Source organism: Argopecten irradians, chromosome 16 (genome assembly GCF_041381155.1).
Source record: "Argopecten irradians isolate NY chromosome 16, Ai_NY, whole genome shotgun sequence".
Classification (NCBI taxonomy): Eukaryota; Metazoa; Mollusca; class Bivalvia; order Pectinida; family Pectinidae; genus Argopecten; species Argopecten irradians.
The window spans coordinates 20,885,552-20,957,640 of record NC_091149.1 but is presented as its reverse complement, the minus strand read 5'-3'; the positions used below and the strand labels follow the sequence as shown (position 1 = coordinate 20,957,640).

At 38.7% G+C, this 72,089-nt stretch overlaps 2 protein-coding genes and 2 pseudogenes across 2 annotated transcripts; 1 reads left to right on the top strand and 3 right to left on the bottom strand.

Annotated features, from left to right (window-relative positions):
• Positions 1-39,865: 39,865 nt before the first annotated feature.
• LOC138310088 (uncharacterized) lies at positions 39,866-40,563 on the bottom strand (annotated as a pseudogene).
• A 1,354-nt stretch (positions 40,564-41,917) lies between these two features.
• Positions 41,918-43,646, bottom strand: LOC138310087 (uncharacterized; annotated as a pseudogene).
• Positions 43,647-49,240: 5,594 nt separating this feature from the next.
• On the top strand, positions 49,241-50,416 carry LOC138310085 (integumentary mucin A.1-like). The gene is given in 3 exon segments (XM_069251225.1): positions 49,241-49,414; positions 49,450-49,993; positions 50,391-50,416. Coding segments are annotated over 3 exon segments (744 nt in total).
• A 9,343-nt stretch (positions 50,417-59,759) lies between these two features.
• LOC138310084 (uncharacterized) lies at positions 59,760-64,773 on the bottom strand. Its single transcript, XM_069251224.1, has 3 exons — positions 64,695-64,773; positions 61,094-64,294; positions 59,760-60,856 (listed from the first exon to the last, which is right to left on the bottom strand). The coding sequence occupies exons 1-3, from the start codon at positions 64,771-64,773 to the stop codon at positions 59,760-59,762; spliced, it is 4,377 nt and encodes a 1,458-aa protein (XP_069107325.1).
• Between the last annotated feature and the right edge of the window lie 7,316 nt (positions 64,774-72,089).

Below are 72,089 nucleotides of genomic sequence, written 5' to 3'. Positions count from 1 at the left end.
GATCCTGACATGGTCCCGACAAAGTGTTTTTTTTTTGGGTCGATCCGAAATCCAAGATGGCCGCCACAGCCGCCATCTTGAAAACACATTTTGAACTTCTTCTCAAGTTCTACCGGTGCGATTTGGCTGAAACTTGCATGAAATGATCCTGACATGGTCCCGACAAAGTGTTGTTATTTTTCGGGTCGATCCGAAATCCAAGATGGCCGCCACAGCCGCCATCTTGAAAACACATTTTGAACTTCTTCTCAAGTTCTACCGGTGCGATTTGGCTGAAACTTGCATGAAATGATCCTGACATGGTCCCGACAAAGTGTTGTTTTTTTCGGGTCGATCCGAAATCCAAGATGGCCGCCACAGCCGCCATCTTGAAAACACATTTTGAACTTCTTCTCAAGTTCTACCGGTGCGATTTGGCTGAAACTTGCATGAAATGATCCTGACATGGTCCCGACAAAGTGTTGTTATTTTTCGGGTCGATCCGAAATCCAAGATGGCCGCCACAGCCGCCATCTTGAAAACACATTTTGAACTTCTTCTCAAGTTCTACCGGTGCGATTTGGCTGAAACTTGCATGAAATGATCCTGACATGGTCCCGACAAAGTGTTGTTATTTTTCGGGTCGATCCGAAAATCCAAGATGGCCGCCACAGCCGCCATCTTGAAAACACATTTTGAACTTCTTCTCAAGTTCTACCGGTGCGATTTGGCTGAAACTTGCATGAAATGATCCTGACATGGTCCCGACAAAGTGTTGTTATTTTTCGGGTCGATCCGAAATCCAAGATGGCCGCCACAGCCGCCATCTTGAAAACACATTTTGAACTTCTTTTCAAGTTCTACCGGTGCGATTTGGCTGAAACTTGCATGAAATGATCCTGACATGGTCCCGACAAAGTGTTGTTATTTTTCGGGTCGATCCGAAATCCAAGATGGCCGCCACAGCCGCCATCTTGAAAACACATTTTGAACTTCTTCTCAAGTTCTACCGGTGCGATTTGGCTGAAACTTGCATGAAATGATCCTGACATGGTCCCGACAAAGTGTTGTTATTTTTCGGGTCGATCCGAAATCCAAGATGGCCGCCACAGCCGCCATCTTGAAAACACATTTTGAACTTCTTCTCAAGTTCTACCGGTGCGATTTGGCTGAAACTTGCATGAAATGATCCTGACATGGTCCCGACAAAGTGTTGTTATTTTTCGGGTCGATCCGAAATCCAAGATGGCCGCCACAGCCGCCATCTTGAAAACACATTTTGAACTTCTTCTCAAGTTCTACCTGTGCGATTTGGCTGAAACTTGCATGAAATGATCCTGACATGGTCCCGACAAGTTGTGTTGTTACATTTTGGTTGATCCCAAATCGAAGATGGGCTACCATGGACACTATATCTAAAACTTCCAGATTTGAAGGCCTTTCAAGGCCTCTTGTTTGCCGAAAATTTGTTGAAACTTGAAATTGAAAATGATCCTGACATGGTCCTGACAAAGTGACACATTTTATCAAATTAAATTTACCAATTGCCATTGAAGTTCAAATGACTTCGGTGCCCTTTGGGCCTTGAAAACTTGTATGAAATTCCTGACATGGTCCCGACCAAAGTGTGCAATTAGAATTTTTGGGGCATGGGGTTCAATCCGAAATCCAAGATGGCCATAAACAGCCGCCATCATTTTGAAAACACATTTTGAATGGTCTTCTCAAGTTTCTACTGGACATTGTTGCGATTTGGCTGAAACTTTGAAATTTTGCAAACACAAAATCCTGACATGGTCCCGACAAAGTGTTGTTATTTTTAGTTTCATCCAAATGATCAGGAAAAGTCCAAGATGGCCGCCACAGCCGCCATCTTGAAAACACATTTTGAAAAACACATTTTGAACTTCTTCTCAAGTTCTACCCACCGGTGCGATTTGGCTGAAACTTGCATGAAATGATCCTGACATGGTCCCGACAAAGTGTTGTTATTTTTCGGGTCGATCCGAAATCCAAGATGGCCGCCACAGCCGCCATCTTGAAAACACATTTTGAACTTCTTCTCAAGTTCTACCGGTGCGATTTGGCTGAAACTTGCATGAAATGATCCTGACATGGTCCCGACAAAGTGTTGTTTTTTTTTCGGGTCGATCCGAAATCCAAGATGGCCGCCACAGCCGCCATCTTGAAAACACATTTTGAACTTCTTCTCAAGTTCTACCAGTGCGATTTGGCTGAAACTTGCATGAAATGATCCTGACATGGTCCCGACAAAGTGTTGTTTTTTTTCGGGTCGATCCGAAATCCAAGATGGCCGCCACAGCCGCCATCTTGAAAACACATTTTGAACTTCTTCTCAAGTTCTACCGGTGCGATTTGGCTGAAACTTGCATGAAATGATCCTGACATGGTCCCGACAAAGTGTTGTTATTTTTCGGGTCGATCCGAAAGCCAAGATGGCCGCCACAGCCGCCATCTTGAAAAACACATTTTTGAAACTTCTTCTCAAGTTCTACCGGTGCGATTTGGCTGAAACTTGCATGAAATGATCCTGACATGGTCCCGACAAAGTGTTGTTATTTTTCGGGTCGATCCGAAATCCAAGATGGCCGCCACAGCCGCCATCTTGAAAACACATTTTGAACTTCTTCTCAAGTTCTACCGGTGCGATTTGGCTGAAACTTGCATGAAATGATCCTGACATGGTCCCGACAAAGTGTTGTTATTTTTCGGGTCGATCCGAAATCCAAGATGGCCGCCACAGCCGCCATCTTGAAAACACATTTTGAACTTCTTCTCAAGTTCTACCGGTGCGATTTGGCTGAAACTTGCATGAAATGATCCTGACATGGTCCCGACAAAGTGTTGTTATTTTTTGGGTCGATCCGAAATCCAAGATGGCCGCCACAGCCGCCATCTTGAAAACACATTTTGAACTTCTTCTCAAGTTCTACCGGTGCGATTTGGCTGAAACTTGCATGAAATGATCCTGACATGGTCCCGACAAAGTGTTGTTATTTTTCGGGTCGATCCGAAATCCAAGATGGCCGCCACAGCCGCCATCTTGAAAACACATTTTGAACTTCTTCTCAAGTTCTACCAGTGCGATTTGGCTGAAACTTGCATGAAATGATCCTGACATGGTCCCGACAAAGTGTTGTTATTTTTCGGGTCGATCCGAAATCAAAGATGGCCGCCACAGCCGCCATCTTGAAAACACATTTTGAACTTCTTCTCAAGTTCTACCGGTGCGATTTGGCTGAAACTTGCATGAAATGATCCTGACATGGTCCCGACAAAGTGTTGTTATTTTTCGGGTCGATCCGAAATCCAAGATGGCCGCCACAGCCGCCATCTTGAAAACACATTTTGAACTTCTTCTCAAGTTCTACCGGTGCGATTTGGCTGAAACTTGCATGAAATGATCCTGACATGGTCCCGACAAAGTGTTGTTATTTTTCGGGTCGATCCGAAATCCAAGATGGCCGCCACAGCCGCCATCTTGAAAACACATTTTGAACTTCTTCTCAAGTTCTACCGGTGCGATTTGGCTGAAACTTGCATGAAATGATCCTGACATGGTCCCGACAAAGTGTTGTTATTTTTCGGGTCGATCCGAAATCCAAGATGGCCGCCAAAGCCGCCATCTTGAAAACACATTTTGAACTTCTTCTCAAGTTCTACCAGTGCGATTTGGCTGAAACTTGCATGAAATGATCCTGACATGGTCCCGACAAAGTGTTGTTATTTTTCGGGTCGATCCGAAATCCAAGATGGCCGCCGCCATCTTGAAAACACATTTTGAACTTCTTCTCAAGTTCTACCGGTGCGATTTGGCTGAAACTTGCATGAAATGATCCTGACATCGTCCCGACAAAGTGTTGTTACATCTCTGGTTGATCCCAAATCGAAGATGGCTACCATGGCACTATATCTAATTAACTTCCTACATGTTAAGGCCCTTTGGCCTCTTGTTTGAAAGAAAAATTTGTTGAAAGAAATTGAAAATGATCCTGACATTGTCCTGACAAAGTGACACCATATGAAATTAAATTTACCATTGCCAAGGTAGTCAGATGACCGGTAAGGCCCTTTGGGCCTCTTGTCAACTTGTTTCAGGACTTCATTTCAAGTTCTACCGGTCCGAAAACTTGCAAAATGATCGAAATTTGCCGCCATGTTGTTTGGGAATTTGCATTTCAATTATAAATGAAAATTTCAATTGGTTTCAAATGAACGTTGTTTTGATTGGTTACTTGTTGTTGATTGGAAAAACGTGAAAGCCATTTGCAAATGATCCTGGTGAAATGATTGCAATTTTATCATACATGGGGATAAATTTGTGCAAAGTGCATTTTATGACAGGTCATTTTTGTTGTTCAACAGGATGATCCTAAATCCATGATGTCCGTCGTCGTCCACAGCCGCCATCTTGAAAACACAGGAAAACACATTTTGAACTTCTTCTCAAGTTCTACCAGTGGTGCTGATTTGGCTGAAACTTGCATGAAATGTTCCTGACATGGTCCCGACAAAGTGTTGTTATTTTTTCGGGTCGATCCGAAATCCAAGATGGCCGCCACAGCCGCCATCTTGAAAACACATTTTGAACTTCTTCTCAAGTTCTACCAGTGGGATTTGGCTGAAACTTGCATGAAATGATCCTGACACGGTCCCGACAAAGTGTTGTTATTTTTTCGGGTCGATCCGAAATCCAAGATGGCCGCCACAGCCGCCATCTTGAAAAACACATTTTGAACTTCTTCTCAAGTTCTACCGGTGCGATTTGGCTGAAACTTGCATGAAATGATCCTGACATGGTCCCGACAAAGTGTTGTTACTTTTCGGGTCGATCCGAAATCCAAGATGGCCGCCACAGCCGCCATCTTGAAAACACATTTTGAACTTCTTCTCAAGTTCTACCGGTGCGATTTGGCTGAAACTTGCATGAAATGATCCTGGTATGGTCCCGACCGACAAAGTGTTGTTATTTTTCGGGTCGATCCGAAATCCAAGATGGCCGCCACAGCCGCCATCTTGAAAACACATTTTGAACTTCTTCTCAAGTTCTACCGGTGCGATTTGGCTGAAACTTGCATGAAATGATCCTGACATGGTCCCGACAAAGTGTTGTTATTTTTTGGGTCGATCCGAAATCCAAGATGGCCGCCACAGCCGCCATCTTGAAAACACATTTTGAACTTCTTCTCAAGTTCTACCGGTGCGATTTGGCTGAAACTTGCATGAAATGATCCTGACATGGTCCCGACAAAGTGTTGTTATTTTTCGGGTCGATCCGAAATCCAAGATGGCCGCCACAGCCGCCATCTTGAAAACACATTTTGAACTTCTTCTCAAGTTCTACCGGTGCGATTTGGCTGAAACTTGCATGAAATGATCCTGACATGGTCCCGACAAAGTGTTGTTATAATTATTTTTCGGGTCGATCCGAAATCCAAGATGGCCGCCACAGCCGCCATCTTGAAAACACATTTTGAACTTCTTCTCAAGTTCTACCAGTGCGATTTGGCTGAAACTTGCATGAAATGATCCTGACATGGTCCCGACAAAGTGTTGTTATTTTTCGGGTCGATCCGAAATCCAAGATGGCCGCCAAAGCCGCCATCTTGAAAACACATTTTGAACTTCTTCTCAAGTTCTACCGGTGCGATTTGGCTGAAACTTGCATGAAATGATCCTGACATGGTCCCGACAAAGTGTTGTTATTTTTCGGGTCAATCCGAAATCCAAGATGGCCGCCACAGCCGCCATCTTGAAAACACATTTTGAACTTCTTCTCAAGTTCTACCGGTGCGATTTGGCTGAAACTTGCATGAAATGATCCTGACATGGTCCCGACAAAGTGTTGTTATTTTTCGGGTCGATCCGAAATCCAAGATGGCCGCCACAGCCGCCATCTTGAAAACACATTTTGAACTTCTTCTCAAGTTCTACCGGTGCGATTTGGCTGAAACTTGCATGAAATGATCCTGACATGGTCCCGACAAAGTGTTGTTATTTTTCGGGTCAATCCGAAATCCAAGATGGCCGCCAAAGCCGCCATCTTGAAAACACATTTTGAACTTCTTCAAGTTCTACCGGTGCGATTTGGCTGAAACTTGCATGAAATGATCCTGACATGGTCCCGACAAAGTGTTGTTATTTTTCGGGTCGATCCGAAATCCAAGATGGCCGCCACAGCCGCCATCTTGAAAACACATTTTGAACTTCTTCTCAAGTTCTACCAGTGCGATTTGGCTGAAACTTGCATGAAATGATCCTGACATGGTCCCGACAAAGTGTTGTTATTTTTCGGGTCGATCCGAAATCCAAGATGGCCGCCACAGCCGCCATCTTGAAAACACATTTTGAACTTCTTCTCAAGTTCTACCGGTGCGATTTGGCTGAAACTTGCATGAAATGATCCTGACATGGTCCCGACAAAGTGTTGTTATTTTTTTCGGGTCGATCCGAAATCCAAGATGGCCGCCACAGCCGCCATCTTGAAAACACATTTTGAACTTCTTCTCAAGTTCTACCGGTGCGATTTGGCTGAAACTTGCATGAAATGATCCTGACATGGTCCCGACAAAGTGTTGTTATTTTTCGGGTCGATCCGAAATCCAAGATGGCCGCCACAGCCGCCATCTTGAAAACACATTTTGAACTTCTTCTCAAGTTCTACCGGTGCGATTTGGCTGAAACTTGCATGAAATGATCCTGACATGGTCCCGACAAAGTGTTGTTATTTTTCGGGTCGATCCGTAATCCAAGATGGCCGCCAAAGCCGCCATCTTGAAAACACATTTTGAACTTCTTCTCAAGTTCTACCGGTGCGATTTGGCTGAAACTTGCATGAAATGATCCTGACATGGTCCCGACAAAGTGTTGTTATTTTTCGGGTCGATCCGAAATCCAAGATGGCCGCCAAAGCTGCCATCTTGAAAACACATTTTGAACTTCTTCTCAAGTTCTACCGGTGCGATTTGGCTGAAACTTGCATGAAATGATCCTGACATGGTCCCGACAAAGTGTTGTTATTTTTCGGGTCGATCCGAAATCCAAGATGGCCGCCACAGCCGCCATCTTGAAAACACATTTTGAACTTCTTCTCAAGTTCTACCAGTGCGATTTGGCTGAAACTTGCATGAAATGATCCTGACATGGTCCCGACAAAGTGTTGTTACATCTCTGGTTGATCCCAAATCGAAGATGGCTACCATGACACTATATCTAATTAATTTCCTACATGTTAAGGCCCTTTGGCCTCTTGTTTGAAAGAAAATTTGTTGAAAGAAATTGAAAATGATCCTGACATTGTCCTGACAAAGTGACACCATATGAAATTAAATTTACCATTGCCAAGGTAGTCAGATGACCGGTAAGGCCCTTTGGGCCTCTTGTTTAACTTGTAGGTTCCAGTGATTTTCATTTTTGCTACCATCCTGAGATGGTAGCTATTAGAATCGGTCGCTTTGCCTGCCATGTTGTTGGGATTTCACGTGGTTATAAATAGTCTGTTCACTTTGATTGGCTGGCCAAAATGATTTACGTGTGTTGATTGGTTACTTGTTGTTGGAAGATTTCACGTGTGTTAGGGTTACCAGTGGTGAAATGATTGCAAACACATTATCATCAGATAAACCCAGAGAAGTCTTAATGGTTTTTAGGTCATCTGACCCAAAGGGTCAGGATGACCTATAGTCATCATGTTTTGTCCGTCGTCGTCCGCCGTGCGCCGTCCGCCGTGCGCCGTGCGTTAACTTTTCACATTTTGAACTTCTTCTCAAGTTCTACCAGTGGGATTTGGCTGAAACTTGCATGAAATGTTCCTGACACGGTCCCGACAAAAGTGTTGTTATTTTTCGGGTCGATCCGAAATCCAAGATGGCCGCCACAGCCGCCATCTTGAAAACACATTTTGAACTTCTTCTCAAGTTCTACCAGTGGGATTTGGCTGAAACTTGCATGAAATGATCCTGACACGGTCCCGACAAAGTGTTGTTATTTTTCGGGTCGATCCGAAATCCAACATGGCCGCCACAGCCGCCATCTTGAAAACACATTTTGAACTTCTTCTCAAGTTCTACCAGTGGGATTTGGCTGAAACTTGCATGAAATGATCCTGACATGGTCCCGACAAAGTGTTGTTATTTTTCGGGTCGATCCGAAATCCAAGATGGCCGCCACAGCCGCCATCTTGAAAACACATTTTGAACTTCTTCTCAAGTTCTACCAGTGGGATTTGGCTTAAACTTGCATGAAATGATCCTGACACGGTCCCGAAAAAGTGTTGTTATTTTTCGGGTCGATCCTAAATCCAAGATGGCCGCCACAACCGCCATCTTGAAAACACCATTTTGAACTTCTTCTCAAGTTCTACCGGTGGGATTTGGCTGAAACTTACATGAAATGATCCTGACATGGTCCCGACAAAGTATTGTTACATCTCTGGTTGATCCCAAATCGAAGATGACTACCATGACACTATATCTAAGTAATTTCCTATATGTTAAGGCCCTTGGGCCTCTTGTTTGAAATAAAATTTGTTGTAAGAAATTGAAAATTATCCTGACATGATCCTGACAAAGTGACACTATATATAATTAATTTTACTATTGTCAAGGTAGTCAGATGACCGTTAAGGCCCTTTGGGCCTCTTGTTTCTGGTTGTCGGACATTATTCTCAGAAATCACACAAGGCGTCGCAACACATACTAAATAGAAACATTGTCGGGAGCGTGTGGAGCATCTATATATAGCCTAACTAGTACTGTTAGCAAGATGATCATGACCTACTTGTAAAAACTGTCTGTTCATGGGAGATGCTGAAACAAAATTAGGCTTTACTTGGGGGATATTTGTGGAACTGTATGCGCTAAAGTTAAGTACAGTTTTAAACGAAATGTTATGCTTGTTTATATGTGTATACTATGTATTTCACCAACTTGTTCAAGTACATTTTACGGAAAACTTGTTAGCATAAGGAAAAGGCCCACTACACCTGCTGAACAACTTTATTAAAGTAAATAAAACGTTAAGTTTCATAACACAGGTCATATTATGTTCCTGGCGTCGTCATAATTACAACGCGTTAGTAGACAATTTCTGCGCCACATGGTAAAAATTCAATTTATTATGTTATAATTGTTTTAAAAAGACTTTTATTTTTTTTCTGAAAGGTAGCCTAGTGGCCTTTTCATGAATATCATGAAGTTGATAATCTTTTACATTGAATGTGAAAAGCATTTGAATTATCATTCTTCAAAAATGAATTGTCATAAGAACGATGGCAGCTAACTGTGAACAGAACAATTCGTCAAGCTTTCCTATCTTTGCTTCCTTATAAATAATGCTGTATGGTAGCCTTCTTAGCTTTTTGGGAAGCTAAAACTTGCTTTTTATGTCTACTCGTCTGAATACCTGCAAATTAACTTTTATCACTTGCCTTAAGCTCCCAGTACTTTCAGTACTTTGATTTTTCAATGTGTTCACCACAGAATTCACTTAAAGTTTTATGTGCCGTAACTAGCCGATAATTTTGACATGCTATTTTTTCATCATTGATTTATTAAAAACCATAAGGTTTGATGAATGAAGCTGTAAAAACCATTCAAATGGCTTCAGATGACTTTTAAACATTACTTATAACACAGAAATTTTGTACTGAAAAATTGTTGTTTTTATGCCTTAAATATGTTAAAATGAAAACATACCTACAGAAGTCACTTTATAATTACTAAAAACATTGTAAAAATGTGTAATGAAATTGTAGACCACAATTTGGCTTCATGGTCTCGCCATATGTACTCATTTCACTTCACTATTGATATAGATAAATTATTTTTGACAGTACTGCCAAAAATCATTTTCAGCTGTTATTTGTACATATAAACCTATGCATTGAAAGCACTTATTTTCAAAAAAGTTGGTAATTTTTGTTGATGAATAACATATTAAAAGCTCATCTTGATTCGTGAGTATGAAAAATATGGCACATATGAATCAGATTAATATAGTCCAGCTAGTTGGTATACATATACTCCATCCACAGAACCCGAAAATTGTATGTCTTTTTTTGTGTACTGAAGACCCCAACTTTTGTCGTACTCGTTGTGATTTTATGACCTCAAATACTGTTTGTCTGGACGTTATAGGCCTATCCACATGTTTATTCCAGTCTAAAATTGAAAGTTTGATTCTCATTTTTATGAACATTCATTAAATACTATTCTCTTGTCGTGGTATTGGAGGAGAGAGTTGTTGAATGATTCGACGTAGTGTGTGTCTTTGCAATAACAGTAATCCTGAGCATTTCTGTAAACTTGTAATTTCAAAAGGAAATCTTTCAACATTTGTTCAGCCTCTGGAGTCCTGATGGTATTTTTTGTGCTTTCATATTCTGGATCTGATTTGCATCGTGACGTAGAGTGACATAATTTGTGATTTCCTTTGTAGTGTTCAGATATATTAGTATGTCAGCATTTCTGTTGTAATTTTGTGTACACCAATATATATGGGTCCGAATAGATGCAGCTTTGTCAGAGAGATCACTGTGCCAGGTTTTTCCGTGATTCTTTTTTGTCCCTTGAGTGATTTTTTATGCGGCTTTCCAATGCTTTTTGTCATGTGCCATGTGTCATTGCAGTTCTGTGTAACATATTTGATGATGGAAGCATTATTATCATGAGCATGGTATTTTACAGGAACCTGTTCTCCATCTAAATAATCATAAATTCTTCGGACACCAATGAGTTCATGTCTCTGACTAGAAGAATCATCTTTTTTGCTGAAAGTTTCAATTTTCAGTACTTTAGTTTCAAATCTCCTCAGCAAACTATAACATTTCAAATCTCCTCAGCAAACTATAACATAATCAGTTTTATTTTAGAGATCCATAATAATATTGTCATTGTCTAAAACTAGACCGGTAATTAAACAGGAAGAGATATTGCTGTACATGTATGTCCCAAGGCCTAATGTATATGTAACAGTCAGACCGGTCAGTCTAATGTCGCTCCCTAGATCTTCCTAGATGTCAATGTCATAATGTTATGTTGTGGTAACATGAGTTAACTGTCATTTTTGTCATTTGTACACGTAGGCAATATATCTGACCAGTCTATATATTGGACTGGCCAGTGATACACAGAGACATACCGGACGGGGACGCACACTTATGTGTGTGGGCCCATTGGGTCCATAATGCCTGGCACCTTCTCACCATATGTATGTTATATTGTAAAATGTACCACATTAGAATAAAACGTCGACTACATACTGGAGTCTTTCATCCTTCAACTCAACTCAACTTATGAACCTCACGGACGATGTACCAACTTCAAGCCATACTCCAACTTCAAATCTACTATCAAACACTGAAATTATTATACTGATGCCGTGACAATGCGATGGAATTTTGGGTTTCGCAGATATCACCAACGGAGCTATTCCACTGTACGATCATCATGGCCACAAACACATATCAACGATCACGATTTACATATGGAAAACTTCACGCAACCACTATTCGATCTGGAGTGCCACAAAAACAGAACAACTCTGAGCCAATTACATCGCCACTCCACACTAGCCATTCGAAGTCTTAACACAAACAACAAACAGAACAAAACAAGAGGAACCAAACCGCAGAGAACCAACAACACCTTACTGACCACAACCAAAATCCACCTACCACATAATAATATTGTCATTGTCTAAAACTAGACCGGTAATTAAACAGGAAGAGATATTGCTGTACATGTATGTCCCAAGGCCTAATGTATATGTAACAGTCAGACCGGTCAGTCTAATGTCGCTCCCTAGATCTTCCTAGATGTCAATGTCATAATGTTATGTTGTGGTAACAAAACAACATCGGTGAATTTTTAATTTCTTCGCCAGCATTGCCTAGCATCTGTCATGATACTTAAACCATCTTCCATTTCGGATGCAACAGAAAATGCTATTTCTTCAAGGAGGGCGTTTTCTTGTGCTTTCTGCGACAGTTCCTGTACAATTGGTGCATAGCTTTCCTGTAAATCGGCCAGATATTTGTCTCCCATTGTTCCAAGGTTAACTTCTTTGCAAAATTTCTCAAACTGAATTGGTAGAATGCCATATGAGAAATAGCCATGGGCTAACTTCAGGCTACCGAAGAGCTTTCCTCCTTCCACATGTGTTTTAGCCAAAACTATTTTATCCTATGTAACACTTTTTAGTTTTTGCTTGCCTTTTTACCGAAGAGCTTTCCTCCTTCCACATGTGTTTTAGCCAAAACTATTTTATCCTATGTAACACTTTTTAGTTTTTGCTTGCCTTTTTCTTATCCTGATCTTTTAGATACATTCCTTGTTTATATCCTGGTACTCGTGCCTGCCCTGTAGTTTGGTCCTAAATGACCTTAGTTGTCGATAGGCCGTAAAACTAAAACAAACAAAAAAACAAAATGATTGAGAATGTCTCCCCCGACAGAACCTCGGCTTATTCCGGATTCACGGCCTCGTCGTCCGAATGGTAATACTCATACCCGGAATCGGATGGGCTGTCCACATATGTATACTCGACTGACTCGGTTTAAATTTTGTCATCTTCGTCGACGACGGTTTCCAACTCCGGTTGTATTGTAGACTCTTCTACTGGGCTGCCAACTGGAGCGATATCTTCATAAACATTATGTGTTGGAGTCTTTTGAAATTCGTATTCCTCCAGAATATTATATAAGGACTCATTTTCCTGGTCAGCGGCTTTAAAGTCTCTTTCCTTCAATTCAATTTTGTTTTTCTGTGAGCTCCTTATCAGTTTCAAGAGAGATAAAAGTTCTTTTTGCTCCAGTGTCTATCTTCCACATGACTGACGTTTCATTCACTTGACATCCTACGGTCTTCGGTAGTGCCCTTTGTGGTAGCGCCGGACACCCGCCACAATAGTTTTATACAAGAATTATAATCAAACTAATCGTGAGAAGTCGAGAGAATAAATTTTCCAACACATTTATAATATTATTTCTAATAAGTTTTTTGAATCAATCAATTTTAATAACTAATCTGTACCTGAGAAAATTTGCAAGTGGCGAGGCCTTGTCTTAAAAATGTCAATATCCTTCCCATAACACCAAGACCCACAAAACTCCATGTAATCCAGGCAAAATCCAGTCACACATGGAAAACCTGCTTCTGATCATGGAGAAACGGCCGTCTGATGGTCAGCAAATCCAGCGTCAGTCCTCAATGGAAAATCTTCATTTTCATGCAGAACAACTGTACCCATCTGATAGGTGCCCTTTACTTCACATCGCTCACAGGAAAAATATCCAGAATGACCCTTCACACTCTTCAGAAATGACCTAGCAGGTGCATCGCAAACAAATGCTTTGAAATTGATTTTGATAAAAGCATCATTTACTTGTATTCCTTCTTCTTTTAAACGGACATATTCCACCAGGAAATCATGAAGGAAATCTGTGACATGGCTTGGTTTGCTTTCACCGTAAAACAAGGCTACCACAAAAGGTATATAGGTATCAAAATTGCAAACGATGAGCCAGAATTGTGTACATGAAGACTTAAAAATGGAATGCCATCAATATTTGTGAGCAAGTTGATTTCGTTTGGGACCTCGCTTCCTGATTTTACAAAATAATAGTATCCCAGCTTCTATTCCAAAATAGGCATATTTTCCTCCAAACTTATCTTCAATGGGTATTTTTCTATGAGTCTGTGACAATGTTCTAGAATCTTTAGGGAGCGGCAGATTTTCATCCCTTAATATTTCAAGAAGCTCATTTACACTGGGTCTTGTTTGATTGTTTTTTGTAGCAGATAGCAGTGATAGGCCGCCTAAACTAGGCTTAGTGACTAACTGAATTTCTTTGGTAGTCAGTCTTCTGATAAGGACTGGTGTCATTTCCCTTGGTACATGTTTGTTGGATTCTTTCCCTGATGTCTGTCCCTTATTCGTTGGTATATTACCAGGCTTGAAATAAATACCACTTCTCTTTCTCTCTCTTCATGTTGGCTTCTAAGGTTGTAAGTAGCAGTGGGTCACTCTGTACTGGTCAGAAGTTCTCATGACAGTGAAACTCATCTGGGTTCATGCATCCGGAAATGGTTTAGTTACTAAAGTCTTGTTTTCTTCAGTATTTGGAAATGGAATTTCAGACTCGTTTTCTGATAAATATTTGCCTCAGCTATGTACGAACAGTGGATGTGCAGCCTTTCACCTCTGTCATAGGAGGAAATAACATCCAACTTGACTTGAAACACAAGAAAGTCCTGCTTTGCAGTTACATGATGCATTTATTTTCCTGCCAGTCTGTTTAACTAGTGTTACAAAGACACTATAACTCTCCTGAACCTTTCCACCAGCCACTAAAACTTCCAGACTTATACTTGGTTTACACAATGCCTTAACCATGCACAACTGAGATGTCTCATTCACATTGTTGAACTGAATGTTGTTAACATATTGTTCACTTGAAAACCTGTTTTGCTTTCGGTAATTGTCGGTTACAATTTTTAGTCATCCCATTGATTGAATACTTCTCATACAGGAAATAGTTTTGAACATCTTCCTTGCAGATTGGTGGACAATTCATCATGTAAGGTCCTCTCAATCTAGTGACAATTCATTTATATTGTGGAGGTCTGATTTTCGATGTCGCCCATTGTCAGTATAATGTGACCGGGTGGGATGTGTTGCTTGGCGTCTTCGGCAGCATGCTTCAGTGATATAGCACTACAAACAGGGCAACAGTTCCACTATACAAGAAGACACAACATGAGTAAACCGCAGTCTCCCACAACTCGCACCTCACATGCTACACACCGCATACAGTGGGTATGCCGTCCTTGCATGACCATAGTAGTTCGAGCTGTTAATGGGTTAAATCAACATTTAATGTTTTAAATTTTGTTTTAGTTTATTGCTGCCCTTTTAACTTATCCTGGATGCGCGCTAGCTACGAGTTTTAATACTTATATTATTTACATATCCAACTCATTTTAGGGGGTCTCTGCATTTACATGTTTAAGCTAGACCAGAAAAAACCGTTTATCAACGACAATGTAATCCACAAGAAAGATGGAACAGCCATTTTGACGGTGATCAGTTGACGTCACCGGCACGTGCTGGAACTTAATATTTTGACACCATTGACGTAAGTCCACCGTATCGGATGTACCACCATGGCTCATTCAAACACAAATTTATCTCAACATGAGAGGGCAAAATCAGTGCATTACCCGAAGAACACAAATCCTCCTTTCGGGAGTGCATTAGGGCTTTCCTGACCATGTTCAGATCTACACTGACGGATCAAAAGATGGTGATAAAGTTGCGGCAGCATGCTGTACATCTAATCACTGCTCCTCTATCGACTCCCGGATATTGCCTCCATTTTCTCTGCGGAACGACTGGTTCGCCCGTTGTCAGTTTAATGTGACCGGTGGGGTGCGTTGCTTGGTGTCTTCGGCGGCATGCTTCAGTGATATAGCACTATAAAAAGGGCAAACAGTTTCCACTATACAAGAAGACACAACATGAATATACCGCAGTCTCCCCAAAACACTCACCTCGCACAACATACACGCAACACACAGCATACATGGGAGGCCGTCCTTACATGACCCTGGCTGTTAATAGGACGTTAATTAATCAAACAAACAAACAAATCTCTGCGGAAGCATGTGCTATCGGTCTGGCGCTTGACCATATCGAAGAACACCGCATTGAAAAGGCAATCATCTGTTTCAGACTCTCTTTCGGTTCTTCAGGCTTTGAAATCAAGAAGCCCTAGAAATACTCTAATCCAAAATCTTTTAATCCGAACATTTCGATTATCTTCTAAAAACTCAAATTACTTATCTCTGGATTCCCAGTCATGTGGGTATAAAGGGGAATGAACAGGCTGATGAAGCAGCTAAGACTGCTCTTCGCCTAGCACAAACAGATTTGAAACTACCATACACCGACATCAAACCTTCAATTCAGTCAGCCATCAAACACCATTGGCAACAAAGGTGGTTCTACCGAAACAAACAATAAACTGTTTAAAATTCAACCTACACTTAATCCTAAACTGTCCAGTCGGAGAGACCGCAGAGAGGAAGTTGTACTCTCTCGGCTCCGAACTGGACACAACATATTTTTACACATTCCTATCTATTGAGAGGGGAGGATCCTCCTACATGCCATGCATGTGATTCTCCTCTCACAGTGGAGCATATTTTATTGCATTGTATTGATTTTAAAACACATACGAGATAAATACTACGATGTCTCCGACATGTACACTTTGTTTCATGCCGTGAGACATAATCGTATTTTTAATTATCTCAAAGAGATCGGTATTTTAAGCAAAATATGAACGTTTTCTCATCATACATCGTATCAACTCAACATTTCATCGTTTCATCAACATTGTGCATGAGTTTTCTCATGTGTTTTAGCCAAAATTTATTTTATCCCATACAAACCTCCTTTTTGTTTTATCAAAATTAACGTTTACAATCTGTGTTTTAGTCCTTACTTGCTTTTTCTTACCCTGAACTTTTATCCTGATATTAATGCATGACTTGTAGTTTGGCCCTAAATGACCTTAGTTGTCGATGGGCCGTAAAACTCAAACAAACAAACAAACAAAACAAACACCACGTCAACATTAGTGACGTCATAATGGTCACATTTTAGGTGTCGTTATACCGTCATATACTTCACTTTGCCTTGGTTAGTTTATATAGAAGAAGTGACATGGAAATGTAAATAGCGTGTGGTAACATTTAACTGCATCTGCATACATACATGTACACACTGAGACTTGCATGTTTATAAATAATAATGTACATTATTTTTTATAGAATAATAATATATAAAGCATTCAGTGAATGGAAAATTACCTTTAAGTACACACCAAGGCCAAATAGCACTTACCACTTAGTGTCCTGAAACTGTTTTTTGTCATGTGGCAGATCACTGTCATCATCTACATGTACTGGTATTAATAATGGATCCGGAGGCATTGCCCATACAACCTCTGCATATGTCAGAGAGCTGAAACAGGACATTTTTTTCAACTTCATATACATTTGAAATTTATTAAGGTAATGATGGTAAAATTATCTCATCATGATGAAGAAAATTTAAGAAATGACATAAAAATCATCAATAATAAAAAAATAGTATATTATATAGTTTTTAGCTCACCTGGCCCGAAGGGCCGGTGAGCTGCTTATGTCATGGCCCGGCGTCCGTCCGTCCGTCCGTCAACATTTCCTTTAAATCGCTACTAGTCATAGAGTTCTGCATGGATTGTAACCAAATTTGGCCACAAGCATCCTTGGGGAAGGGGAAACAGAACTTGTATAAATTTTGGCTCTGACCTTTGTTTGTTTGTTTGTTTGATTTATTAACGTCCTATTAACAGCTATGGTCATGTAAGGACGGCCTCCCATGTATGCGGTGTGTTGCGTGTATGTTGTGCGAGGTGAGTGTACTGGGAGACTGCAGTATGTTCGTGTTGTGTCTTCTTGTATAGTGGAACTGTTGCCCTTTTATAGTGCTATATCACTGAAGCATGCCGCCGAAGACACCAAGCAACACACCCCACCCGGTCACATTATACTGACAACGGGCGAACCAGTCGTCCCACTCCCTGTATGCTGAACGCTAAGCAGGAGCAGAAACTACCACTTTTATAGACTTTGGTGTGTCTCGGCCAGGGGACAGAACCCAGAGCCTTCCTCACAGGGGCTAAACGCTCAACTCAAGGCCAAAAGTGAGGCGGTGCCAAAGGGAGGCATTAGGAAATGATAAAGTCAGTTAGGGAAGAAGAGAAAAGATAAGATCCTAAATTTAGTCGCCTTTTACGATCATGCAATAGGGGCAGCAGGTACAATTCTAACGCCCTACCTGCAGTGCCATGGCTCTGACCCCCCGGGGGCAGGAGGGGCAGGGCTGCTGAATAGGGGAAATAGAGGTAAATCCTTTAAATCTCTTCTAGTCCATAGAGTTCTGCACGTATTGTAACCAAATTTGGCCACAGACATCCTTGCGGGAAGGAAAACAGAACTTGTATAAATTTTGGCTCTGATCCCCTGGGGGCAGGAGGGGCGGGGCCTAAATAGGGGAAATAGAGGGAAATCCTTTAAATCGCTACTAGTCATAGAGTTCTGCGCGTATTTTAACCAAATTTGGCCACCAAACACCCTGGGTGGAAGGGGAACAGAACTTGTATAAATTTTTGCTCTGACACCCTGGGGGCAGGAGAAGTGGGGCCCAATATAGGAAATAGAGGTAAATCCTTTAAATTGCTACTAGTCATAGAGTTCTGCATGGAATGTAACCAAATTTGGCCACAAACATTCCATGGGGAAAGGGGAACAGAACTTGTATAAATTTTGGCTCTGGCCCCCCCGGGGGCAGGACGGATGGGGCCCAATAGGGGAAATGGAGGTAAATCCTATAAATCGCTACTTGTCCTAGAGTTTTGCTTGGATTGTGACCAAAATTTGGCCAATAAACATCCTTGTGGGAAGGAGAACAGAACTTTGGCGCTGACCCCTGGGGTCAGGAGGGGTGGGGCCCAATAGGGGACTTAGAGGTTAGTATTAAAATTCCATCAAGAAAGAAACAATGAACCTGAATTCAGAAAAATTACTTGGCATTACAAACCAGGTGAGCGATACAGGCCCTCTGGGCCTCTTGTTTTTTAAATGTATTCATGTTCTTCACAGTACTGTTCAGCACCTGTCGAGATTCTATATGTGTTGTCATCACTACATATAGAGTCACTACTAAGTGTATAAGTTACGGGTCCGAAGAAGTACCTTATTATCAACTGTTGTATACATGTCTGTATTGTAGGGCAAAAGTTCCACTATATATAAGAAGACACAACATGAATATGCCGCAGTCTCCCGAAACACGCACCTCGCACAACATACACGCAACACACCGCATACATTGGGGGCCGTCCTTACATGACCATAGCTGTTAATAGCACGTTAATTAATCAAACAAACAAACAGTTTTTCTTTTGGTTTGATGTTCATACAGTATATGACCAAAACCGAGACCCCACCATACCGCGGCCAAGTATATATGTTCAACTGATATGTCCAGTGTTTGTATAAATAAATTTGCTACACTAGAGCTGGAATAGCGATCCATGGAAGGGATGATCCATATAATATATATATACTATAGCAATACCTATGGTCTCCATGAAAGCTGGGTCCACGTCCCGAGACTGGGTGCACTGGTCTCTTGCGGATGCACACCACTTTGGGGGTGTGATGTGCGTCCGCGTGATATCAGTGTAGCTGTAGGCTTTCACAGTAGCTCCAATTTGAGCCAACCTGTTTGCCGTGGGTTGCATCTCGTTATCGGGGGAAGAAGGTCCTGGTGGTTGAATAGGTTTTGCTCTTTTTTCTTCCTTTTTTTACTGCTACACACTACTTTGGCTTCAGACTCCGGTTAGACGAGAGGTAATATGGGCCCTGTATTATCAATCGGCTGGTCATGCCGAGCCCTTGGTTCGTAGATTTCCAAGAAGGCGGTGGCTTAGGGTCAATCGTGAGTTTAATTTGGATTGTCCTGATTCTGATCGAGCTTGTGGGTGTACAATCTTGCGAGCGTGCTGTCGCAGGCTTGATTTGAATTATGTTCGTTCGAAATATTCCTTCCGAGTATACTATCTGTGTAACCCTGGCACTTTGACACTGGATATCCATGTCATCATGAGTGTCCCCCTGTTGGGCTCCGAGGTGGGTGGGGGCACAGCTAGCGAATAGTATAAACTCTTAAAGATGGCTTCCCAAAACAAACAAAATGAACTACATCCAAAATCTCCCCAAAAGGAATCAACCACAAATCAACAAACAAAAAGCGGTACAAACACATTCCCACAGTTTCTGGTCATGTCCTCTACACAGAGCGGCAAGAACCACTGCAGGTTTATCACCCTTAATATTGCGAAATGGCATCAAAGGCATTGCCGGCGATGTCAAATCTGTTAAGCCTTTGGGATCGGGTGATCTCCTAATAGAGGTTTTTCCGCAAGCAACAAGCGGAGAACCTCCTTGGAACCAACAGTTTTGCCGGCCTCAGTGTGTGTGTAAAACCACACTCATCATAAAGTTGCAGCAAGGGGGTAATCAGGTGCCCAGCCTTGCGCAATGACAATGAGGCCGACATACTGTCATATACTTCCAAGAGTGCATTCCGGTCACGTACGTGAAGAGAATCATGACCAGAAAGGGTGGGGGGGGGAAACTTGGTCACCAACACACACTTTCATATTTGACGTTCGCAACACCAACGTTACCGCAGAGCGTAACTGTTGGTTACAGCGTTATGCTGTTACCGTCTACATTCCCATTCATTTGAGGTGCCGTAACTGCCAGATGTACGGCCATCATGAGAACAAATGTAGACGGAAATTGGTTATGTCAGTACTGTGGCCGTGAGAGGTCACCGATGAAAAAGACGACGAATGTGACATAGTCAACCTCTGTCACTGAGCGTCAATTGCGGGGGTGACCATGCTAGCGTCTGCTCGCACCTGTCGTGCCTGGACTCGAGGGAGAGGGAGATATTACGGGTCAAATAAATACAAGGTGTCTCTTTCCCCGAGGCTAGGAGGATAGTCCAAGCGTTCCAGACCTGAATGTGGAAAACCTATGCTCAGATCACCCGCGCAAAGACGCCTGTTGACAGTTGTCACCGTCCAAACATGCCCGTCAGTCCAGGCCTTGGTATGACTGAAAGCCTAACTGGGACAATTGATGTCCCAGATATGGCTGATGCTAAGACCTGCAAAATAAATAATGGGGGACCCGAACAGGTTAAGTCTGGTCCATCTAAGCCACAAACACAAACCACCAAACAAAGACCACAACAAAAACCACCTGCAGCTAAAACGCCAATCCCACCGGCCTCTCCAGGACTTACACAATACCAAACACCGAACATTAGAAAAAAAGTTACCGCTGCTCGTCATAGACGTGCTATATCTTCACCGTCTATTGACGTAAAAAAAACTCCCTGAGAAAGCCAAGCGACCAGCAAATACACCACCGCAGGAGCAACGCCAGACAAAAACCACCAAGGTAAAGCTGGCGAGGCTCCCTGCACTAAACAACAAACCCCAGTAAGGGATCAGATGACCCTATCCTTGGACGGAACATCTATGATGTTCTATCGGACGACAGCGAGTTGGTGACAACACATTTATCGCCACCAAACAACCTACTTCAAAGTAGTCCTGTCGGTCCCGACAAACTATCCTCAGGGGACAAACATAGAGACAAACACTATCATACAATGGAACATACGCGGATTTAAAGCGAACATAGAAGAATTAAAACATCTTATACAAACAAAAAACCCATCCATATTCTGCCTTCAAGAAATAATGCTGAAAGACACCATCAATCTCAGACAATTTACCACTATACACCAAAACTCCAACAACAACAGGCGGCCGGGCATCAGGTGGTGTGGCGGTGGCGGTGCATAAAAACGTCCCCCACAGACACATCCAGCTCAATACCACCCTACAAGCTGTTGCCGTAAGTGCAACTCTTTCACCGAAAAATAACAATCTGTTCTATATATTACCTCCAAATACTCCATTTAGTTGTGATGAACTGAGTAACATCGTATCACAACTACCAGTGCCATATATTATCATGGTTGACTTTAACGGTCATAATAGCCTCTGGGGCTCCCAGGGTACTGATGATTAGAGGTAGACGTTATCGAAGAGTTTACTTGATAAAAACAAGCTCTATGCTCTTTTTAACACCAATGCACCCAACATATATACACCCTGCCTTGGGATCGCTTACCCACATTGATCTATCGTTGTGCCATCCATCAAACTCTTCTGTGATTATGATTGGGATGGTCCAACGTATGATCTTTGTGGGAGCGATTTACTTTCCAATTAATACCTTAAAAAACATAGGGTCACCAAAACTTGAGGAGCCTAATCCTCGTTGCAATCTACATAAGGCGTGACTGGGTTCAATTAAAACATAATGATGCGCAGAGAAGCTCATCGAGGAACACATTTTTTGAACCTCGATGACCCCATTAAAATATTTCACAGCAAGCGTACTCAACTTCTATTGCTATACAAAACCATACCAAAATCTGTTGCCAAAACCCTACAAAGCTCTCACGCTCTCTCATTCTGACTCTCATTTATGAATAGATCTGGTAGAAATTCCGCTCTGAGGCGGTACTTGGCTTCGCCAACGCGTCTCAAACTATAACAATTTTAAAATTTGGAGAGCAAAAGCTCGAAGGGTCTATCAAAATCCGACAAGAAAAGTACTTGGAAAGAGTACGTCTCAAAAATTAATTCCAATACACTCTTCGAAGAAGGTTTTGGGAAATGATTGGTAAAATCAGTGGGAAAAGAAAAGCATCACCATCCTCCCACCTCATTAACAAAAATAAAATATTTTCTTCAAAATCCGAAATAGCTGACGCCTTTGCCAAAAAATTTTGCTAAAAAATTCATCCGTCAAAAATCATTCCAAAAAAATTTCAAAAATTTTTAAAAAAGAAAAGGAAAAGAGACGTCTTAATTTTAAATCCTCCATAGTGAAAGTTACAATAGGCCTTTCGAGATACCAGAATTGCTCGAGTCCCTTGAGAAATCAAAGGACTCGGCAGCTGGACCAGACGAAATTCCATACATGTTTTTAAAACAATTACCAGACTCTTCACTAAAATGTCTTAACTATATTTAACCAAGTTTACTCTTCTGGCAAAATTCCCGAGTCTTGGAAGGAATCTACTATTATACCCCTTCCGAAGCCCGGGAAAGATGCTACTGATGCCAATAACTATCGTCCTATTTCATTGACGAGTTGTATTTGTAAAACTCTAGAACGTATGATAAATACTAGATTAGTTTGGTTCCTGGAATCAAACAATATTTTAAGTCCTTTGCAAAGCGGCTTTAGAAACCGCAGGGGAACGGTAGACCACTTAGTTAGACTAGAAACATTTATACGAGAAGCATTTGCCAAGAAAGAACATCTTGTGGCCGTATTCTTTGACCTTGAAAAGGCATACGACACAACTTGGCAATATGGAATCATGAACGATCTCCATGATATCGGTATACGTGGTAATTTGCCAAAGTTTATTTCAAATTTTATATCTGACAGGCATTTCAAAGTTCGAACGGGTTCAACTTATTCAGAAACAGAAACACAGGAGATGGGCGTCCCTCAGGGTGGTATCCTATCCGTCACACTTTTTGGACTAAAAATTAACAGCATAACTAAATGTCTTGGCCAATCTACGGAAGGGTCTCTATTTGTGGATGATTTCTTGATCTGTTACAGATCAAAAAACATGCACACTATAGAACGACAACTACAACAATGTTTAGGCAAATTACAAAATTGGGCTGACGAAAATGGCTTTAGATTTTCAAGATCAAAAACTGTCTGTATGCACTTCTGTCAAAAACGAAAACCACACAATGATCCTGACCTCACACTCAATGGAATTAAAATTCCAGTAGTTGAACAAACTAAATTTCTTGGACTAATATTTGATTCGAAACTGTCCTTTGTTCTACATATCAAACATCTGAAGGATAAGTGCTCGAAGGCGCTGAACATTCTACGAGTTCTTTCCCATTCTGATTGGGGTGCAGACCGTGAAATGCTTCTACGTATCTATCGGGCACTTATTAGATCAAAACTTGACTACGGCTCTATTGTCTATGGATCGGCTCGCAGCTCCTATCTACAGATGCTTGACCCTATACAGAATCAGGGACTGCGTCTCGCACTTGGAGCTTTTCGAACAACACCTGTGAAGAGTCTCCATGTGGAAGCTAATGAGCCATCTCTAGACGATCGACGAAAGAAATTATCCTTACAGTATGCTGCTCAACTGAAATCCAATCCCAAAAACCCCGCATTCGTTCTTGTATTTAATCCACAACACCAGGACATATTCAGACAAAATCAAAAGCTCATACCAACATTTGGCATCAGAATTTCAAAGTTTTTGCAGGAACTAAATATAAATTTCGACACCATTGACGAGTACACCCATATCGGATGTACCACCATGGCTCATTCAAACACCTGATATCAATTTATCTTTGCATGAGAGGGCAAAGTCCAGTGCATTACCCGAAGAACATAAATCCTCCTTTCGGGAGTGCATCAGGACTTTCCCTGATCATGTTAAGATCTATACTGACGGCTCAAAAGATGGTGATAAAGTTGCGGCAGCATGCTGTACATCTAATCACTGTTCCTCTATCCGACTTCCAGATGTTGCTTCCATTTTCTCTGCGGAAGCTTGTGCTATCGGTCTGGCTCTTGACCACATCGAAGAACACCGTATTGAAAAGGCAATCATCTGTTCAGACTCTCTTTCGGTTCTTCAGGCTTTGAAATCAAGAAGCCCTAGAAATACTCTAATCCAAAATATTTTAATCCGAACATTTCGATATCTTCTAAAACTCAAATTACTTATCTCTGGATTCCCAGTCATGTGGGCATAAAGGGGAATGAACAGGCTGATAAAGCAGCTAAGACTGCTCTTCGCCTAGCACAAACACATTTGAAACTACCATACACCGACATCAAACCTTCAATTCAGTCAGCCATCAAACACCATTGGCAACAAAGGTGGTCTACCGAAACAAACAATAAACTGTTTAAAATTCAACCTACCACTTAATCCTAAACTGTCCAGTCGGAGGGACCGCAGAGAGGAAGTTGTTCTCTCTCGGCTCCGAACTGGACACACATATTTTACACATTCCTATCTATTGAGAGGGGAGGATCCTCCTACATGCCATGCATGTGATACTCCTCTCACAGTGGAGCATCTTTTATTGCATTGTATTGATTTTAAACACATACGAGATAAATACTACGATGTCTCCGACATGTACACTTTGTTTCATGCCGTGAGACATAATCGTATTTTTAATTATCTCAAAGAGATCGGTATTTTAAGCAAAATATGAACGTTTTCTCATCATCATACATCGTATCAACTCAATATTTCATCGTTTCATCAACATTGTGCATGAGTTTTCTCATGTGTTTTAGCCAAAACTATTTTAAGCCCATTACCTTTTTTTTTTTTTTATCAAATAAACGTTTACAATATGTGTTTTAGTCCTTACTTGCATATATTAATGCATGTATGTTTCCTCTTATTAATACGGTATCAATGTTTAGCCTATATGTGTTATTGTTTATTTTTGTGGATTTTGATAACGGGGCAGATTGCCTCGACAATATTTTGGCTGCACTAATGTTGGAATATGCCTAGGCCTAATTCCTTTGCCCCATACATAATAGTCCTACACAATGTACATACCCCAATTATGACTATATTATATAGTTACTGCTGCAACGCGACTACAGTAGCCATAATACTAAAGTTATGAGTGTGTTTGTGTGTGGGGGAGGAGGGGGGGTAGTACAAACATATTCATTATTAAAAATGATATCTTGAAGCAGTTCCTGCTTTTAGGAAGCCTCCAAAATACCAGTTTGTTTTTGATATCCACAACACATGTTCCTACGAGTATCTGGGCCTAGCTTACTAAATTGTAATAGGTTTGGTCATAGGGCAAGTGTTTCATTTAAATTTCCGCGGAAAGCACACTCTTTAAAGAGCAACGGAAATATAATGAGAGTGTTAAATAAATACCATTCGCCAGTCATCGCTTCAGACTCTGCAGCCATCTTGTTGCTGAAAATAGCCTCTGTTAGGGCAAGGTCTCTTTCTAATAACGAGCCGTTTGATTGGTCGCGCATGCCGTCCCATATATACACCCCTGTGCTCGCACCAGAATTCCAATCTTCCCCCTGTTACATATGACAATTGTTTGTATCATCTGTTTATATCATCTTCTATACAAATTGCACGTGTATAAAGGATCTATAATATGCAATCTTGTATACAATGCTGTTAATAGGACGTTAATAAATCAAACAAACAAACAACAAAGTATACAATGCATACAGTGCAGTACTGTTGATGTATCTGATTACATCAATGCTATTGTTGAATGTACCCACCGGAATACACATATGGATTATGTCTAGTAGATTTTCACCAAAACAAAACAAAGTGCTCGAAGGCGCTGAACATTCTACTGTTATGTACCCATTCTGATTGGGGTGCAGACCGTGAAATGCTTCTGCGTATAATATCTACCGGGCACTTATTAGATCGGCTCGCAGCTCCTATCTACAGATGCTTGACCCTATCCAGAATCAGGGACTGCGTCTGGCACTTGGAGCTTTTCGAACAACACCTGTGAAGAGTCTCCATGTGGAAGCTAATGAGCCATCTCTTGACGATCGACGAAAGAAATTATCCTTACAGTATGCTGCCCAACTGTAAAATCCAATCCCAAAAACCCCGCATTCGATCTTGTATTTAATCCTCAACACCAGGACATATTCAGACAAAATCAAAAGCTCGTACCAACATTTGGCATCAGAATTTCAAATTTTTTGCAGGAACTAAATATAAATTTCGACGCCATTGACGAGTACACCATATCGGATGTACCACCATGGCTCATTCAAACACCTGATATCAATTTTTTCTTTGCATGAGAGGGCAAAGTCCAGTGCATTACCTGAAGAACATAAATCCTCCTTTCGGGAGTGCATCAGAGCTTTCCCTGATCATGTTAAGATCTACACTGACGGCTCAAAAGATGGTGATAAAGTTGCGGCAGCATGCTGTACATCTAATCACTGTTCCTCTATCCGACTTCCATATGTTGCCTCCATTTTCTCTGCGGAAGCTTGTGCTATCGGTCTGGCTCTTGACCACATCGAAGAACACCGCATTGAAAAGGCAATCATCTGTTCAGACTCTCTTTCGGTTCTTCAGGCTTTGAAATCAAGATGTTCTAGAAATACTGTAATCCAAAATCTTATAATCCGAACATTTCGATTATTATCTTCTAAAACTCAAATTACTTATCTCTGGATTCCCAGTCATGTGGGTATAAAGGGGAATGAACAGGCTGATAAAGCAGCTAAGACTGCTCTTCGCCTAGCACAAACAGATTTGAAACTACCATACACCGACATCAAACCTTCAATTCAGTCAGCCATCAAACACCATTGGCAACAAAGGTGGTCTACCGAAACAAACAATAAACTGTTTAAAACTCAACCTACACTTAATCCTAAACTGTCCAGTCGGAGAGACCGCAGAGAGGAAGTTGTTTCTCTCTCGGGCTCCGAACTGGACACACATATTTTACACATTCCTATCTATTGAGAGGGGAGGATCCTCCCCACATGCCATGCATGTGATTCTCCTCTCACAGTGGGAGCATATCTTATGTGCACTGTGTTGATTTTAAGCACATACGAGATAAGCACTTACGATGTCTCCGACATGTACACTTTGTTTCATGCCGTGAGACATAATCGTATTTTTAATTATCTCAAAGAAACCGGAATTTTAGATAAAATATGAACGTTTTTCTCATCATATCAACTCAACATTTCATCGTTTCATCAACATTGTGCATGAGTTTTCTCATGTGTTTTAGCCAAAACTATTTTATCCCATGCAAACCTTTTTTTTTATCAAATAAACCTTTACAATCTGTGTTTTAGTCCTTACCTGCCTTTTCTTACCCTGATCTTGTATCCTGATATTACTGCCCGACTTTTAGTTTGGCCTTAAATGACCTTAGTTGTCGATGGGCCGTAAAACCCAAATAAACAAATGATTACACCGATCATCGAGGGTATATTGTACTGTCATACTAGTTCGGTGACCAACTGAAGCTGACTAAAATCTTAATTATAGTTAACTACTAGATTAATACACTCGTATGTGAATAATGTGTTTTAACTCAAGTCGGTATTCAATTAATATGTTTATAAAAAAAGCTGATGAACCAGGCTAAGTTGTAGTAAACACACACAAATCTAATTGATAGCGGACATTATGTGTTTCTAATTTCTCACCTCATTCGGTGATGATTCTATAACTGTTTGTCTATCTAATGTAACTCCTATGTTAGTAGACCCAAATTGCAAAATATAACGTATGTAAGATATTTACATTTATATAAAATAGTATGTTTAGGGTTTCAACGCTTTCCTGGTATACAAACGTACAATGTGGGAACTTTTATAATTGTCTTATTTAATAAAATGATTTGGTAATGATGCTCTCTAAATGCTTGTTAAAGAGATAAAACTGTTCAGCAGTCACTCGGAGGAACACTGACGCATCCGTGAAACAAGTATCCTCAGCAGCATTGCTATTTTTTATGACTAAATTTAAAAATCCGGGTGGATTTAGCTCTGCAAAAAGCCATTTCAATATACGTTTTAGGTATGATTCCTCGTTTGATCCTCCGAATTCCGCGAGTATGGGTTGAACGTTAGACGCCATTTTTCTCTAACTGTTCAGCCGCAAATAGAAGCTTTGATTTCATTGGATGGGTAAAAATAGAAATCGAAACTAGGCCGTGTAGTACCGGTTAATCGACTCACGCTGATCATACCCCGATACCTGGCGAAAAAAAGCACAATCGGCGTATTTAATTCAACACTTAATTTAATTTGTTGTTAGGGTAAAATGAGCGTGTCGGTGTGGTTTCTCTGTCAGGATTATGTTCGTCACAGTTCCACACACAATCTGATGTCAGTCCTAGGTCACCACCCTCAGTATAATGTCAGTCTTATCCCACTTCCTGTTTTCAGGTTTCAGTCTCCGATCTCAATGAAAATTGGTCTATAGGGGTTTAAATTGATGCCGAACAACATGCAAACATTTTCATAAAGATTTTGGTATTCCAAGATGGCTGCTGGCCCACTTCCTGTTTTCAGGTTTCAGTCTCCAATCTCAAGGAAAATTGGTCTATAGGGGTTTTAATTGATTCAGAAGGGGGAACTTTAGGTGCGGACAATCATATTTTATAAAAGACCGAGCTAAGACCCATGGGGGTAGTATACGGCGGATATCCAAAATGGAAGCTTTGCTGAAATTAGGCTACAAGATCTGACTCCTCCTTATATTAATCCGTGAATGGGTTACAACCATATATGGATGAAAGGCTACCGAGATTGTTCAACAAATGACATTTACCTATTTCAGAAATTTACATATTCAACTAAGGAGTTCCTTGTATTGTTTATATTAATCGTTAACCAATACTTTATACTGTGACTTTGTTGTTTTGGGCAATGAGTCAGATGACCGTTAAGGCCCATGGGCCTCTTGTTAATTATCTCAAAGAAATCGGTATTTTAAACAAAATATTAACGTTTTCTCATCATATCAACAAAACATTTCATCGTTTCATCAACATTGTGCATGAGTTTTCTCATGTGTTTTAGCCAAAACTATTTTAACCCATGCAAACCTTTTTTTATCAAATAAACCTTTACAATCTGTGTTTTAGTCCTTACCTGCCTTTTCTTACCCTGATCTTGTATCCTGATATTACTGCCCGACTTTAAGTTTGGCCCTAAATGACCTTAGTTGTCGATGGGCCGTAAAACCCAAATAAACAAATGATTACACCGATCATCGAGGGTATATTGTACTATCATACTAGTTCGGTGACCAACTGAAGCTAACTAAAATCTTAATTATAGTTAACTACTAGATTAATACACTCGTATGTGAATCAATGTTTTTTAACTCAAGTCGGTATTCAATTTATATGTTTATAAAAAAGACTGATGAACCAGGCTAAGTTGTAGTAAACACACACAAATCTAATTGATAGCGGACATTATGTGTTTCTAATTTCTCACCTCATTCGGTGATGATTCTATAACTGTTTGTCTATCTAATGTAACTCCTATGTTAGTAGACCCAAATTGCAAAATATAACGTATGTAAGATATTTACATTTATATAAAATAGTATGTTTAGGGTTTCAACGCTTTCCTGGTATACAAACGTACAATGTGGGAACTTTTATAATTGTCTTATTTAATAAAATGATTTGGTAATGATGCTCTCTAAATGCTTGTTAAAGAGATAAAACTCTTAACAAACAAACAAAAAACTTGTGTGGCATTCCCGGAGAATCTCGATACTGACAGTCGGTACTCCGATGACTCGTCCCCCACAAGGAAGTCCCGGTACTCGGCGTACTGTGTATCATTCTTCCAGGACATCAAATTGATACACAGGATGCAACGGTTCGCGGTTAGAAGGTAAGGTGTATTATGTTCAGATCTAACAAAATATTTATTGAGTCGTCAGCCATTGATTTAATATATGTCTTTGTATCACATGTTACAAATTCCGATAAACAATCAAACTGTAAAAAATAAAAATAAAAAAATGAAAGATAACCCATGGTACGTTATTCTAGATAGTATTTATTTTGTTATTTTGTGTCTAAGCACATACATTTGTTATTGTTATCTTAATTTGGTTTTTGTACAGAAACATAAGACATCAGTCGTGGATGATAATAGACTTGTATAATACCTCATATATACACTGTACTTACCGGCCCAGAATTCCCCGTCTAAGTCACCAAATCCTGTCTGATATTCCGTCCAGTTCCGGTAAAAGTCTACAGTTCCGTCCTGTCTGTTCTGTATCACCTGTTAGTTAAATAAACAAAATAATTCAGCGATATTTATATTTTGGAAAAGATAGTACAGCAGTTTATTGTTTAGTAAAGTAAAAACATGACGTCACACGGAATTTTTAGTCAATGACAAGTGTCCAGGGTTATATAACACCATCTTCGATACTCCAGGGGTTCCGATCACTTACGATCTCTACACCTCTAGACTATTTCATAGTAAAACTGGAGGCAGTTCAGTGGAACAAATCTGAAACAATCACAGGCCAGCAAAAAATCCCTTTGAAGACCACAGAGAGAGCTATGGCAAGCCGCTTTATCGTAAAATGCACATAATACTTCAGGTCAAATCATTTGACCTTAAATGGCAAAAATGGTTTTTGCCACTATGTACATTTAAACTTAAGGGAAAATATATTTCATCTTAAGGTCAAAAATAATTTTGCCCTTAAAGGCCCACTACCTTTCCGGAGGAAAACATAAAGGTTTCTTAAAAACATTAATAACATCAGAAAATATATACCAATGGCCTAAGATGAGGTTACAACACCAAACATATGCAAGATTTCCTGCGTAATGTTTGATAACAGTGGAGAGTTATTTCGCTGTTTTGTCATCTGGCGCAGTGATAGTCAACTACCACGCGGTATTTAGGACGACGGCGGGAAACATAAGACGACCCGCGTTATAAAAATTTACATTTTATTTATTTTAATCAAATTGTTCAGAATGTGATGACACGTGTAGTATTAACGGTAAGTTAATAACTTTAGCGACTATACAAAAATATCGATCTCGTTTTACTTTCCCATTTTAGAAACTAAAAGCCGTTTCGGAAAGGTAGTGGGCCTTTAAGGTTAAATGTACATAATTGCAAATAATTAATCAATATTATCACTATGCTATGCACACCCCTAATCACATAATGGACTTGTCCATTTACTGGACACAATGAAACACTGAGGGAAATGAAATATTAAGTCCTTTAAAAGAATAATAAAAACGCCAAACAATTGATGAAATTTAAAAATCCCTCGAAAGAAATTAAAATATTTGCTTAAAAAGTTGTTCATTTATTGACACTAAATAAAGTATATCTACTATCTAGTAATAATTCATTTATATTCCTACAATTATAATAAAACATCTTTTAACCTTAAGATAAAACAAGAGGCCCATGGGCCTTAACGGTCACCTGAGTTAGAATATATAATGAAACAAATAATAAAACAAATGAAAGACAAAAAACACTATATGCTCTATTGCTGGGCCTTGAAGTTGGTCAGTGATTATAAATTTGACCTTTTTAGACTATGAAGAGTATTTGCTTCCATCAAACCTGTGAACTTAGAGGTATTTTTTGAAATTTTAATCAATTTGACCCTGTTTGGTCCTGCCCCTCTGGTCCCCCAGGGGGTCATCGAGGACGGATATGGATGTTAAAATGCTATATCTTAGGCTAATAATTCTAATCAAGTTTGACTAATTTCCTACGAAAATTGGGCAAATAATGTTCACAAATATGTTTTTCCTATATAAACTAAAGTAAACTTGACCCCTCCCCAGGGGGTAACATAAGACCCCAAGGTCATATAATTCACATTTTTTATAAAACACCTGAAGACCTTTCCATCTATAATTATTTGATTCTACTATATCCAGAATTTTAGAAGATTTTTGAAGTTTTAGCCTATTTGACCCTTTTTTAGCCCCGCCCCTCTACCCCCAGGGGGTCGGCCAGGACCAATGTGGATATGATATTAAAATGCTATCTCAGGCTAATAATTCTAACCAAGTTTGACTCGTTTCCTATGAAAATTCAGCAAAAAATGCTCATAAATGTGTTTTCCCTATATAAACTATAGTAAACTTGACCCCCTCCCCAGGGGGAAACGTGAGACCCCAGGGTCATATAATTCACAATTTTTGTAAAGGACCTTAAGACCTTTCTATTTATGAAAAGTATTTGTTTCTACCATTTCCAGAATTTCAGAAGAAAATGTTTGAAGTTTTAGCCTATTTGACCCTTTTTTAGCCCCGCCCCTCTGCCCCCAGGGGGTCGTCGGCCAGAACCAATGTGGATATGATATTAAAAATGCTATCTCAGGCTAATAATTTTAACCAAGTTTGACTCGTTTCCAATGAAAATTGGGAAAAAATGCTCATAAATGTGTTTTCCCTATATAAACTATAGTAAACTTGACCCCCTCCCCAGGGGGAAACGTGAGAACCCCAGGGTCATATAATTCACAATTTTTGTAAAGGACCTCTAAGACCTTTCTATTTATGAAAAGTATTTTGATGTCTACCATTACAGAATTTCAGAAGAAGATTTTTGAAGTTTTAGCCATTTTGACCCCTTTTGTCCCCGCCCCTAAGGCCCCTTGGGGTCATCCATATAGAAAATTTGTTAGTATGGATTAAATGGCCATCTCATACTGATAATTCTGACAACATTTTGACTCATTTCCTATTACAAATGACCAAATAATGGCGCAAAAAAGTGTTTTCTCAATATAAGAGTATAGTAATTTAACTCCACTCCTTATTGCCCGTCAGGGGGCGAAACAAGAAGACCCCAATGGTCATATAATTCACAATTTTTGGTAAAAAAAGGATACCTTAAGACCTCTTTCTATTCTCATTGAAGATTATGTTGATTCTACCACATCTAGTGTAGTAGAGAATAATGAGGGAAAAGGCCTAATTTTGAAAATTTCTACTCAAGTTGACACTCACCTTTTGCGACGAAATCACCATACCCACAGGACCAGCCTCTGGGTGTTGTGGGGAAGGATAACATATAAGTCACTAATATTTTGATTGGCTCCTTAAGCCATTTCAGAAGAGTGTTGTGCAAAATTTTGACATTGAAAATAGCTTCATGTCAGTTATGTGAGAGAATTAGTAAAGAAGAAGTCACGAAAATGTAGATTTGTGTTACCGAACATACAACGTCACGGACGGTACGACTCACGAACGACGGGTACAAAGGGCGATTGTAGAATTCAGGTCGTGACTTTGTAGAGGACTTCTGTCTCAGAGTGCCCCTAATTAAACTTATAAGAAAAGGTCAACTCGCAATTGTTTAACGCTTAGGGTAAAATAAATCTTTTGACCTTACAGGTCAAAAAAACTTTTATAATTAACCTTAAGGTCCAAATAACATTTAACCTAAGAGTGTAAATAAATCTTTTTTGCCCGATTAACGTGAATAAAAATCTTAGTCCTTAAGATAAATAAATCTTTTGCCCTTTAGGTCAACAAATCTTTTACTTCAGGTCAAATAACTGTTTGAACTGTTTATACAGCAATATAACAATTGGACGATTCACATTCCTCAGCAAGTGCAATTGTCAAACATTTATGACATAACACATAATGTCAAAAATTAAATATATTTTCCCTTTAGGTCAAAAAGAGATTAGACGTCAAGCCGTCAAAAGATAATGCCATTATTTACAGATGTGAGTTACAACAACCGTAAGTTTAAAAAATCTGGACATCGGTAATGATGGGACATAATCGGTTATTGGCCATAATGATTACCAAACCAATTTTTTAACCTTAAGGACAAAAGATTTCACCTTAAGTAATTATTTGTATTTTATTGACAAAACGTTGTGGTGCATACAATGGCAAAACTTCAAAGCCACACAGTCAGCCCACAGTGTAGCCGTTAAACAGCTCAGTTTGGATGTACATCAAAGGACTAAATTACCTGTTCTGTTGCCTCCAGGGGGGGGGTATTTACTTATGAAAATAGTACAGGGGTGTATGTTGTTAGAGATCTTTAAGTTTATTATTTTCGGAACCCCTGGAGCATGTATCGTAAGGAATGACATAAACAACCGTGGTAAGTATTGGATATGGACTGTGGTCGATACATCGGTGACCATGTAACGATGTAGATTCAGTGGTGACGACGGTTCGAATCCCGGTCTGGTCACAGGGACCTAGCACGTTTTTAGGTCTTCTGACCGAAGGTCAGGATGACCTATTGTCATCAATGTTTTGTCCGTCGATCGTGCGTCGTCCGCCGTGCGTAAAGACTATTTATAAAAAGCCTACTCCTCCTTACCCCCCTTAAGTGGATTACATCCATATTTGGTGTGAAACATCATTGGGGAAGGACAATCATATTTTTTATGAACGAGTTAGATCTTACCCCTGGGGACACAGGGGTGGGGCTCGGAAAGAGGAACTTCAACTTCCTCTTTTCAGGTTTCGGTCTCTGATCTCAACGAAAATTGATCTATAGGGGTTTCAAGGGATGGCAAACAACATGCAAACATGGGGATAGAGCCGCGGGTGGTCTAAAATGGGAGCTTTGCTGAAATTTGGCTTTAAAATCTTACTCCTCCTTAATCCTGGAATGGGTTACAACTATATATGGATGAAGGGCTACCAAGTTTGTTCAACAAATGACCTTTACCTATTTCAGAAACTTACTTATTCAACAAAGGAGTTCCTTGTATTGCTTATATTAATTATTAATCACTACTTTATACTGTGACTGTTTTGTGCCATGAGTCAGATGACCATTAAGGCCCATGGGCCTCTTGTTTTTATAAACAGCAGTATATATAAATATATATATCACAACTACTATGTACTGGTGTACTGTGATATAAATTAATGATCAAATGGTTAACATAACAATTCCATAGTAACTCTACAGTGAAAACCCTCAGATAATAAATCAAACTGCACAAATCTTTAAAATCGGGGTGCTTCAACTGATATCCACATAAATCCTCCTTTCGGGAGTGCATCAGAGCTTTCCCTGATCATGTTAAGATCTACACTGACGGTTCAAAAGATGGTGATAAAGTTGCGGCAGCATGCTGTACATCTAATCACTGTTCCTCTATCCGACTTCCAGATGTTGCCTCCATTTTCTCTGCGGAATCTTGTGCTATCGGTCTGGCTCTTGACCACATCGAAGAACACCGCATTGAAAAGGCAATCATCTGTTCAGACTCTCTTTCGGTTATTCAGGCTTTGAAATCAAGATGTCCTAGAAATACTCTAATCCAAAATCTTTTAATCCGAACATTTCGATTATCTTCTAAAACTCAAATTACCTATCTCTGGATTCCCAGTCATGTGGGTATAAAGGGGAATGAACAGGCTGATAAAGCAGCTAAGACTGCTCTTCGCCTAGCACAAACAGATTTGAAACTACCATACACCGACATCAAACCTTCAATTCAGTCAGCCATCAAACACCATTGGCAACAAAGATGGTCTACCGAAACAAACAATAAACTGTTTAAAATTCAACCTACACTTAATCCTAAACTGTCCAGTCGGAGAGACCGCAGAGAGGAAGTTGTTCTCTCTCGGCTCCGAACTGGACACACATATTTTACCCATTCCTATCTATTGAGAGGGGAGGATCCTCACACATGCCATGCATGTGATTCTCCTCTCACAGTGGAGCATATTTTAGTGCACTGTATTGATTTTAAGCACATACGAGATAAGCACTACGATGTCTCCGACATGTACACTTTGTTTCATGGCGTGAGACATAATAGTATTTTTAATTATCTCAAAGAAATCGGTATTTTAGATAAAATATGAACGTTTTTCTCATCATATCATCGTATCAACTCGACATTTCATCGTTTCATCAACATTTTACATGAGTTTTCTCGTGTGTTTTAGCCAAAAATATTTTATCCCATGCAAACCTTTTTTATCAAATAAACGTTTACAATCTGTGTTTTAATCCTTACTTGCCTTTTCTTACCCTGATCTTTTATCCTGATATTAATGCCTGACTTGTAGTTTGGCCCTAAATGACCTTAGTTGTCGATGGGCCGTAAAACTCAAACAAACAAACAACAAACAAAAAAGCTTAACAGATATCCGAGAATCTTTGTTACTAGCCTGCGCTTTCGTCGAAGGTCAAGCTAACAATGCGTCTCCCCGGGAATCTGGATTGCTACCAAACGAGTCTTTACTACAACCTGAAATAACTAGGGGTATTCAGGAGTACTAGACAGCTACTGAAACTGGTAAGGATCGATATAAAGTACGACATAGGGATACAGAAAATCAAACATTGGCTACAGACACAGGACCCGTACATCTTGAATCATTCGGTGAGGCAACGATTTATGCGAAGTCGATACTGACAGGCGAGCTCAATCAACAGTTTGATGCAGATTTGATGGGCGTACAAAACATAGCCAAATACAACGATAACATGAGAAACATACTGGTGTGCATAGACGATTTTTCACGTTACCGCATGCTGGCCCTGTTTAAAAACAGAAGCGCTGGCACCACACGAACATACCGCAGTCTCCCAAACCACGTACCTCGCACTTCACACATGCTACACACTACATGCATGGGAGGCCGTCCTTACATGACCATTGCTATAAATAGGTTGTTAAAATAATCCAACAAACAAACATTCTGTACATGTACAACAAATGCAGATGGAGGACGAATTATATATATATATATATTTCTACCACAATGTGTCGATTTATTTAACTTTCAGGCCATTGGTTATATGAACACACCGTTGATTATATATATTGATGTTCCACTGGTGGAATATAACCTTCCGGCGTTTTGATTAGTGGAGAAATTGACCTTTGACCGGTACTACTTTTTCTACCCCACGTGATCAATGTTTACGTCGTCTGCTTTCAACGTCAACATCATGGCTGTGATGGACGAAGATTTGGTCAATATTGGCGACAGAGTGAAGCTATGGGTGGGGTGTGTTGCCTGGTGTCTTCGGCGGCATGCTTCAGTGATATAGCACTACAAAAAGGGCAACAGTTCCACTATACAAGAAGACACAACACGAATATACCGCAGTCTCCCAAAACACGCAGCTCTCGCAACATACACGCAACACACTGCATACATGGGAGGCCGTCCTTACATGACCATAGCTGTTAATAGGACGTTAATTAATCAAACAAACAAACAAACAAAAAGTGACGGGGAAAGGGGAGTAATCAAGGCTATTTCAAAGGCAGACACTAATTATGGTTTCGACCGATTTGAAATTCAGTTTGATTCAGGCAAAATAGCAACTGAAGCCTGGTATCGGTTCGACGTCATACCGTCATGCCCGGGTCGCGACGTTACAATATCACAAACTAACGTTAGATCTGTCACGATATCGGAAACCATTCAGAGTACATTAACACCCCTAGTTTTTAAGCCCCATGATCCACATTTGTCAGACAAAGATTCACTAGAAGATTTTGATGTTGACAGATTCATTGCTTCAGAGGTCAACAAAAACACTAAGAAAAAACTGATTTAGATATGAAAAAAGTACGAGATTTTTTTCAGAGTGTTCTCAAGGAAAACAGGCCATTAGAATCGATTCCGCCAGTTCAGCTGAACAAGTTACTTTGTATCTATTTTATGAATGTTAGAAACAATCATGGAAAGGAATATGAACCTGCTACCATTAGAAACATGGCATGTAGCATTGATCGGTATTTGAAATCGAAAGATTACGGCAAACAACTAACAACAAGTGTAGAGTTTTCTAAGGTAATGGAGGTTATCAAATCTAAGCAAAAAAAGCTAAAACGAGAGGGAAAGGGAAATTTAGAAAAGAGGGCTAATGCTGTTTCAGACAAAGACATATATAAATTGTATGATGTAGGTCAACTTGGTTCACACAACCCTGACAGTTAAGAACAGTTTGGTTTCTAAATACTGTGCATTTTGGCATGCGAGGTGTTACTGAACACAGGGATATGTGTTGGGGGGATGTTAAGCTATGTAAAGATTCAGAGAATAATGAGTACATTGAATTTCGTGAACGGCAAACTAAAACAAGGCCTGGATCAAATCCTAAGAATGGGGCCGTACCCCCGCGCGCCTGGGCTACCCCTAAAACCCAATCACGCTGCCCTGTCGCCACTTATAAGGTCTACCAATCTCGCCGTCCGCCACCATACTGCCATGATGATGCCCCCTAATATATCGCCACTAATACAAACATGGACAAATCTAGCAGGTGGTTTAAGTGCCAGCCTGTCGGCGTAAATTAACTGGGAAGATTCATGACTACAATGGCAGAAAATGCAGGTACTATTTTATGAATTCATCCTTAACTTCCATTATAATAAACAGCTGCTGTCAACAAAATAATAAAAACTAAGCCCCGCCCCTTTCAGATTGTACACAGGCTATACAATGTATTACAGTGTGTAGTGAAACAGTACACGATGTCATGTTGCATTTCAAAATTTCACACAACAGGTCAAGGTCGATTGTCCTGATTATTTGCACTTTAATACTAAATGATTACTGAATTATGACCCATGATAAAGGATTTTTCAATATTTGCAATAAAAATGTTTTAGGCTTGACGAGCAAAACAGGGGAAAATGGAAAACGCCTCACGAACCATAGCGCAAGAAAGTATCTTGTACGGGTCACTCTAAAATACGCCATAGGTACGCCATAGGAGTTTTTGCACGCCATAGCAAAATCTATGGAATATATTTACAAAATAGTTTGTTTTTTCCATTGTTATACCCATTATACACCATCTGGTTCAGTTTCATGAAAAAAAAATTCGTACTTTGCAAGAAAATCGATCTTGAAAACGGGCCATTCTGAGGCAAAATACACTAATATACGCCATACGTGCTTCGACACGCCAGAGCAAAATTTAACAGGATTTATTAGGTAATAACTAGTTGTATACTTTAAAACAAGTCTTATAAAAGTTTTGGTGAAGTTTCATTGTTTAAAAATGTGTATTTTGCGAGAAATTTAGCAAAATATTACATCGGAATTCAGGAAGTATGATTCAAGGGAAGTAACTCTCATATAAGCCATAGCAAACAGAACTAGACTTGCACTAGTCTGGAAAGTATTCAATTTTTAAGTGAGAACTAATTATGAAACAACAAGAATTATTTGATATCTAAATATATTTAATGATATATATACATATATATACATAAAACATACAAATACCCATGGAACATAAGATTAACATGAAATACCAAAAAAATATAGGTCTATAATAATTAAATATAAGTCACAAATAATCCTGAAACAGAAAATTATCTTAATTTGACATACATGTAAATCAATAAAGTATGTTTAAATATATGAAAATTACAACAATCCTGAAACACGAAATTATTTTTAATTTATTATTTTCAAATATTTGTAAAACATTTTTATACACATAACACTGAAACAGAAAAGTATTGTAAGTTCCCACACATGCAATATAAAGGACAAAACATATGATTATATATATAATTCAAAATATCAACATTTAAAAAATGGTCGTCGGATGGCATGGAACTGTGTCTGAAGTCCTGAGTCATTGAAATGAACACGATCATGAAGGTAGTCATCTGGATAAGTCACTCGTAGTTTGAGGCAGTTGAGTTTCTTCATCATCAGTCGGTTGATCTTGTTGCGTTGTTTCTGGAAAGAGGTAAGTGTCAAGCCTGGGGATTTGTCGAAGTTGGCACGTGGAGGGATTTCTACAAAGTACACCGTCTTGACTCCTGTGGCATGCAAGTCATCTTGTAGTCTCTGTAGTGTATGAAATATGTCGTCGGGGGATGAAGTTGCTGAGATGTCATTTCCTCCGAGTTGAATAACCACAGTATCTGGCTTGTAGTTTATCAGGTCCATCAGTGGTTGACTTGGAATGGAATCCGCTCGCATGCCGCCTTTGCCAAAAAATCTGACTTTGCCAGGAACCTGTATCCAAAAAATTACATATAATTAATTATATAAATATCATATATGGCACATATATTTTAATTTCAATTGATTTTGACCTATATCAAAAAAATAAATTTTCTAAGTGAAGCGTTCTTCATTTCATTATTATTATTGTTATCAAAATTCATCTGTTATGCTACATTATAACAAGATTCTTACCTAAGGTCAGCATTGCAGTATTTTTCCAGACGAGTAACATAGCTGCTACCGAAGACTGCAAACTTGGCCATAGTTGCTTTAAGTTAAGATTTGTATATGTAGACAGAAGTTCAGAGAATGAACATGAATTGGAAACGGTTCATTTTATACTCGAAACCATAGGCAGGTGATCTGTAATCATCATTAATTACCTCTGTTTTCATAAGCTAAGGCTGGTATGAAGCAGTGTTCACTAAGACAACTTGCTGAACAGGTAATCAGCATTAATTACCTGTATTTATCCTAATGATAATGATATGAAGCAGTGTTCACCTATACCATTACAATTATTTTCAAATACACAAGACAGTTATCAGTTTTACTTTAGTTATAACAGATAAAAAAATATTAAAATAATAAAAAATAAATGTAGAACTTTTAGCCATATTAAATGTTTCCAGACTCAACGACGAGGACGTAGTTCTACACCGAGTCCATTTTTTTAATTTATATTACTGTTCAAATGACATGGAAATAACAATTTATTACAAAATATACTAATATCATCAATATGCAACTCCCATGCATAACCATGCCCTAACAAATGTTTGCCCTATCCTACCTATTTATGTGAGCTAGCCACAAGGGTGTGGAAAATGTCCAAAGGTACGCGATGCAGTCCCCATAATTGCACTCTTGCAGTCTAGCTCTGTTAAATTATGCATGGTATGTATGGGAATTGGATATCAGGGATTTTTTTTAAAATAAACAACCATTTTCAAACAACCTTTATTAAGAAATCTAAAATGTTACAATTTTTCAATATATTATTAACAAACAAATGTATTTAATTTAAATCATTTATTTTATTACAAAGCATACATTTTTAAATAAAAATTCTCAAACAACAGAAATATTTACAAAACATCCGAGCATGGATACGCACAAGGCGGGCTGCAGATGTGAACCTATAACTATGAAAAAAGCACTAATTAAAAATGTTTAAGAAACATCCGAGCATGGATACGCACAAGGCGGGCTGCAGATGTGAACCTATAACTATGAAAAAGGCACTAATTAAAAATGTTTAAAAACATGAAAAAAGCACTAATAAATATCTTCATTGAGTGTGTTTGGCACGTTTGTTATTTATTGTTGTTGTTTTTGAATTTCTAACTCTTTTGATCTGGCCAGGTTTTTTGGCAACTTTAGCTGTAAGCGGTATGTTTGAAGTGCCATCTGTTGATGTGACATGTTTTTTGTCTTCAGGTACAAATTTTATAAATTTCTGCATTTGTCTTTGGCGCGCTTCTGAGCCCATACCCAACCAAACTGTATGGGCTATGCGTAAAGAGGATGAATCTGGGGTCAGTTCAAAATTACCCCTTCTATGGAGGGAACCTCTGATGTCAATAATTTGTGTCTCATTTATTTCCTGTAATCTCCTTATTCTGGTAATTTTGATATTTGCCAATTACCTAACAGTTTTATTTTGTTGTTCATGCTTTCGCAATTGTTATTTTTCCAAAACATGGGAATGGAGGGAATTTCTAATCTTGGCATGAACACATGATGCAATAATACTGGGAGCAACTTTTCACACAGATATTTTCCCCCTAAAGCTCCATAGATTTTAACAATTTCCTTTTGTTTTTCAAGGAACATTATACGCGTGTCAACAGAAAGTATGCCTTCATTGCCAAAAAGACTGGATAACAACTTTCTTTTTGTTTGCTCTGGAATTTCAGTTTTATCAAAATTTCTTTTTGCATTTTCTTCCAAATGCCGAGTGCACAAAATGTGTTTAGAATCTGGGAAAGAAGTTTGGATGGCATTTACAAGTGCCTTTTCTTCATCTGTACCAAAAACTATTTTATTGGTAGGGAAGCCAAACCCTAAAACTGATCTTAGTTGTGACGAAAAATCACAATAACTTGAATATGACCCATCCCAATGAAGATATGTAGGCCCAAGAATGATTGGAGAGGTAGACACACCTTTTCTTATAAGATTGGTATTTTGAAAAACAATGCAAGTGACAAAAAACATGCACCTAAATTAAATGTCCTATCAATGCCGAGTACATTGCCTGTCAAAACCGCATTTTTCAAAAGTTCAATTTGTTCATCAGTGTAACAGAGGATGCTCGGTGGTTTGCTGTTGTTGTTTGTTATAACACTTTTGATGAATGGATGGTTTTCTAGCTGGTTTAAAATTGTCTGAACTTCATCAGCAGTATTTTTAACATACATGTCAGGCCTATCTTTTTTTGTTTGTGTTATATTTGGCATTGTCGATTACTTTTTTACTGATGGGGTTCTCAATGTCTATCTCATTTACTCTTTTCTGAATATGTACTGGTTTTAGGTTATGTTTTATGCCATCTTGGATTACTTTTTTCTGCTCTTCATTTGTCCTTACGTATTCTTGGGTTGTGTATTTTGCATTACCGTGTATCATGTTACCGGGAAATTTGCCTATGTATTCTACAACCTGTGTAGATAGCATGTCTGGGATGTTATGAAACCAACTGATACGGCGTTGATAAGTTTTGTCTTTTTTCAGTTTAGCGTAATATCTTTTCACTATCAAAATTTCATCGAGCATAGGTTGGGGCTCAAGAGGGGTGTGTTTTCCTTTAATTATCCTACCATAAATACCCTGCTTTTTCACTATAGATACCAAATCGCCACCATCCTCAATACAAAAATTCACTGGTTTTTAATGATGGTTTTAACCAAACACCACAATCATCTGTAAAGTCACCTTTATTCCCTGCATTGCGTTTGATTACAAAAAACTGATTTTCTTTCAGCCCAGAAGGAATTTGGCTACAGTCTGTTTGACTAGTTTTCACTAATCCAAACAAAAAAAACTGTCCAATATTAACTGAATTGTGAGAACTTACCTGTATAAGCTGTAAGATCTGATGATGAAGTTGCTTGTATACCACCTATATTTATACCTACCTTCTTATTCTAATTAATTCTTCCAAGCTGTTTATGGTTGTAAATTGTAATTTTACCATACCTGTGAAAATGTTTCACATGTGTACAGTGTTTAACTACCCCAAGCTGCTAATAGAAATAATTGTGAACCTAATTTAACACCACTTACTACAATTCGATAATAGTACTCAGATAATTATGATAATTACCTGAGAATCATTTACCATAATTACTTCTATGTATCTGAGCCCATGATCAAAATATAATTAACATAACATCACTGTCATAATTAGCAAAGGTTTACCAATCATAATTACCCGAGTACTTATCAATAATTATAAAACTTATATGAACAGATTTAACAATTTAAAAATACCTTAATTACCTGAACATCAGTTACCTGTAAAATCTGCTCATCTATGTTTCCCCACATGCGAGTTACAGAATTAGGTGAGAAATATTGCTTAATTAATCAATGGATAACTAGTTGTGCCACACCCCCTACATTGGATTTGACAAGTTGTCCCTGCATATAATAGATAATGGGGTATAACAATGGAAAAAACAAACTATTTTGTAAATATATTCCATAGATTTTGCTATGGCGTGCAAAAACTCCTATGGCGTACCTATGGCGTATTTTAGTGTGACCGTCTTGTACAGAAGTTGAATGATAACGGGTTGCCTCCCAATCAGATTACTGTATGCATGTATTAATAAATATTCTTGTACGTTAAATAATAACAAAAATGTGTGTTTTAATGCAGACTTAAGAAAATACATCCCATCACAAATATTTCGGTACAGTAGGGCTACTGTAACTTTTTTACGAATCACTTGCATATTTTTGCATTTTTTTATCCTTTCAGATTTCCTGACACAAGAACATCCAGAGTATTAACAATTATTCGAAAATAAACTCAAACCAACATAGGACGATCTCAAGAACATTGTCGAACGCGCACTCAGAGCAGATCGGTCAGCCAGCAAACAATCCATCATCCGGCCCCCGGCCATCATCACTAGTGTCACCAAACGGCGATGTTCAACTTCAAAGCGTATCAAACAGACCACCATTACCAAACACACTCCCGTCATTGTTTTCGGGGCCCATTATAGGTGGATCTTTCACAATTAACATCAAAAACAAGTCCGTGTATACTTGTAAGAAACGCCAAAGGCCAAGGGTGCTTTACTCCGACAGTGACACGGACTAGAGTGGGTTGAACAATCCGCGCGGGAAAATTACGTCACATGCCGAGGCCACACAACTGTTAAATTTGCGCGCATATAGTCCCCGGTCAATTTGATTTAAAGAGAACGAAATGACTGGGTTTCGGATATCAAATACATTTACTTATCATTATTTTATAGAAATATTTGTGTATTATCAATTATTAAAGTAATAAAAAATAATTACGAAATTGAATGTTTTGCATATTAATTAGTTTCTGTATCATACAGGTTATATCACTGGTGGAGGTGATATCGTGTACGCCGTCCCCGAGGGACGGCGTACACGAAATCGCCTTCACCGTTTAAAAAATCAATGTAAATCAAACGTTCAAAAGACTCTGGTTGTGATGGTGGAGGTGATTTCGTGTACGCCGTTCCCGATACCGTACCCGATCCCCGTACCAGGAATAATGTTTATTACATATTACTCGACAATAAAACAAGCTACGATAATAATTTTGGTACGGTTTGATCTGGAATCCAATTTTACATCACTGTGTCAAATATCAACGCACAATTTTCTTTATTTTTCTCATAATTGCAAATATTCGTTTTTCAAGAGGTGATTTCTTGTACGCCGCAATCAACCGTGAAATTTCATTAATTTTGATGCATACTAGCTATTTAAAGGCTTTTCATAATATTTGTTGTATTCTTGTAATCAATTATGCATATATGATTGATATTGCAAAAGAATTTTAAAGATTTCAGTAGTTACATATGAAAAATCTTGCTTTTATCATGTATCACGGCGATGGCGTACAAGCAGTCTCAAGATCCACGAACCCGTACCACGGGAGCTAACTCTAGTATACTTATATACAGTTGTATGTAGAACCTTACATGTATGCAACGACGAGGACGTGGTTCTAATCAGAGTCCATTTTTTATTTACATTTTGGTATAATGTGCTTATTTAAAATTTATAGTTATAATCTAATAGTTGTTTTATTTAAATGTCTTATAATTAAGTATTCACATTTATTGTTATAATGAACTATATCTTTTAAAATGATTTAAATGATAAGGTGAAAATTCCCACGCGTACAATGATTAAAGTTACATGGTAATTAATTAGTTAAAGAGACAATTCACTCAGGCAAATTCTTTTACATAACCAATAAGCAAACTATAGCATAAATGTATTGTTCTACATTTCTTATGAAACATATAACGTAAAACATTGACAAATTCCACAACATTGTTAAGTATTTTAATTAATATCGTTGAAATATCATATCGTTGATCAATACGATTAAGCAGGTACAATATTAACTCTGTACCCATACCCAAGCCAAAGTCACGCACGTTAAACAAATGAACTACATAACCACTGAGAAGGTGATAAAATGATTTTTAGGCAAGACAATTCACCTAATAAGGTAAACACACTACTGTCAGAGCGATTTGAGCAGTTCTAGTCAAAAGTTGCATTACTTTACGAGCAAGGGACAGGGTTCGGCATACAAGAAGTTCGACCACAGTGTGTAATGGCGGACAGCGAGCAAGTTTGAATATTTCACACACGTGTCACCACTATAGGCGTTTCAGGCATACCACAGTAAAACTGACTGATGTAATTTCCATTAGAAGTTGTTTTATCTGATATATATACAAATTTTAATGTTCTCTTAGACTGAATTGTCCCTTTAATGACGATGATGTGGTCAAGCCATAGAGGTGAAATTCACACATGTTAACACTATTAACAATTACGGACCGTCGTTCTTGGTCGCATCATCAGCTTGGGTAATTTTATGTAATGGATAATTTCCGAAAACCTGTCCATTATTAGAGAGAAGGCGAGGTACAATCCATTCTCTCTAATAATGGACAGTTTGAGGAATTTATCCTACTTAAAACCCATCATACCACTACTCACTACCTTGCGTACCCTGTTTGAGAAATGGGACATCCCATTTCAGGAATTGCACAAGTGTTCACTCACCTGTGACAAATAATGGACTAACAATGTTGAGATGCATGCACAGTCATTTAGTTTTACACCTTTGGAGGTACAACAGTGTTTTTGAACATGTCGGATAGTGATATTTTCCTTACTCGGCCATCATTTACATGTAGGGATGTACGCAGCTGTGATTCAGATTGTTTGCCTGTTTGAAGTGACCTATTTATTCGCACAAGGACAGGTGCATTGTCTAACTTTACATCAAATACATACAAGAAAGGTGAGTTTTCGCTACAATTTAAACATAACTGTTTTTTCCTAAAAAAAATCTACCATACGCATGTTATAGATATGATAAAAAAACAAATCTGATTGCTATGATAGCATTGCACTGGTATACGATGAAACCTGTCTAATCCGACACCACGTGGGTGCAACATGTTTGGTCAGATTATTCAGGGTGTAGGAAAGTCAGATACTGTTGTATACTATTGTTGCTATTGTTGAATACGGAACAGTTACAGATAGGATATAGGGAAAGCAGGTGTCAGATTAGACAGGTTTCGCTCTTAAGTATATTATGTTTAACCATAATCATCAGATTATATGTTATAAGGGTTGTGAGATATCTGATCTAAAAGACTGCATATTATCCCACCTCAGTCAAGAATCTAGAGTTCCTATTCCTCGTCAATTACAAGTTTTAAAAAGATGTAACAAATAATAATGCAAGAATCTAATTAAGTTTTTTTTATTTTCAGAACAGTAACAGCTAGGAAGGGGAAGTAATAATTTCGATGGAGGAGTGAACTTAAATGTAAAATTTTGGATAGTCAAATAAACATGTTTGGTTTTCCATACAGCAGCGTTTTTTCCTTTGTTCAAAATAGACTGTCCATTATTTTGGGGAATAATGGACAGGGGCCCTATAATAATGGACAGTGAGTTACATAATGGACTCCTAGGTGTCCATTATGTAATATAATGGTCATATACAACAAAGGAAACTTTACTAGCTGGGTTTTAAATTATAATTGGATAAGTATTAACGCTTCAAAGAAACATTGTTGGGAGTCAAGTGTCGCATCATCAGCTTGGGTAATTATATATGATTAACTATTCACGCTTCAAAGAAGGATGAAGTCCCATTAATTAATGCATCGTTGTTTTAAGTTTAAGTGACAAGATTTAACAAACAACCAATGAAATTTCTTAAAAGCAGTGAATACGTGTTCATATCACTATAAATAGGAGCACGAACTTAGAGATTCTGATTCTAGCTTTTGGGAGGGCAGGATCGGAATCAGGCTAGAAATTTCTTTCTCTTGGACATTAGAATTGAGATCTAACATATATACTTCAGCTTGTTATTGGGAGTCAAGTGTCGCATCATCAGCTTGGGTAATTATATATGATTAACTATTCACGCTTCAAAGAAGGATGAAGTCCCATTAATTAATGCATCGTTGTTTTAAGTTTAAGTGACAAGATTTAACAAACAACCAATGAAATTGCTTAAAAGCAGTGAATACGTGTTCATATCACTATAAATAGGAGCACGAACTTAGAGATTCTGATTCTAGCTTTTGGGAGGGCAGGATCGGAATCAGGCTAGAAATTTCTTTCTCTTGGACATTAGAATTGAGATCTAACATATATACTTCAGCTTGTTTATCTGTCTGACAGTGTACACCACAGATCAGTTATCTGTCTGTGGTGTACTGTTTTCACTTTTTGTCCTGATGACTGAAGAGAGTAGCGAAAACGGAAGAGAGGGGGGATCTTGCTCATCGGTTTTAACTTCACTATCCGTTTATCCGATTACCGTCCCCATTAACAGCTAATGGTCTATTAAGTCCCATGTATGCGCGGTGTGTTTTTGCGTACTGTTTTCACTTTTTGTCTTCTGTATGAAAAAATGGAAGAGCCGCGCCGAAGTACTGAACAAGCAAACGGACAGATACGGGGGATCAACTAGCTCAAGCAGGGAGCAGAAACTGAAGATAGACTTTGGGGGTAACAGCACCCCAGATAACAGGGGCGTAATCAACTAAAGTCCATGATGAATTAGATTAAAATTTAAATGAGATAAATAAGGCCTAAATTACGCCTCTTACGATGCAATAGGGGCAGCAGGTACAAAAACAACCCAGAAGGAGGAGCTTCGATATTGAACAGGACCAGATGTCTTGTATATCAACCACGGAAACAGAAGATGAAAAGATTCTGAGTGGCAGCTAGCCAGGAGGAAACCAAAGAAACGTAAGTTCAACTCGTCTCCCTAGAACAACACTGTTGTAAAGAGAGACGAGTTTGTAGTAATAATAACTTCCAGGCAGTGTCAAATAAGTGAAAAACACCCGATAAAAATACAGAATGCTATCACTGAGGCCTCAGGGACTGGGCCAGTAAAAGAAATCAAAGCATTAGGTAGTGGGGGGGCTGCTTGTAGTGTGTAGAGACAAGATACAGCAGTCAAATATTTTAAAGCTCAATAAAATGTGTGACGTCACAGTACATGGGAAAATACCGACATCCCAGGACAGCTCTGAGGGTGTCATATACGGGTTTAGCAGAGACGGCCTTCATCTGAGCTTTCCGGGTACAGATAGGGTCGTCAACGATTTACTCTCCTGAATATCTGGCATCCGTTCCCCTACGTATACGCAGACCACTATGCAGACCACTACCGAGACTCCTAACCAGACCACTACCGAGACTCCTAACCAGACCACTACCGAGACTCCTACCTAGACCACTACCGAGACTCCTACCGAGACCACTACCGAGACTCCTACGCAGACCACTACCGAGACTACTACCCAGACCACTACCGAGTTACTACCCAGACCACTACCGAGACCACTACCGAGACTCCTACCCAGACCACTACCGAGACTCCTACCGAGACCACTACCGAGACTCCTACGCAGACCACTACCGAGACTACTACCCAGACCACTACCGAGCCTACTACCGAGACTCCTACCCAGACCACTACCGAGACCACTACCCAGACTCCTACCGAGACCACTACCGAGACTCCTACCGAGACCACTACCGAGACTCCTACGCAGACCACTACCGAGCCTACTACCCAGACCACTACCGAGACCACTACCGAGACTCCTACCCAGACCCCTATTCAGACTCCTTTTCTTGATGCCTTGTTATTAGTACCCACTGAAAAGACACAAGATAATCCCGAGGTCCCAACGAGCTTTTCATTTCACGATGACCCAGATAGTTTAGTAGGTAATGTAAAACAAAAGGGTCATTTGCCAGCTTCACTAGAAATGCAGATTTCATTAGCGTATGGGGAAGATAGAAAATCAGTTAAAACTATTGTTCCAAATATCCAGCAACAAACAAATGGGGTAGATTGTGGGGTTTTCGCTATTGCAAACTTAGTTGAATACTGCTTTAACGGTATAATGGGGTTACTAGAAGCAAATTATGATACAGACTGTATGAGACAACATCTAGTTAATTGCATTTCAGAAGGGGTTTTCTTAAAATTTCCTAAGAAACAAATTAAATCCAGAAAGAAAAACAAAATCCATATTTAGTCTTCGACATCTTCATGGATTGTGAGGCAATTGGTTGTCATCTCTCCAATGTTTTCGACGATATGGTTACGTGTGATGCAGGTTGTAACAGATGGTTCCACAATAGATGCGTTTCTGACGATTCCAACTTGCATTTTTCTAGGGATAGCTTTATTTGGAAATGTAGCAAATGTACCTAATCATACTCTTAGTAAAGCAAAACAGCTCGTAATAAAATAAATAAAACAATTAAGGATTAACCTATTACTTTGTTACAGATACAGAAACAGTGGCAATATTGTAAAATATTTATAAATAAACGTCAAATAACTTAAGATTGTAATAAGTTAGTTATTGAATAGACAATTCAAAATAAGTAGGACGATATAACATAAAAATAAAATAAAAATGGACACATAGTAGAACCCCGTCCTCGTCGTTGAGTCTGGAAACATATATACATAGGTTAGGTACACAGTGTATATGGCTAAGAATTCTACAATCAATTAGAGTTAGCTCCCGTGGTACGGGTTCGGGGATCTTGAGACTGCTTGTACGCCATCGCCGTGATACATGATAAAGGCAAGATTTTGCATATGTAACTACTGAAATCTTTAAAATTCTTTTGCAATATCAATCATATATGCATAATTGATTACAAGAATACAACAAATATTATGAAAAGCCTTGAAATAGATAGTATGCATCAAAATTAATGAAATTTCACGGTTGATTGCGGCATACAAGAAATCACCTCTTGGAAAACTAATTTTTGCAATTATGAGAAAAAGAAATCAAATTGTACGTTGATATTTGACACAGTGATGTAAAATTGGATTCCAAATATAACCATACCACAATTATTATCGTAGCTTGTTTTATTGTCGAGTAATGTGTAATAAACCTAATTCCTGGTACGGGGATCGGGTACGGTATCGGGGACGGCGTACACGAAATCACCTCCACCTATATCACTACGCCTAATTTGCATACGGAACTCTAGCAAAAAAACGTGGGCCTATTGTCACGAAAAACATTGTGATAGAAACAGGTCACACCACTCGCAACTATTGGATATTGAATTAATTTCCCTCTCGTGAATTATTTTTTAAAAGTTACAAAAGACACTCGCTAAAGCTCGTGTCTTTTGTAACTTTAAAAAAATAATTCACTCGAGTGAAATAAATTCAAAATCCAATAGCAGCTCGTTGTGTAACCTCTATATATATATGTGTGTAGCTTTGTTTTAACATAACTTTTAATAAATTTACATATGGTTCATATTTGGTCTCTAGTAGCAGTACTCGAATGAAACACAATTGGTTACTCGTCCTTAACGTGCTTCCATTTTCTCGCTTTAGCGAGGCTCAACACGTCACTTCTTTGTATATTTTGAATGGATCCCCTGCGGCATCATCGTCATTCACTGTGTGATGTCGCATGTACAAGGACTATATCTCTCTCCACAACAGGCTCTCCTTTGCTTGTAAAAAAATGCAATCCTCAAACTGATCAACCCACTCGCTCAAGCAGCCGTTTACCATGTGCTGTTTTCTGACTGGGATGGTCTACTCGAAACCCCTGACAAATGAACCGAGACAGTGTCCTTACTGACTTTTGCACCGTGAAAGCCACACATTCCTTCATCACTTCTACAGGCATCGTATATATACCTTTTACGCCCTTGTCTATTGCCGACATGTGACTGGCTGTCTCCCATTCAACCGTTTTCAACCATATACCGTATTTCGTAGGATTGATCGGTTGCTCCCTGCCCCTCATAAAGTATACCCTGATGTCCACCACGGTAAGGACCGTACTTGCTATGGAAGCGAGACACGATTACAAAATGATTTCCCGATATCCTCCACGATTTCATCCTCTCGCTTTCCACATTTGCACGGCAGCAATCTCCGCTTCGGCTTCGTCTTGCAGGCTCATTATTTTCCCCATTGCTCCAGACTTAACGATGTACTTGTAACAATCAATGAAAGATCGGGTTAGTTCTACGTATAATCGAATAAACGCAAAAGTAATTTAAAAAGTTGAAAATGTTAGATTACATACCTTTATAATCAACCGGCTGAAGCCTATTCTGTTCATCTGGTAGCAACTTCTTAATTTTCACCCTCAATTCGTTGTTGTATACTCCCGTACACACGTACACATTTTCACTTATCTCTATCAATGCCATGATTCTAACTGAGCGAAAACCTCGACTTCCATATACCCAAATACACTGTTAATGACCTCCTAATTTGGTCAACGACGACGACTCATTATCGCACGCGGGCATCCTCAAGTACGTTTTATTGCATCATTAGTTCTGTTGTGTCATCCGTTTCTTTATCATTGTTGACCACTTGATGACCTCGTACCTTAATCGTCTTGCATCACACTTTTTTGCGTCATTGTTCCTAGCAAGGGTTTGTATATGGGGGTATCGGATGTACTCTTCTACTAAGTCCCAATATACGTAGCTGTTAAGTTGTCTTTAAGTAATCACAATCAGTTACAAGAATATACAATGTTCTCTCTGCATAAAATGTTTACTTAAGTCAGGTAAGTTATTACTGAGACCAACTGTGAAGGTTGGAAAAGAAATATATAAAAAAACAATAACAATGAATACAAACCGAAACGATACAAGACCCGATCGACTTCGCACGAGAAAATCAGAGAAAAAATATGTTAACGGCTATAGAAATTATGTAGGCCTATATACGAAACGCTAATTGTCGGTTTCAAAATGGCAGGGGTATTTACAAGACTTTTGACCGTACGATTTCATACGGTTATCTGCACGGAATAATGTCATATTACACGTCTTTCATCTTTATTCTAGGCCGCTGGTACAGTATTCGATCATTGTATATGTTTGTGAATAAAAAACGTACTGAAAAGCTACGTATACGGGGCCAATAACATATTACTTACTACTAAGAATCTTACCGGTAGTATCTTTTACACGATTGCACGAACCTGTAAGTAGAGCTGTTATCGTAGAGAAAATGTGCATCGCGATATCGTCACGATAATGTCGCGATTTTGCTGAGTAAAATATAAAAGGAATTTATGGAAATATAAGTCATGTTTGGGGGACCAATCATGAAAGTACAATATAGAGTGTAATTTGTAAATAAATAAAATGAAACATTCATCAAAACGAACATTTATTTGTGATACTTTTAATTAGTTGTTTGTTTACAAGTCAATCAGATTCTGTCCGTGTCCGACAGTGCAATGTTTTTGTTTAAGAAAATCAATTTGTCAACATTGTCTTCGGACAAGCTAGCCCAATTGTTTGTTAATGTGTTCCCTGCGCAGCTAAAGATCCTCTCTGACGGCACGCTTGTTGCCGGAACATACAGATATTGTTTAACATACACAGAAAGATTCTGGTAGATGATTGCCCGATCTTTCCACCATTGCAACGGATCGGAGTTTGTGTCAGGTGGTGATCTAGTGTTCTCTGATATGTACCTTTCTATTTCCTGACGAATTATTTGTTCTTGTGTCAGGGATTTACGTTCATGTCTGATAAATAATATGTCACCAAGAAAATCTTGAAAAGTTGACGTGGTATCCATCTTCACACGTTTTGGTTCAGGCTCCGATTCGCGGTCAGGCGAGTGATTGACAGTGTCTAGCTGAGGTAGTGGGGGCATGGCCTCGGCTCCTGATTGGCTATCGGTACTAGTGTTGTCGTTTGGTTCAACTTTCACCTTCAAATCACGAGTGATCATTTCCATTGTTTCGCCGTCGATAAAAATGTCATGAAATTGCGGATCCAGTAATTTACACGTGTTGAATAACCGACTTCATCTGACTGATACCAAGTGTTGAAGTCTGTCAACATTTCATTTTTAGCCCACCATCATCAGATGGTGGGCTATTCAAATCGCCTTTCGTCCGTGGTCCGTCGTCCGTCCGTCCTTCCGTCCGTCCGTCCGTCCTTCCGTCCGTCCGTCCGTCCGTTAACAATTCTTGTTACCGCTATTTCTCTAAAAGTACTGAAGGGATCTTTCTCAAATTTCATATGTAGGTTCCCCTAGGACCCTAGTTGTGCATATTGTATTTTGGGACTGATCGGTCAACAAGATGGCCGCCAGGCAGCCATCTTGGATTTTGATAGTTAAAGTTTGTTACCGCTATTTCTCAGAAAGTACTGAAGGGATCTTTCTCAAATTTCATATGTAGGTTCCCCTAGGACCCTAGTTGTGCATATTGCATTTTGGGACTGATCGGTCAACAAGATGGCCGACCAGCCGCCATCTTGGATTTTGATAGTTAAAGTTTGTTATGGCTAATTCTCAAAAAGTACTAAAGGGAATGTTCTCAAATTTCATATGTAGGTTCCCCTAGGACCCTAGTAGTGCATATTGCATTTTTGGACTGATCGGTCAACAAGATGGCCGCCAGGTAGCCATCTTGGATTTTGATAGATAAAGTTTGTTACCGCTATTTCTCAGAAAGTATTGAAGGGATTGTTTCTCAAATTTCATATGTAGGTTCCTTTATGACCCTAGTTCTGCATATTACATTTTGGGACTGATCGGTCAACAAGATGGCCGACCAGCAGTCATCTTGGATTTTGATAGTTAAAGTTTGTTACCGCTATTTCTCAGAAAGTACTGAAGGGATCTTTTTTCAAGTTTCATATGTAGGTTCCCTTAGGACCAAAGATGTGCATATTGCATTTTGGGACTGATCGGTCAACAAGATTGCCGACCAGCCGCCATCTTGGATTTTGATAGTTAAAGTTTGTTACCGCTATTTCTCAGAAAGTACTGAAGGGATTGTTCTCAAATTTCATATGTAGGTTCCCCTAGGACCCTAGTTGTGCATATTGCATTTTGGGACTGATCGGTCAACAAGATGGCCGACAGGCGGCCATCTTGGATTTTGATAGTTAAAGTTTGTTACCGCTATTTCTCAGAAAGTACTGAAGGGATCTTTCTCAAATTTCATATGTAGGTTCCCCTAGGACCCCAGTTGTGCATATTGCATTTTGGGACTGATCGGTTAACAACATGGCCGCCAGGTAGCCATCTTGGATTTTGATAGTTAAAGTTTGTTACCGCTATTTCTCAGAAAGCACTGAAGGGATCTTTCTCAAATTTCATATGTAGGTTCCCCTAGGACCCCAGTTGTGCATATTGCATTTTTGGACTGATCGGTCAACAAGATGGTTGACCAGTGGCCATCTTGGATTTTGATAGATAAAGTTTGTTACCGCTATTTCTCAGAAAGTATTGAAGGGATTGTTCTCAAATTTCATATGTAGGTTCCTTTATGACCCTAGTTCTGCATATTACATTTTGGGACTGATCGGTCAACAAGATGGCCGACCAGCAGTCATCTTGGATTTTGATAGTTAAAGTTTGTTACCGCTATTTCTCAGAAAGTATTGAAGGGATTGTTCTCAAATTTCATATGTAGGTTCCCCTAGGACCCTAGTTGTGCCTATTGCATTTTGTGACCACCATCTTGGATTTTGATAGTTTAAAGTTTGAAAAGCAGAAAAAAGAAGTGTAAGTTTGAAAAGCAGAGAAAAGATCCCTCTTTCATTTGTCAGACATAGATCAATCTTTGGTGGGCGCCAAGATCCCTCTGGGATCTCTTGTTCATGTTTGCAATGATCTTAGAATCATCCTCACACGGTTGTAAGATAGCAGCGATTTTTTTCAACATCAGAACCATAATTGATGCTGTGGGGGTTTTTTCCGCGGACACGTACTTTGTGACGCTATCAAAGGGTTTCAACAATTTGATCGCTTGGTTGATAATGTTCATTTATGTAGCTGTGAACACCATGCTCCTATCATCCTGTTTCCCACTGAAATACAACATTGCGGAAACAGCAGGTTCTTGTTCCACGAAACGGGAAAGCATGTTGAGCATAGAATTCTATCGAGTTTCCAAATCAATCAGGAGTTTATGCTGGGGGATTTCGAGCTTTTTTTGTTTCTCTCGTAGTTGCTGTGCCGATATATGGCTCCTACGGAAGTGGGAAAATAGTTTTCGGACTTTTGCTGTTAGTTTTGAAATATTTTGAAGTTTAAGTCTCTTTTTCACCACTAGATTTAAACAATGCCCTAAACATCCCATATGAGGCCAGCCTAAGTGCGTTGAAAATACACTCATCATATTAGCTGCTTGATCAGAAACTGCAAATGGGTCACGTAATCCCCATTCCTCAACTGAATTCGTGAGCATTATTTTCTCCAGTGTGACTTTCGTGAACAGTTCTTGTTAACAACACATTTGAGTTGAGCTTAAAATCATCATCTATGAAATGTACAGTTATAGTCAAATAAGGATCACCACTCGCACTGCTTGTCACCAGTCATAGCATGTCGAGGAGAGCTTGCTAGTTTCAGTTGCAAAGCCGACTTTGTATTCTCATACTTCAGAAAGGATATATTTATCAACGATATGTCCTCGGCTGGGTATTTTATATTTTGGCTCTATTTGATGCAACATTGATTTAAATCCCTCTCCCTCTACGATAGTGATAGGCTTCAAATCTCCAACAATAAAACTGACGATTCCATTTGTGATAGACACTGCCCGCTGACTTTCGATTGGAAAACACTGCTTTCTGTCCAACACATTAGATAAGGTAGGTTGAAAACAAGCTCCTGTATTTTTCCTTGCAGCTGAATTTTGAGGATATCGGATGGTGTAATGATAACAGTTTAAGTGTCCATTTAAGTTCGTTGTATTGACTCTGTATTTTACAGCTGCTTTACACACACGACAAATGGCAGACTTCTCATCCTTGTAACCCCCTTCATTATCCTTTTCAAAACCAAAATACTTCCAAACATCAGAAGTATTCCTTGACCAGAAATTTAAGAGATCATCGGCAGACATCTATGATTAAAATGACACTTTTTTGACCTGGCTGCAGCAGACAAGCCCCTTTAACTGAAGTGGTATGACCCATATTGTATGCAGTAGACAGATACCCGCGACTGCAGACATTTAAATAGAGGAGACAGGTTTAGGCTAAAGTGGACTAGTCCAACCGACTTTTCACACAAGGTGATACGATCGCGACCACACTACACAGTACACAATGTTTAACTGTGTTGCTATTTAAGTAAACATTGACTGATTTACCAATATTCGGCGAGATGCTTTCAAACATTGTTTAACTAAGTTGTCAACTTGTAATCAGTTTCCTTTCCAACTAACACATGATGGGTTACGGCTGACGACGATATCGTAGATACATGTATAAGTTTTTTTATCGATATCGTCTTCTCTTCTCTACAATCATGATATATGTTACATGCCAATATATGATAACAGCTCTACCTGTAAGATACCTTAAAATTTAAAAGGCACCAGAGGCCTGTGCTATGTGCTTTTTGATGCCAAATTTTATCGAATTGATTTTCAATTTCGTAAAAACGATATTTAATTCTTATCGTGTTTTCTAGCAAAATTATCGAAATTTGAAGCAGAAATTCAGTTATCCTACCCACCACACCCCCTGATGTCGAGGATGATGTCTGGAAAAGAAGAGAAAAAGAGTCTCACAAAATACAGCCAGACGTACATTGAAATATTATTGTTCACCAATGAAATGTTTGGACAATTATAACGAAATCCGGTATATCTTGTTTTATTATAATGAGAGTATTAACTTATACATGTATTCTGACCCGAAGGGTCAGGATGACCTATAGTCATCATGCACCGTCCATAGGCATCTGTCGTCCGCCGTGTGTAAACTTTTCATTAAAACGACTTCTTCTCAATAACTATAAGGGCCAGAGTACTCATATTTGGCCTGTAGCATGCTGGGATAAAGGACTACCAAAGTTATGAAAATTAATGACATTGCCCTACTTTCAAGGTCACAGGGGTCAAAAAGGTTGAAATCTTTGAACGACTTCTCCTAAATAACTATAAGGCCCAGAGTACTCATATTTGGCCTGTAGCATGCTGGGATGAAGATCTACCAATGTTGTAAAAATGATTGACCTTGACCTACTTTCATGGTCACAGTGGTAAAATAGGCTGAAATCTTTGAACGAGTTCTCAATAACCATAAAGCCTAGTGTACTCATATTTGGCCTGTAGCATGCTGGGATGAAGAGCTACCAAAGTTGTGAAAATAAATGACCTTGATTTACTTTAAAGGTCACAGGGGTCAAAAAGGCTGAAATCTTTGAACGACCTATCCTAAACTAGAACACTGACACGTCAGAAAGGGCCCCGCTATGTGTCTGACGTGCTTAAGTGGAAAAGTAGTATTTTGACAACGAATTCTTCCGTGTTAGCTATATGTTGCTAATAAATAATTAATGTCAACATTAATTGGGAAACCGATGATGGTACATTATTATAATTCTTTGGAAAAAGTCTTCCAAGTATTTAACTTGAATCCTGATTCCAAGCTAACATTACATTAAGAGCATACAAATTAACTCAAATACCCCTTTTAAACAAGGTAAACCTCATAGTTTGCTAAAGAAACACATAACAAATGTGAAAGGAAAGAGGGAAAGGAGGGAAGAGAAACTTTAATGCACCTGTTTTGGGAATGCTGTCATGTACAATCTTTTTTATCATCTTTTTTATACCTTTTAAGAACAAAATACCAATTAGAAGTGCCTAGGACTCCAATTATTATGTTTCTTGGAATTTTGGACAATGAATATGAAAATGTGATCAATTTTTTATTCCTAATGATGAAATATTATGTATACATGTGTAAATTGAAAAAGAAAATCCCTACAATTAGAGATTGGAAAACAAATATTTTTCATTGTAGAAATGTAGAAATGTATGGGTTACACACTTATTCAAATAAGAAACAAATTACTATAAATCAAAAGTGGAACTTTATTGATAGACTTTTAGATTAATTATTAAAGTTAAGAAATTGGCATTTGTTTATGATGTCGTAACTAATAAGGCAATGTCATTAAAATAAAGTTGTTCTTCATTGTTTTTCTATTAAACTCCAATATTACAATATATTTATAGCTGGTTATGCATGGATGGAACTACATTGAAAATATTGGTACTATGTAATATATATATATTTTTTTTTCTTTCTGAAAGTCTTTTGAGTGTCGTTTCTTTACATATATTGATATTCATGAAAAACTTCTTTTTTCACATTTTAGATTTACTTAGAGAATAGAGTCAATAAATTACCTAAATAATAAGTGTTCTCCTTTAACCATATTGCTAACTAAGACCGTTTTTCGATTTTCAACCAATTTTGCTTACATTGCTATATCTTTCATGAAAATAATGTAGACCTCTTGTGTACAAATAAGCTCACTCTTTATAGATACAGCTCTTTTTATTGTAATTAAAATTGTGTATGACATGAATGTGACATCAAAAAATTGAAAATAAAAAAAAAAAAAAAAAAAAATAAAACTATTACAGAATGTGAAAGGAAGGGAATAAAGGTCTTGCTCAAATACTTTAATCATGTAAAAGGTTTTTTTCCATAAGAGTTGTATCTGCAAATAAACTCTGTGGAATGGTATATCTTTTCTTTGTCTCTGGAAAAACTTACTTCAGGATAAATTCTGAAAAAAATATCAAGTTAGATGAAACTGTTCTAAGTGAATATTGTATACTAGTTCATAGTAAATGATATTTCTTACTCATCACATAAGATCTACAAATATTTGCTTGTGGTCACTGTAGTAGGTGCATAGTTGTATAACTTGTGAATGAGGAATGTCTCTAATCCAAACGTGATCAATGTGGGACCCACTGCGATGTGTAGGAACAATTGTGATTTGGGAAAATCCAGCCCTCTCTAGGAAGTTCAATGTTGTGTTTGTGGAGATTCGAAGATCTATGTTAAAGTCACCTCCTATGATAGATGAAAAGTGAGACATCTGTAAGAAGTTCCTGATGATGGTCTGGACTTCCGAAGTTGGTGTCCTTGGGGGACAATAAAGGAGCAATAATGAACATGTAAAGGTGCTGTTTGGTTTCAATATTGTAACTGCAACAGCATCAATAGTGGGGGTAGGAATGTTACGTGTAGCACACACAGCTGCTCCACCACCATAACCAACCGTTCTTCCAGTAGAGACCACTTTGGAGAACCCCATAATGCTTAGTTTGTCATGTTTTTGCCATGTTTCTGTTAATGCCAGAACATCACATGTGTTGATGTATGGATCCTTCTCGACATCCTGTTTGTGTTTTTGTCCTAAATTGTTTGCGTTGAAAAAGCAGATCCGTACATTATCTTTGTTTGCCAGTTTATCGGAAGAAAAGATGGCTGCTTTTTCATTTCCTAGGCGAGTCATTTCTTCAGAAACGCTGTTATCTTTCTTAATAGCATCTGCATTGAAATCCAGGAGAAAAAGTCCCCTTAATGACGTTATGCGACTAAAGGCAACATAAGCCTGACCTTTTGTCCTTAGTCTTTTGAATGAAATGACAACATTATCCAGAGTCTGTCCTTGCACTTTGTGAATTGTACAAGCCCAACACAGAACGACAAGGAATTGTATGCGAGTGATTTCTGGAGATGTATCAGACCTTCCAGCATTTTGTTTTACTTCTACTGGGAGAATAGGAACACCATCTTTGTAGGATTGAAGTGATATCTTTGATGACTGACGAGCTAGTCTTCCAATATTTCTGTTGTCAAACTTCACGATGAGGGTCTTTGGCATTGGTGATGATTGTTCATTGTGCAGAATATCAAGGATAATTCCAGTAGCACCATTGACTAGTCCATCAGCTACATCAAGATTTTCTTAACCAACATTATCCTTGCGTTCTTGCAAAGTCTTAAATGGTGACAGAGACCTCCAACAACTTAAGAGCAGTCATAGTTTTTTCAACACCCTAGGGTATTTAGTAATAGCCACTATATCCACTTTTTCCTCAGGCTGTGCATTCAACAGTGATGAGTTGTGGGATTCAACATCTGCGCGAGTGGGGAAAATATGTAATGCTGTTTTGGGATAGTGCTCACTTGCTCTAGAAATTATCTTTGACTTCAGTACTTCAATGTCATCTGAAGAATGGTCAGCGGTGCGCAACCTCTTCAGCATTTGCGCAAAATTGAAGTCTCCTTTGTGTCGCATAATTTCAGTTAGCTCCACCAAGCTAAAGTTGTTTTCCCACAACCCTGCAAGGAGTACTGACAATTCTTCAGAGTCCACTCGTTCGGAATCTGCCATTTCGGTGTCAAACAGTTTGTGCTGTTGAACTGGTGGAAGCTGGTAAAAATATCCTACTGCAAGGATACTAACACCTCCAAACAGTGTTCCACTTCCATCTGTTCCTTTAGCTTCTTGTAGGCGTTTGTGAATATGAGTAAACATGGTCCTCCCTACCATGGAAATTTCATCTATAACCAGTATTTTCAGTTGTGACATCGTAGTCCTAAATGTTGCCAGTAAAGAAGGATTGGATCTAAGTGAGTAGTACCTACCACGATGTTTTGAATTTGTAATATCCAAATGGAGGGCAGCATGGAGTGTAGTACCACCAATGTTATATGATGCTGTTCCTGTTGGGCTGGTCAACAAAATAACTGGACTATCTGGATTTTCACCAGGTTCCTGTAAAATTCTTGAAGCCTGATGGTAAATTGCCTTAATGAGTTGACTCTTTCCTGTACCAGCACCACCTGTGACAAAGAGGTGAAAAGGATGAGGTCTATGATCTTTGGTTGAAACTGTGTCCTTGCACCAATTAATAACATGATCAAAGACTGTCCTTTGCTTCTCATTCAAACTGTGGATGATGTCACGTAACTGGTCATCCTTTAAGGCATTTGGTTTTGTTGTAGCTGCAAGCATGACAGGTCTCCTAGATACTTTAATGTGCTTGCAATTTTTGTCGTTTTCTTCATTTATACATCTGACATCATCAGACATCCTCTGTTCATGCTCAGCATCCAATAAATCCCATGCATGCTGCGATGGCCCGTTTTCACTGAAGTTTTGTAATGCATCTGCAACCAACTCACTGTGACGTTCCATCTGATCCTTTGTTGCCATAACTGTTTCCTGCACTTTCTCAAACTTGTTCCCATATGGGAAATCACAGTCAGGATATTTCAGTTCATCTTCATTCCTCCAAGGAAGAAACAGCATTAATTGCTGATGGTAAAATTTTTCTGACTCTTTGTTGTCAGAGAATACATGGTACCTTGGTGTTGCAGGGCTTGTCCGTTTCTTCATTACAGATTCACCATCCATTAAAACAATTTTCTTTGGAAGCTCCAAGTCCAGACTTGCATCCTGATCTCGATTGCTGTCCTGAGGAGAAACTGTTTCATACCAAGCAGAAAACTCCCAAAGACATATATTTTCAAGTAACGGATGGGGAGGTCTCATTTGATATTTATCCACAATTCCAATAGAGAATATACCAGTGTCATCATCTTCCAGTGAATCCAGCACTGGCTGGGGCTTGAGAATTCCAATGCGGTCCTCTGGCAAATATGTTGGTACCCAAACCATTTTTGTACTGCTTCGCTTTAAGGGAATACTAAGAAGACGATAGGCTGCCTCTTGAGCACTGATTTCCCGATTGCTCAGGTACACATTCCCAACTTTTCTGAGTCTGGCTTTTACATCTGCATCTCTTAGTTCCTTTGCTGCTTCCTTCAGCATTTGAGACAATTCCCGTTCATCCTTTGTCACATATGAGGCGATGTAAGAAATACAGGCATAAGGATCACAAACAAATTGAATATCCATGTTTGCTTTCCAGGTTTCCAAAATGTTTTTGTTATAATTGTTAATATTCATAGCATTTGTGTTCCTTTTATGCACAACAGATTTTCCCGATTTTGAATAACTTAGAGCTTTATAATATTCCTGCTCCTGTACCTCGGCAAGTGCTAAAAGTTGTATCAAGGTAAGATCTTCCACGTTGACAGTATCATCAGCCAACACTGAATTGACTCTGGATAGTACATCCTTTGCACGAGTTCCAAAAACTGGGTCCTCTTCTCCATCTACTGGTTGTGAAATAAGAGTTCTATCACTGGGTGGTTTTGGATAATGAAATCGACAAAGATTCCCTTTTTTGTTGCATGCCACTGAGTGGGTATGTTTCTGCTTACTCATAACTGCACTGTACAGTGTATCATCTTCAGGTGGAATATCACAAGTGATGTAACTATCTATCCAAGAACAAATTTCAGATTCTGATGATGAATTCAAATCTGGGCTATTTTCCACCCATAAAACTGCATGACAATGAGGAGACCCACGTAACTGAAACTCTGTTCTTTGGAAATAGTATGTGACTTTTCCTAGTGGTGCAGATGATGATTGAATAACATTTTTGAAAAATGATTGCAGACGGTGGTCAAATTGTCTGGCAGCAACCACAGGATTTTGCCTAAGCCATTTACATTTATCTTCGTATGACATTTTCTTGATGTCCTCTTCACTGAATACTATGCCATGCTGTAGTCCTAAAGCTTGAATTGATTGTGGCCATTCCAAATCTGCGCACGACAATGTAAGGAACCATGTGAAGACACCCTTTGCTCTTACCATTGCAAGGAGTTCATATTGTGCATGTTGCCAATATGAAGGAGAGCCTCTGACTTGCTGCAGGAACTGAAAGGCCTGGTCTTTTACAAATATGTCAGCAAGGAATTCTGGATCTCTTAGCTGTCCGACTGTGACTTCTTGCCGCCTGGCCTTACGGAGGGCTACATTAATTGAGGTTTGTATCTGTTCCTTTTCACAAACATTTAATGCATAAAACAAATAGGGTACAAATGATGCAAATCTGTTATCCAGGTTTGTAATTCTCTGAATAAAATACTTCTTTGCAGTTAGTTTTGTTTTTCTTGACATCCTTTCATTATCCCCATACAATGAATGAAGACCATCAGGAAAAAGTTGGGGAAATGCTAATGATTCTGACTGCTTGTCTAAAAATGGATCTAGTGGCATCTTTCCTTCTCCAGGAGCCATGGCGTACTCCTTTTGTGATGAAACAATGGGATTTGTTGGATGCAGGCAAGTATCATATTGAACTCCTCTGACCTTTTCTTGTGGATCCTGTTTCACTGACTCAACCGATTGTTTGTCCGAGGTACTTTCACCGGCATTTTCCACATTGTTGCTATGTTGTTCACAGCTATCAGAGCTGCCATGATGATTTGACTTCTCTAACTGGTTTTCATGGATGCATTCCACATCTGTAGAACATTATTGTCCATTGTCTTTGTCACTGATGTTGTTATCATCCTTCACAAATAAAGAAGTCCATAAATCACTTGTCTTCTTCCTGGAAGCGTTGTAACCAGTCAGCTGTAACATTGATGTTTTTATATAGTTCATTGTTTTTCACAAGCCAGTTGAGAGCATTTATCACATAATTCGGTCGAATATTCTGATGCAGATGGTGTCCCTTGTAAGATGCCTTTCTTTTCAACTTTAAGGGAATTATACCCGATTGATCAGGGGTCCTAGGAAGTGATGCACATACACTTTCAGTGTCAATTGGAACATTGACAAATGATCCAATTATTCCCTTTTGACGTCCTCTTGGAAGGTTGAGCAGTTTGAAAAATATTATCCTTTGAGAAATGAGAATACTTTCCAATTCCCCTAAATCTTTCAACTCCTTAGGAATTTCCAGCAGTTTGAGGTTGTTTGAAGTAGCCATAGCCGGCATCTTACTTTTCACTAAACTTGTATGGCAACTTGTACAGATGTATCTCATATTGTCAAATGATAGCTTATCAGTCAAACACTCATGTAGAAGGGTTTCATCCTCATACTTGCTTGCATGGACAACTTGAACACTTGTTCTGTACCATGTTCTATGGCAGCAACAACAAAAGTAGACAGGGAAATCTTGCAAGGATTTTTTGAAACTATTCTTGAAGTCGAAGGATGAAGACTGCCTTTTTGTTGCTTATTCATACTTTCTGTGATCTTTATTTGCCTTTTAGTCTGTTCATCCAGTTGACTTCGCTTACTTTGTCTGCTTGTTGTGTTCTTGTGCTTGATGCTTTCCTTTTTCTGTTCATCCAGTTGACTTCGCTTACTTTGTCTGCTTGTTGTGTCCTTGTGCTTGATGCTTTCCTTTTTCTGTTCATCCAGTTGACTTCGCTTACTTTGTCTGCTTGTTGTGTCCTTGTGCTTGATGCTTTCCTTTTTCTGTTCATCCAGTTGACTTCGCTTACTTTGTCTGCTTGATGTGTTCTTGTGCTTGATGCTTCCCTTTTTCTGTTCATCAAGTTGACTTCGCTTACTTTGTCTGCTTGTTGTGTTCTTGTGCTTGATGCTTCCCTTTTTCTGTTCATCAAGTTGACTTCGCTTACTTTGTCTGCTTGTTGTGTCCTTGTGCTTGATGTTTTCCTTTTTCTGTTCATCAAGTTGACTTCGTTTCCTTTTCCCGTTCTCTGTTTCTGTTGAGCAGACATTTTCCCTTGTCTGTTCATCAAGCTGACTTCGTTTCCTTTTCCTGTTCTCGGTTTCTGTTGCGCAGATATTCATCCTTGTCTGTTCATCAAGTTGACTACGTTTAGTGCGTCTACTTGTTGTATTATTTTCCTTAATGTTTCGTTTCATCTCTTCCTTCAATTCACTCCTTTTTTGACGGTGATTATATCTATCCTTTTGTCTGATTTCCTCTTTCTTACTGTCAGGACTATGACTACGCTTGATTTTTCTAATATATGATTCGAAATTCTTCTTCGCAACTTGTTCAAATTCCACAGCAACTATTTCATAGAGAGTAGCATTTATGGTCTTTAGAAATACAGAGAGATGTTGGTTGAGTGTTTCAACACTATTAAATTTCAAAACTACAGCACATCCTGAAGGCGAAGGAAACCCATGGGCATTTCTTGAGTGAGGATCAAATATATACACATTGTTACTTGCATATGCAACAGCATTTTCACTTGAAAGCATCAGAAATCCATACTTGAATTCGTTGATCAATGTATTTAAAGCAAGTTGAAAATTTGAAGATGAACATGTCAATCCTGACCACTCTTGAATAACAGACATCTTATAATACTGGTTGTTGTACATTAATATTCCTTCAAGTTCCTTTATCATCAAATAGTCTTCATGATGAATCTTGGAAAGTTTTTTTATAAAGTTTGTTTCCATTTTTAAGAAAATCGTCAAGAAGAGTTGGGCAGAGGTTGTGCGAGTCATGTGCAAACATGTGTACAAGGAATATACAGCAATTACATGTACATTGCTTTCCAGCATTTTCAAGAAAAATATCACTTCCTTGATGAATGTTCCCTAGGACCGACACTGGGGAGTTCTGCTGCCTGTGCATCTAGTCACTAAAGTAGGTAACCAGCAAGCCTTGAGAAGAGGAGGTATCCTGGAAAGAAAGAATGTTGCAACAGTCAAAAAGGTTTCTTATAATGTGTCTATAGAAATGAAACTCTTCATTTTTGCAAGTCTTAGAAGTATACTTCTTTACTAAATGATTTAAATCACATTAATACATGGTAATGTAAAATCTAGTCTTTGTCTCATCATTTGTACTTGACTTGGTCATTGGTCATAAATATTTTGTAATTTCTACCAAATTTTCCATTTGCCTTACTGTTGGATAAAACAATTTTTGTTTTAGTATTTTCTTCTCTTTCATTTGCACACATTTGTATTTACCTGCACTGCAGGTGCAGCCATACTTCTGGTGATGTTAGGACTAGGTCTATAGGACTCCTGGTGTGGGGTGGGCAGTCAGAACATCATCTGAAACTATATTTTTTTATATTTTATTGTTACAATCAAAGATGGAAACAGCCTGACAAATATATAAGCTGTTTCCTCAAGTAAATGTGGTCAGCCTTATCTTGTTCCCAAACATTTACTTAATATTTACATCAGGTAAGTCAATCAGAAATTGTAGAGTTAAGATTTTTTTAAAGGGAAATGCCAAATTGAAATTTCTACTAATATTAACATTCAATTAAGGATTGATTGTCAATTTTGTTGCTTGCATTGACTGATGAAGAAAGTTAATCTCGTGCAAATGAAGTGAACTGCGAAGCAGTTCATGTAACATTTGCACGAGATTAACTTTCTTCATCAGTCAATGCAAGCAACAAAATTGATAATCAATCCTTATATTTACGTTAACCAATTTAAATATCCCGCTTTTGAAAAAAGTCAAATTATATGTATTCGGTATAAGATTATTATACAATTTGCAACATTGTACCAGTTATCGTACATGTATGTACAGCTACGGAACAGCCGCCAGTCAGTTCTTTTCGTCACCAAGGCAACATAAAATGTAGTTCCGAAAATAACTTCATTCTTTGCGCGTTGTTACAATTAAAAACGGCGATTTTGAAATATTGTTTTTATGTACAGGAATTAATGGCTTAAATTGTATCATAAAAACATGATCATGTAGCTTCAAATAAAAAAAAATACTGCGCAGTACTAGCAGTGCAGTCAACGTGTAATCCGGTTGCTCGATTTAGCAGGGGTCCGGTTTTGAAGAAAATGACGATTGTGGTGAAAATGCTGAATAGTTGGTATCTAAACATAATCAAATCTTTTAAAAATCAATTGCGATTGTTATGGAATGTACCTGAATGTTGTATTTCCGTCTGGTAATTGTTTGTAGCTGGCAGTTAAATGTTTATTAACTAAACCTGTTGTGAAATCCAACCCCTGTGTCTATGGTATGCGATGCAGTCCAAGAACCATGCTTCAGGGGCTCAATAAAACGTGTTAAAATGTGGGATTTAGTCGCAGATCACTGGAAGACTTGTGTGTTATTCTTGAAATGTGATAACTTCTCTGTCAACTGGAGTTTTAGGATTAAAATTCTGTATAAAGTAAGTAGAGAAACATTGATTTGAAATGTTGGTGGTTTCCAACGACCCTCGAATGCCGTGGGTTTTGACACTCGCAGAATCGTTTCGTTAGGCTTATGTCACTGAAATCAGCCTGTTTGGTATTTGAGCGTATTTTTATGGAATCTATCGTTTCTAAGCTTACATGTATGTCACCGTTTCACATATAGATCTATATATTGTACACCGTTATCCTAACTATTTGCGTTCGATTATGCCTACTTCGATGAGTGATGAACATCGCTGCGCTCAGTAGCCTATGTTCAGCATTTTCCGGGGCTTGAACCTAAGTCATCGTTTCTTCAAAATACGTGTAAAATATCTGTAATATCATATTACTAACAATTTCTAATTTCACTTTATCAAACATTTCTGTCTGTGTTTCTAAATGTACAGCGATAGGCCACATCCCAGAAAGTTCATTCAAAACTGAAGCGGCGTAAAACTAGGTTAAAATGTAAACAATGTCAAAATGTATTCTCACGCCGGTCAGAGGTCAGCGCGTGACCAAGCATCTTCATTGGGAAATGAAGTGATCGGAGTTTACTAGTTTCATTGAGGCGGAGCGAAGTGAAAATGTAAATGTTGTATTGAAACTCTTTAATGGCTGACAACATTACTTTATATAACTACAAACTAACATGTAATACAATATTATGTACATGTAATTATGTGTGATGAGTTTGCCATACTGTGTGACAAAATTGAAATTTCTACTACATTATGTAATATTAACATCCAATGTTGTATTAACAAACTTAAACTCTTACATAAGAATGGCTGACAATATTATGTAATTATGTGTGATGAGTTGCCAAACTCTGTGACACCATACTGTGGCAAAAGCTTGCATTGATCTTAAATAACAATACAAAAAACAAGGAAAGAAATACAAAGATTTAACTGTTAACTGAGTTTTGATTTTCAAAGCGAATTGCCAAAGTTAAAATTTGTCTAATATTAACATTCGATGTTCAATAACAGTGGCTGAAACCTTACTATTACTACAACCTTCAGTGTGGCATTATACAATAGTACCAAGGAAAAAAATACAAATACAAAAAATACAAAGGTTTAACTGTTAACTGACAGTCATTTTGAATAAAAGAAAACATTTCCAAAGTAATCAATGTTCTGGCAAAATGTTTCTATTCCCTCTCCTCATCACTTTGTGTGATGGTTGCTGCAGGAACACTTCTTTTGGAGGATGAGCTGGTTGAGCTGGCTGATGGCTCATCATCAGCCCTGTCATCATGTTTCCTCTTTTTTGAAGGAGTGGAAGTTGCAAATGGATCCTCCAAATCCATTCCAAAAAACTCATTAAGTGTTTCCTGAGAAGAATTCAATTCTTCCACCTTCTTGTGTAGTTCCCCCATATTTCTTTTTGACTGCGAAAGTTGCTTTGATAGCAGATTGTTGAATTTGATTAAATCCTTTATTTTATCATTCTTTTTTTTCAGTGTTTCCTGATATGTGTTCTGAAGGTGCTTCAGCTCCTCAGTAACTTGGCAGTTATTTTCAACACTTCGTCAGTGAGTTTGTTTTTCCCCATCATTCCCTTTTCAAATTTAGTGTGAATTCCAACCAATGCATCCATTAGAAGCTGAACTTTATTAGTATTCTCCATCATCTGCAATAAAAGATAAATATTTAAGCTGAAGTAGAGACCACAGATGTTGTGATCCTTCAGCCATGATATAAGCATGTGGCAGGCAACAGTTGTATTTGAGTGGATTCAAGGTGAAATTCATAATATATGAAGCAGGCTAATGAGAAGCACTAATACTATATATTAAAGTAAGCAATGATCATATTAATGCTATACTGTATTGTAGACCAACCCTCTTTCCAATGTTTTTTTACAGCTACCATGTTTGGGTTTAGCAAACAGCTACCCTAACTCAGACAATTGTAAAGAGGGTTGAAGTTTAGTGCAAAGAGCAAATACTTAAAATTCAGTGCATTAAGCAGGATGAAGGTGTAGCTAATATGACACACGTGCATGCTAGTTTATGGTTATATCATGTTACCGACACCACCACTAGGAGGCGGATCACTGTGTGAAAGCTTATGATGCTAAATTGTTAGTTACATACATGAAAAAAGTATATTATTATTTAACTGCATAATGTATTACAAGACTGCCATAGTGCAATTTAGAATTACAAACCTTACATATAAGCTTTCACAGGTGTCAAGGAAGTTACCTTAAACTGATTAGGAATATGATATGTAGGTGACTTTTGAACACATGAATACAGTAAAATGATAGCATGAATATGGCAAAATGATTGCATTATGCGTTAAAATACTTCCATACTCTAATCCATAGTCAATGTATTTGTAAATATGATGAATATGGTGAAATGATTACAAGGTAATTTGTACATGCATGCATCAGCAAATGAAATAAAATGTGTTTTATACTTACCATAAAGAAGTAACACAGCATTTGAAATCAACACGTCTGCAATCTGGTAACTACCGATGTTTTGAATTTGTAATATCCAAATCCAAGATGACTGATTTGCAGCCTTTTTGATTCTAATCATATCATGTAGCCATTTTGATTCAAATCATATTGACTTTAATTAATATATTAAGCAATGAATAATTTTATTTATTATGTCATAACAAATTGTTAATAAGTCCAAAAATGGAAAATGTGTCCACAACCTTTGATGCAGTGACCCCATGATCTTACCTTTGGTCAGTCAAAACTTTGGTGAGTTGACTTCTTGTTTAATTCTGAACAACTCTGCTTCATTATAAATGTTGTAGCAAAATGTTCATGAGAAAATAATTTTTTTTAAATTTGACCTTGACCTTTGACTTAGTAACCTTGGCCCATGACCTTACCTTTGGACAGTCAACTCCTTGTTTAATTCTGAACAACTTTGCATCATAATGTTATAACAAAATGTTTATCAGTTAAGAGCAACAACATTGTGATTTTTTTAAATGTTAAAATCCAAGATGGCCGATTTTTTAATTTAATTTCAGCCTGAAAAATTACCAAGCAGATCTAGGATGGATGGGGAATCATCATGTAAAATATGGGGAAAATACTCCACTCCCTTCCATCATTAATGTGCAAAAGAAAAAAAACGGACAGACGGACGGACGGACAGACGGACGGACAACCTGATTACTATAGGGCACCCGCATCTCGATGCGGGGCCCTAATAACCATAAGGCCTAGAGCACTCATATTTCGCCTGTAGCATGCTGGGATGAAGATCTACCAAAGTTGTGAAAATGAATGACCACGACCTACTTTCAAGGTCACAGGGGTCAAAAAGGCTGAAATCTTTGAACGACTTCTCAATAACCATAATCCCAGAGTACTCATATTTGGCCTGTAGCATGCTGGGATGAAGATCTACCAAAGTTGTTAAAATGAATGACCTCGACCTACTTTCAAGGTCACAGGGGCAAATAGGCTAAAATATTTGAACGACTTCTTCTCAATAACCATAAGGCCCAGAGTACTCCTATTTGGCCTGTAGCATGCGGGGAAAAAGGCTACCAAAGTTATGAAAATGAATGACCTTGACCTACTATCAAGGTCACAAGGGTCAAATAGGCTAAAATCTTTGAATGACTTCTCAATAACCATAAGGCCCCGAGTACTCATATTTGGCCTGTAGTATGCGGGAATGAATGGCTACCAAAGTTGTGAAAATTAATGACCTTGACATACTGTCAATGTCACAGGGGTCAAATAGGCTAAAATCTTTGAATGACTTCTTCTAACTAACCTAAAGGTCCAGGGTACTCATATTTGGCCTGTGCCATGCTGGGATGAAGGGTTACCAAAGTTATTGAAATGAATGACCTTGACCAACTATCAAGGTCAGGGGGTCAAATATTCTAAAATCTTGTACTTTTTCTCAAATTCTGCCAGTGTGATTTAGCCGATACTTGCATGAAATGATCCTTGTCATGGTCGGGACCAAATGTTTTTATATCTTATGTTGATCTGAAATCAAAGATGGACACCCCCCACCATCTTGAAAATATAGTTTGAACCTATTCTCAAGTTCTACCAGTGCGATTTTGCTGGAACTTGTCTGAATAATTTTAAGAATACTGACGTTGTTATTTGTCGGGTTGACCCGAAAACCAAGATGGCCACCAAAGC

Bases quoted from the DNA above. Each gene is read 5' to 3' on its own strand.
- LOC138310084 (XM_069251224.1), bottom strand. From the start codon at position 64,773: ATGCCGGCTATGGCTACTTCAAACAACCTCAAACTGCTGGAAATTCCT. The intron at 64,295-64,694 runs GTATTCTCATTT...AATGTTCTACAG, and splicing joins AGATTTAGGGGAATTGGAAA to ATGTGGAATGCATCCATGAA. The intron at 60,857-61,093 runs GTGAGCACTATC...ATCTTGATGTAG, and splicing joins AAAGATAATTTCTAGAGCAA to CTGATGGACTAGTCAATGGT.